The sequence below is a fragment of the Engystomops pustulosus genome, chromosome 7 (assembly GCF_040894005.1).
Source record: "Engystomops pustulosus chromosome 7, aEngPut4.maternal, whole genome shotgun sequence".
NCBI classification, from domain to species: Eukaryota; Metazoa; Chordata; class Amphibia; order Anura; family Leptodactylidae; genus Engystomops; species Engystomops pustulosus.
Genome location: NC_092417.1, coordinates 112,881,294 through 112,950,983, shown reverse-complemented (window position 1 = coordinate 112,950,983; position 69,690 = coordinate 112,881,294). Strand labels below are relative to the sequence as shown.

General features: G+C 42.1%; 1 protein-coding gene across 2 annotated transcripts; it reads left to right on the top strand.

Moving 5' to 3' along the window:
* Window positions 1-41,114: 41,114 nt before the first annotated feature.
* LOC140068932 (5-hydroxytryptamine receptor 3A-like) lies at window positions 41,115-60,688 on the top strand. 2 transcript variants are annotated; one of them, XM_072114280.1, is made up of 9 exons: window positions 41,115-41,395; window positions 43,442-43,590; window positions 44,633-44,677; window positions 48,529-48,638; window positions 52,588-52,760; window positions 53,674-53,834; window positions 56,906-57,113; window positions 59,874-60,083; window positions 60,263-60,688. In XM_072114280.1, the coding sequence occupies exons 1-9, from the start codon at window positions 41,350-41,352 to the stop codon at window positions 60,541-60,543; spliced, it is 1,383 nt and encodes a 460-aa protein (XP_071970381.1). In that variant the 5' UTR covers window positions 41,115-41,349; the 3' UTR covers window positions 60,544-60,688. The 2 variants fall into 2 exon arrangements, with proteins under 2 accessions (XP_071970381.1, XP_071970382.1); XM_072114281.1 differs by lacking the exon at window positions 43,442-43,590 and having other exon boundaries at window positions 41,116-41,395.
* Window positions 60,689-69,690: the final 9,002 nt, after the last annotated feature.

Below are 69,690 nucleotides of genomic sequence, written 5' to 3'. Positions count from 1 at the left end.
TGGTCAGGTTCCCTTCCTGCATGGAAGTACAAACATGAAGACAAATATAGGACAATACAAACACCAAACAGAAGTCAACAAGATGCAGTAAGAACCAAAAGGACAAATGCAGTACAAAATTTGATACACAAACAGATTGCCAGAAAATAGGCCAAATGGTCAAAGAATTCAGGATACAGAACTCAAGATGGATGCTGGCAAGTTCAAAATTAGACAGATGGGTGTGGTGGAAATCAATCAAGGCTGTTAGGTTACCAGTGGTCAGACTAGTAAGGACAGAATTAAACAAAATCAGACTTATCAGTGCACCCTGAGCCGTACAATTTGGACAGAGTATGGCACAGAAACCCAATCTGTCACAGATTTTACATCGTTTTTTTTTATATTTTAATCAGTATTTCTTGGGAATACCTTCTTCTTATGAACTATTCTTATAATTTTGCCATATGTATTAATTTATCTATATTCATATTATGAAATGCTGTTAAATACAAACCTCTCTGTCCACTGTGACCTCTGGTGAAGCTCTGGAAGCTTGACTTAAGTCCCAGGCTGCAATGATCACCTGTAAGGTGTCTGTAATGAAGCTTTATTGATAATTCTTGTTCCCATGACAGCACAAAACTTTTAAAATCAAATTGTCACAGGAACAAAAAGTTTTATCTCAAGTTGCAATTTTAAAATATACCAGTTCTGCCTTACATACAAATTCAACTTAAGAACAAGCCTAAAGAACCTACCTTGTAGTTTTTTTTTTGCTCATTAATGTACATTCTGCATCCCATAAACAATGAGGTCATGACGGTACATGGCGTTAAACACATGCATGTCAAAGCACAATGGAACAGCTCAAGAGAGATTTGTGACACTCATATTCAAAGGGAACTTATCAGCAGAAATATACCTAATAAATGTGGTGGCATCATCTAGATAATCAACTTTGAAGTGAGGTGTAAGTTGGTAGTATAAAGCCAAGGAGGTGGAGAGGTAAGCACTGAATTTAAGCTTTCCCTATCTCAGAAAGCCCCTTCACTGTAATTGATTGTCCTGCACCCATAGACAATGCTATCCATGCTAACCAGATCTCCTCAAGTCTGGTACATGATGTAAGTCATGGGAGAAGGTGTTCATAGGCAGGGAGAGCTTGGCTTCAGTGTTAAACTCTCTGCCTGCTTGACTTTATACTACCAATTTACATTTCTCTTCAAAGATGATTTTCTGGGGGATGGAACCATGCTGGACAAGGAAAGAAACATGATTTGTAAGCTGATATACAACATACTGGTAGTAGTTTATTAGGCCAGTTTCTTACTACAGGTTCTCTTTAACTCTTATGCTGTCCATTTCCATCTGATCCTTCTTGAGATGGATGTTTAATTAAACAGTTTGGATCAGATTAGGAAAGGCACACACCTGTCTGTATAAGACTTTACAGCTAACAGTGCATGTCAGAGTACATGTAAATCATAAGGTCTAAGGAACTGCCCAAGGAGCTCAGAGACAGATTTGTGGTAAGGTACATATCTGGCCAAGGTTACAAAAGTGCCCTCCATAATCTTTGAATGGGATTTTAGGACGACCACAATTCTTCCTTGACCAGGTAGTCCAGCTAAACTAAGCAATTGTGGGAGAAGGGCCTTAGTGAGGTAGGTAAAGAAGAATCCCAAGATCACTGTGGCTTAGTTCCAGAGATGCAGAAGGAAAATGGGAGAAAGTCCTACAAAGTGCTATCAGGGGAGGGGGGATTATCAGCAGACCCTAAAAGAATGTGAAAACTTTCCTTTCTGCTTCAGGTAGCTTTCCTTTATCGGTGGGCTATATAAAGCAGCTTCTCTCAGAAGAAATTTTCTGTGCAAAGGTTGTATGCAAAATCTTTTCACTTAAATCTTTCTGGTTTCAGCTTACAGCGTCTTTCATACCTGTGTTTAAATGAATAGAAAGTGTAAAATTTCTTTACACATGGTAAAATGTCAAAGTCATGTACTTATGAACACATATTTTGAGATTAAATGGACATTTCCTTGTAGTCTAAAAAAACTGTACACAAAAATATCTACAAATTTGCAGCAATGGTAAAGAAACTTACTCACAGATCCAGGCACCATGACTGTGGTAATCCTCTTTCATTTGTTATCCATGGCCTCCTTCCTTCTATAAACAACTTTTAAACTTATGAACAAAGAGTGACTCTGGGGGGTGTTTCCAGAGCCCATCAGTGATGTGTTTTCAAAGGTTGTTTCAATGAGCAGAGCAGGGTGAGACATGTTCTGCTCATTGTAACAATAAGTGAAAAGACGTGGAAAGACAAAGAACAGGGGGATGCATGCACTGGACTGGCAAAATAATTAAACTTTATTGGTTAATGAATACAACACACAGTTAAAGAACAGGACGAGCAATCATATATAAACACTTAAAAAGGCACCAGTAGGGTGTACATGGCTACCGAGGGCCAATGATGGACCCTCTACTCCATGTCTCTATCTGCAACATCTAATGAAAATCATACAATGAATGAGTGCTAAATAGTGAACCAAAAACATGCCTGCCCTATGAGGAAAATGCAAAGGTTATAGAAGTATATACCGTATATTCCGGCGTATAAGACGACTTTTGAAGACAGAAAAATCTCCTGTCTTCTCTGGGGTCGTCTTATACGCCGGTAATCCCGACTGCCCGCCGTGTATTCACGTCGGCGGTCGGGTCGCGCTGCATGGAGAGGGCTCACGGGCTGAGCCCTCTCCATAGCCGGTGAGTCTTTGCTGCATATTGCAGCAAAGGCTTACCGGTAACACCCGAGATCGGTGCTAGCCCCGATCGCGGGTGTTTTCACAGCGTGGGCTGCCGGCAAAGCTGCCTGCAGCCTCAAAAAGATAGCAGCCTGGGATCGCCGCCTGGGATCTTACCTGGGATCGCCGCTCCCCGTGATGTCATCGGGGGCGGCGATCCGTCTCCATGGTAGCCTCGGGTCTTCCGAAGACCCGAGGCTATTTCGTTTTAACCCCTTCATTACAATGTGCTGATAGCACATTGTAATGAATGAGGAGGAAAATCCCCATATACTGCCATACTGTAGTATGGCAGTATATGGTAGGATCGATCAGACAACCTAGGGTTAAAGTACCCTAGGGAGTCTGAAATATGGTATAAATAAAAATAAAAAAAAGTTAAAAAAAATTATAATAAAAAAACCTAAAATTTCAAATCACCCCCCTTTCCCTAGAACTGACATAAATATAAATAAACAGTAAAAATCATAAACACATCAGGTATCGACGCGTCCGAAAATGCCCGATCTATCAAAATATGATAATGGTTTTTCAATGCGTTTAACCCCGTAACGGAAAATAGCGCCCAAAGTCGAAAATGGCACTTTTTGGCCATTTTGAAAAATATAAAAAAATCTATAAAAAGTGATCAAAAGGTCGTACAGTCCTAAAAATGATATCATTGAAAGTATTATCAAATTTCACAAAAAATGACACCAACTGAAGCTCCATACACCAAAGTATAAAAAAGTTATTAGCGCAAGAAGTTGGCAAAATCAAAAAAATAATTTTTGTACAGGAGGTTTTCATTTTTGTAAATGTATGAAAACATTATAAAACCTATACAAATTTGGTATCCCCTTAATCGTACCGACCCAAAGAATAAAGTAGACATGTCATTTGGGGCGCTCAGTGAAAGACGTAATATCCAAGCCCACAAGAAAATGGCGCAAATGCGTTTTTTCACCATTTTCATTGCATTTGGAATTTTTTTCCCGCTTACATGGCATGGAATATTTAAAAAAATAAAAATTTAAGGTACAGTATGGTAACATTTACAGTAAAATGGACGATGGTAATGTTGTTGTTGTATGCCTTATGTTCATGTTAAATTCAAATCTGTTTTTTTTTTAATTTTTACCGGTGTTTTTTATGCATTGGAAAAGGGGTAGTCTTATACGGCGAATATATCTTAAACTCTATATTTTAAACAGGAAAGTAGGGGGGTCGTCTTATACACCAGGTCGTCTTATACGCCGGAATATACGGTATTTCCTGGTGCATGTGTACCGACAACATGCACAATTAATACTATACCCAGGCTAGCACCGTACAACCACATGGAAAAGTCATGGAGGCATGGGCATAGAGAGGGGGAGGAAGGTGGACACCACACATATTGTCAGCGGAAGGTGACTTCCTCAGGGGTAAGTGGCAAAAAGTTAGGCACGTCCCATCTATGTATAGTGGCTCTCCAAGAACACAACCAGAGCTAATCATGTAATAATTACCTGCAAGTATGGATGCCATTACTGAAGCGTGTGGAATCAAACCGTGCATGTGTGGAAATCACCGAATCGGGTGAATAGTTACATGATTGGAACAAAAGAAAACATTATGGCTGAAACTCACACATGCGCTGTAAGCCAGTATCACGCAAATGAGACATGACAGTGGTGAAAACGCTTACTGATAAGCGAGAATGCGCAAGCACATCCAATATAGATGCCAGCCTTATTGTTTCATAGTTAGTGTGAATACTCTAAATGTTAATATTTAAAAAAACAGATATATAGTTACAGCAATCATCATCAATAGTTGTAAATAATAAAGAAAGAGTATGCAGCAGCCATGAACATAGTTGCAAAAAAAAGGTGTATACGCCGCATAATGCTCCAAAGCCATAGAATATATATACGAGAATGGTCACACTTTATTGAAGACTGTTAAATAATATACAAATTTTAAAATACTATTCATATAGATTGGGTGAAAGATCAGGACAATAAATGGGCAGCACTGGAGTTGAATGTACATTCTTGACATATACCTAAAAAACCTATGGAAGGAAACAACCCCTACCACATCCATATGGCAAGAGTAAACCTTTACCATATAAGGGACCCAAATCGAATCATGATGAATCACATCAAAAAACAGGTATTTCCTGGCTGCAGAGATTCTGTAGGGTGTTGTAGAACGTTGTGCCATGGTCAAAAATTCATAGGGAGCGTGGTTTGGTCTTCAAACAATGTTGTGTTTTAGTATGACACGGACATGGCAGCCGCCCCTCTAAGAATCGCTTCACTCTTCAATTCCATGGGCACTTACAGAGACCAACTTCACCAAATAAGTGAAGCTGGAACACAGCCTGACAAGATAACGTCTATTCCAGCTTGAAAGGACTGAGCTGAGGGCCAAGATCCCACTATAACATCAAAGAGTGCACTCTTTTACACTGATATCAGATGATTCCATAGATGACGACAGAACCTGTTCTGTTAAACAGGATACATGTAGAAACCCCCCAAAAGAGTGCAGAGGGTGTCGGCAGTAATTTTGCACCGACGTCACTGATCATTTTTCCCTTCTTTTCATCAATCAGGGTCCGCTTTCAATCAGTCATTAATTCATCAGTATTGCTAAAGCCAAAAACAAACAGGAGTGGATCCAGAACAGAGATGACCAGTAAATGCGATATTTGCATGTCCTCTTTGTTCTGTATACACTCCTGCTTTTGGCTTTCAATCCTGAAGCTTTTCATTCGTTCTGACAGATGAAATGAAGGGGAAAACCAAACATAGTGGCAACGTCATAGAGTGGCGGAGGGTGAAAACAGCATTATGGAAATCACAGGGTGTTCCAGGGAGACAGCGGTCAGTTGGCAGCAGCATGAGTAGGCTTCAGAGTGGCACATTGATAAATTATGGAGGTGGCAGCAACATGGTAGGCCACAGTATGGCACAATGTTATAGCGTGGAGGTGGCAGTGGCAGCAGCAGGAGGTCAGAGAGTGGCAAAATGACAAATTCTGGAGGTGGCAGCAACATGGTAGGCCACAGAGTGGCACAATGAATGAGCGTGGAGGTGCCCGCAGCAGGAGGTCAGATTGTGGTACATTGATAGAGTGAGAAGATGGGTGACAATTCCAGTCCCTGGTAAAGATGGTGGGAGGCAGAAGGAGCAACTTTAAGTAGATATGTGGCATCAGGCGGCTGGCAGCATCAGAATTGTGGCTGAGGCAGGTAGTTAGAATCCATACTCATTTCTCAACGTTTGGGGGAGGCGTCATTGCTGATCTAATCTGATGCATAAGGCATTGGTATGTTGAAATCCTGGCGAACCACCTTGGATGAAACCGATAAGCTCATGGACTTGCCCACCTTCTGTTTTACATATTTGTGAAGGGCTGGTACTGCTTTTTTGGAAAAGAAATTTCAGCTTGGAACTCTCCACCTCGGATCGGCACAAGCCATTAGTTCTCTGAAGGGTGCAGAGTCCATGACTTGGAAAGGGATGGGCTGCAGTATCAACAACTTGGACAGGAGCATGGTCAGCTTCTGCACCTTAGGATGGCTTGACACATACAGTTGTCGCTTTAAAATTGCCTTGCTCAATGACTGCTGGCGCCATGCGGAGAGAGGAGCAGGATCATCTGGACCGGCAAATGATGTCAAAGACAAACAACTCCCTTCAGCCGAGGGACTGTCGCAGGGCTGTGGTGCCAACGTTAGCTCCCTGACCACGCTTCACTTTCTGCCCGCAGATATGACATATACACACGCTCGGCTCCTCTGGTTCCACACCGCCGAGATGGCTATTTTACTGCCAACACTCTGCACTGAGTGACTACTACCGCTGCTGTCTTGCTGAGCCCCTGTGCCACTGGTTACTTGGACCTACGAATCGGGATTTTACCCCGCGGCCGTTTTGACTCCCGTCCTCTGCTGCCACCCTGCTGATGATGATAAATCCCTTGCTACACCCTGCTCCAAAGTGCGATCGGCTACATCATCATCAATTTGCATTTCCCTGTCACTGCTATTCTCCTCAACGGTGTCTGTATGCACATCCTGCCTACTGCACGAAGCAGTGGATGTCTGCCCCACCTCTTCACTGCCAAGCAGCTGCTGACTGTCCTCAAACACTTCATCCTCGCTGTATAGTGGCGCTTAGCCCAGACTACCTAGTAGTCAGATGTTATATTTGAGGAATTGGATAACCTAGTCAATCAATCCACAACCTTTGGGTTGTTGATCAACATACTGCCACTAGATGACAAAGGCAGTTATGGCCTCACCCTTACTGTGCTGCCACCTCTGCCGCCACCTTCACCTGTACATCTTAGACGGACGCCACCTGTCACACTTTGAGAGCTAGATCAGGCGGGTCAGTGCTGATTATTTAACATTAATCATGTGTTCATTTATATCATCCATTGATATTAATCATGTATTTATGTATCTATTTTTACAAATATATGCATCTATTTTATATATATATATATATATATATATATATATATATATATATTGAATTATGTTTTAGATATATCCAATTATATTTTTATACAAATTTTTATATAAATTATATGGACTATTATGGTTGTGATCTATACAGCATTTTTATATTAGTGTTTTTATTGAGAATATTTGCTCGCAAAATTGTTGTTCGACACGCTTATACTATTGTCCTGTTGATAGAGTACATTTGTTAACTGTATGGACCTGAATAAGGGTGCAATCCGCTCCGAAACGCATAGTCCGAAATATTGATGTCACACCACTCGATATTGTTCCTTTGAAATAAATAAATTGCCTGATTGAGAAGCGCTGGAATCCTGCTTTCTTTTCTCATGCCCATACTACCTTTCTGTCTGACATAGTGGTTAATCAACTATGTGGATTTGACACTTATTTCTTGCTCTCAACTTTAGCAACAAAAAAGTATGGAAATTTGCATTATACATATACCCCACAACGGACACCATGTAATTGGAGCGAAAATAACTCTATAAACTACGTGGATTTGACAGGTATTTCTTGCTCTCAACTTTAGAAACAAAAAAATTATTGTCATTTGCGTTATACAGATGCCCCAAAACGTAGACCATGGGAGAGGTCCAGAAATCACAACAGCAGCTTTGTGTATATGAAACAGATTTCTTCCTAGTTGCTTCAGTAACAAAAAATAACTGCTTTTTGGGGTATACAGATCCTTCTTAATGCACACCCAGGGAGAGGAGCAGAAATCGCTACAGCACAGTAAAGTAGAAGCAGCTGGACGCTACAGACAGCACATGCAGTGTGAAATCCCGGGATTGCAAATGGCTGACAGTTTTTATAGGGCTGTGTGACATCACATAAGCCTGCTGGTCACTGATTGGCTAACAGGTCTGCAGATGTCAACAAGGGTGTTCCTTTCTCCTTCCCAGAGTTCTATGCCCCATGTAACACATTTAGCTAAAAAAGAGGGGGAAAAAACTTAGCTCCCACGAATCAGCACAAGCTTTGGATTTGTGATGAATTTAATTTTCCATTAAATTCGTATCAAACTCCACTTCGTTCAAATTGATTCGCCCATCTCTAGTAAGTGCCGTAAAAAATTTGGGCTATACCAAGCCATAAAAAAGTAGTATGAAACGTCTGAATATTACCCCAAGACGATTAAGTGTTATGTGCAAAAACAAAATAAACTCAAAATATCTATAAATGTACAAGTCTTTATCGAAGCCTAAATTCATAATAATCCAAAGAAGTGGCACAAAAAACAAAAAAGTACAATAGCTACAAATAAGCTAGGGATGCGGCATATATACAAAAAACTAAAAATATATGCAGTCCCAGCGAGCGCGACATATGTATAACTCAATCCATGTAAAAAATGTGCAAGAATATGCGGTATCACAAGAATACAAGATCGCTAAGTAATTTTCACAAATATCTATACATCATAAATCATATAGACGCTGTAGGCAGAACAAACATACTGAGCTGTGTCCCTGTAAAGGTGGACAATAGTTAGTTTTTGTACTTAACACTTTGGTCTTTTAAATACTTTTCAAAGTCCAGGAGAAATGTGAAAGGACAAAAAAGGTTTCCACCAAAAATTTAAGTAAAAGATGTCCATAAAGGCTAGTATGGAGTTTAAATTAGGTGTCCCATACATCTGTATAGAACAGCACATTCAAAAAAGGGAAGAAGATAGTTATGGCTGTCATCTTTTGATAAAGTTCTGGAGTGACTTCTGGATAGGAGAATTCAAACATAAACCATGGGCTATTTGAAGAATTAGGAAAGAAGAGGCACAGACTCGGCGAATGGTGGTAAGTATCGTCCAGGAACCTAAAACTTAAATACATAAACAGAATAAGAGATATACCAGACATGATGTGATAAGCTAGACATAAAACGTGATGTGGAGTCCCATGCCAGAAAACAATTGTGAAAACATATTTACTAGAGATGAGCGAACACTAAAATGCTCGGGTACTCGTTATTCGAGACGAACTTTTCCCGATGCTCGAGTGCTCGTCTCGAATAACGAACCCCATTGAAGTCAATGGGAGACTCGAGCATTTTTCAAGGGGACCAAGGCTCTGCACAGGGAAGCTTGGCCAAACACCTGGGAACCTCAGAAAAGGATGGAAACACCACGGAAATGGACAGGAAACAGCAGGGGCAGCATGCATGGATGCCTCTGAGGCTGCCTAATCGCACCATTATGCCAAAATTATGGGCAACAGCATGGCCATGACAGAGTGACAGAATGAAGCTAGATAGCATCTAAAACATCCAATAATTGACCCTGACACTATAGGGGACGGCATGCAGAGGCAGCGGCAGCAGCGGCAGGCTAGAGAGTGGCATGGCGACATACCCTAAATGGACTCAGGCTTCAAACCAATGGGTGGCAGAGAGGAACCAAAGGAGGTGAGCAAGAAGCGCTCAAATAATATCGCTACATGATAAAAGTTTGCCAGTATATTTTGTGGATTACACAGCAGGGTGGCGACAAAGTTAACATGGAAGCCATGAAAACAACCCCAAATTCTGCCTGACACAGCTCGTTTGATAAGGGGACCATGTATGCTTACAGTTCATGCCAGTCGCTGCACTTGCTGCCAGTCTCCTTTCGAATAGTTTAAAATAATAATAACCCTCATCCATAAAGCTCTGTATAATGCTGCACCCCCCTACCTCTCCTCTCTTATCTCAGTCTATCGCCCAACCCGTGCTCTTAGATCCGCCAGTGATCTTAGATTAACCTCTACCCTAGTGCGGACCTCCCACTCGCGTCTCCAAGACTTCTCTAGAGCTGCACCAATTCTATGGAATGCTCTGCCCCGGACTATCAGACTAATACCTAACCTCCAAAGTTTCAAACGTGCTCTTAAAACCCATTTCTTTAGGCAAGCCTATAACACTCATTAACTGCATGAAGTTTTAACTCTTCTACTAACCCGTCCTGTGTCGTCCTCCCATCTGTTATCCAGCAACCAACAGGCACCAGACTTCTCTGCAGTCCCATTCACCCTGGACCTGGTATATAAGATGACGGCTGAGTGTTTCAAGCGACAGCAATTCCATTTATTATATTTTTTTCTATTCCCTAAGAAGAATGGCTTGACCATTAAATATTCTTTTACCTCGTGTTACCCCATCATCTTCATAAACCGTAAGCTCTGGCGAGCAGGGACCTCACTCCTGTTGTTCCATACAAATGTTGTGCTCTGTTACATTACATTTGTATTTGTTTCCTATGATTTGTAAAGCGCTGCAGAATATGATGACGCTATATAAATAAAGATTATTATTATTATGGAGGCAGTGAACTAGTAGTAGATTAAAGGTGCTGCAACTATGTTAGTTGGATCTTGTGATGGAGCTGGCGCTCTGCAGCCAGGCGAGCTTTCGCCAATCCAAGCCCCTGTTTCTAGGCTACTCCCCAAACAGCACTTCTAAGAACCTTTTGTATAAGATCAAGTGTAGTAGCGTTCTTATAAGTTTAGGATATGCCGGGTGAGGGGAATGTAAACAGATGCGCAAGAAGCGCTGAAATAATATCCCTAAATGGTAAAAGTTTGCCAGTATATTTTGTGGATTACACAGCAGGGTGGCGACAAAGTTAACAACTTTGATGTGGAATGCCCTGTAATAGCTCTTGGGCGGTGTGCCTTTTATCGCCTAGGCTCAGCAGTTTCAGCACCGCCTGCTGTCGCTTAGCGACGGCACTGCTGCTGTGCCTAGAGCTACCGACTGATGGCGCCATGCCCACGGATGGTAATTCGGAGGAGGAGGAGGTGGAGGAGGGGTGGGAGGAGGTATAGTAGGCCTTTGAGACCTGGACCGAGGTAGGCCCCGCAATTCTCTGCGTCGCCAGTATATGAGCAGCCCCAGGGTCAGACTCGGTCCCAGCCTGCACCAAGTTAAGTGTAGTAGCGTTCTTATAAGTTTGGGATATGGCGGGTGAGGGGAATGTAAACAGATGCGCAAGAAGCGCATGATGCGCATGGAGCTGGCGCTCCGCTGCCAGGCGAGCTTTCGCCAATCCAAGCCCCTGTCTCTAGGCTACTCCCCAAACAGCACTTCTAAGAACCTTTTGTATAAGATCAAGTGTAGTAGCGTTCTTATAAGTTTAGGATATGCCGGGTGAGGGGAATGTAAACAGATGCGCAAGAAGCGCTGAAATAATATCCCTAAATGGTAAAAGTTTGCCAGTATATTTTGTGGATAACACAGCAGGGTGGCGACAAAGTTAACAACTTTGATGTGGAATCCATGAAAACAACCCAAATTTCTGCCTGACACACCTCGTTTGATAAAGGGACGATGTATGGAGGCAGCTATATGGACGACTTTTGGAGGTAGCAATGGAGACAACGTGTGGAGGCTGCTATGGAGACAATTTAATTTGGATAGTGCCTGTATGTGGCAGTCCCAAACATTTTTCAAACCAGAGGAGCAGGTAGGTGGCCCTCCAGTAAAATGGAATAGATTGAGTGCCTGTATGTGGCAGTCCCAAAAATGTTTCAAACCAGAGGAGCAGGTAGGTGGCCCTCCAGTAAAATGGAATAGATTGAGTGCCTGTATGTGGCAGTCCCAAAAATTCTTCAAACCAGAGGAGCAGGTAGGTGGCCCTCCAGTAAAATGGAATAGATTGAGTGCCTGTATGTGGCAGTCCCAAAAATTCTTCAAACCAGAGGAGCAGGTAGGTGGCCCTGCAGTAAAATGGAATAGATTGAGTGCCTGTATGTGGCAGTCCCAAAAATGTTTCAAACCAGAGGAGCAGGTAGGTGGCCCTCCAGTAAAATGGAATAGATTGAGTGCCTGTATGTGGCATTCCCAAAAATTGTTCAAACCAGAGGAGCAGGTAGGTGGCCCTGCAGTAAAATGGAATAGATTGAGTGCCTGTATGTGGCAGTCCCAAAAATGTTTCAAACCAGAGGAGCAGGTAGGTGGCCCTCCAGTAAAATGGAATAGATTGAGTGCCTGTATGTGGCAGTCCCAAAAATTGTTCAAACCAGAGGAGCAGGTAGGTGGCCCTGCAGTAAAATGGAATAGATTGAGTGCCTGTATGTGGCAGTCCCAAAAATGTTTCAAACCAGAGGAGCAGGTAGGTGGCCCTCCAGTAAAATGGAATAGATTGAGTGCCTGTATGTGGCAGTCCCAAAAATTTTTTAAAACAGAGGACCGGGTAGGTGGCCCTCCAGAAAAATGGAATAGATTGAGTGCCTGTATGTGGCACTCACAAAAATTGTTTCAAACAGAGGACCGGGTAGGTGGCCCTCCAGAAAAATTAAATGCATGAAGTACTATAGCAAGAGCCAGTGGGCCCTGTCAAAAAATAGCCATTTTCCTCTGCTTTACTGTACAAAGAGGAGGAGAAGGAGGAAAATGAGGAGGAGGAGGAGGAGTGGATCAATTATTCAGGTTGAGCTTCCTTCACCTGGTGGAGATTGGAAATTCTGAGAAATCCAGCCTTTATTCATTTTAATAAGCGTCAGCCTGTCAGCGCTGTCAGTCGACAGGCGTGTACGCTTATCGGTGATGATGCCACCAGCTGCACTGAAAACCCGCTCGGACAAGACGCTAGCGGCAGGGCAGGCAAGAACCTCCAAGGCGTACAGCGCCAGTTCGTGCCACATGTCCAGCTTTGAAACCCAGTAGTTGTAGGGAGCTGTGTGATCATTTAGGACGATGGTATGGTCAGCTACGTACTCCCTCACCATCTTTCTGTAAAGATCAGCCCTACTCTGCCGAGACTGGGGACAGGTGACAGTGTCTTGCTGGGGTGACATAAAGCTGGCAAAAGCCTTGTAAAGCGTACCCTTGCCAGTGCTGGACAAGCTGCCTGCTCGCCTACTCTCCCTCGCTACTTGTCCCGCAGAACTACGCACTCTGCCGCTAGCGCTGTCAGAAGGGAAATACTGTTTCAGCTTGTGCACCAGGGCCTGCTGGTATTCATGCATTCTCACACTCCTTTCCTCTGCAGGGATGAGAGTGGAAAGATTTTGCTTGTACCGTGGGTCCAGGAGAGTGAACACCCAGTAATCGGTGCTGGAATAAATTCTTTGAACGCGAGGGTCACGGGATAGGCAGCCTAGCATGAAATCTGCCATATGCGCCAGAGTACCAACGCGTAAGAATTCACTCCCCTCACTGGCCTGACTGTCCATTTCCTCCTCCTCCAACTCCTCCAACTCCTCTTCTTCTGCCCATACACGCTGAACAGTGAAGGACTCAACAATGGTCCCCTCTTGTGTCTCGCCAACATTCTCCTCCTCTTCCTCCTCATCCTCCTCCACCTCCACCTCCTCCGATATGCGCTGAGAAACAGACCTCAGGGTGCTTTGGCTATCAACAAGGGAATATTCTTCCCCCGTCTCTTGTGACGAGCGCAAAGCTTCCGACTTCATGCTGACCAGAGAGTTTTTCAACAGGCCAAGCAGCGGGATGGTGAGGCTGATGATGGCGGCATCGCCACTGACCATCTGTGTTGACTCCTCAAAGTTACTCAGCACCTGACAGATATCAGACATCCACGTCCACTCCTCATTGTAGACTTGAGGAAGCTGACTGACCTGACTACCAGTTCTGGTGGAAGTTGACATCTGGCAGTCTACAATCGCTCTGCGCTGCTGGTAAACTCTGGATAACATGGTCAGTGTTGAATTCCACCTCGTGGGCACGTCGCACAACAGTCGGTGAGCGGGCAGTTGGAGGCGGCGCTGCGCTGCCCTGAGAGTGGCAGCATCTGGGCTGGACTTCCTGAAATGCGCACAGATGCGGCGCACCTTCGTGAGCAAATCAGACAGATTGGGGTATGTCTTGAGGAAACGCTGCACTATCAGATTTAACACATGGGCCAGGCATGGCACATGTGTCAGTCTGCCGAGTTGCAGAGCCGCCACCAGGTTACGGCCGTTGTTACACACAACCATTCCCGGCTTGAGGTTCAGCGGTGCCAGCCACAGATCAGTCTGCGCCGTGATGCCCTGTAATATCTCTTGGGCGGTGTGCCTTTTGTCGCCTAGGCTCAGCAGTTTGAGCACCGCCTGCTGTCGCTTAGCGACGGCACTGCTGCTGTGCCTAGAGCTACCGACTGATGGCGCCGTGCCCACGGATGGTAGTTCGGAGGAGGAGGTGGAGGAGGGGTGGGAGGAGGAGGAGGCATAGTAGGCCTGAAACACCTGGACCGAGGTAGGCCCCGCAATCCTCGGCGTCGGCAGTATATGAGCAGCCCCAGGGTCAGACTCGGTCCCAGCCTCCACCAAGTTAACCCAATGTGCCGTCAGCGATATATAGTGGCCCTGCCCGGCAGCACTCGTCCACGTGTCCGTGGTCAGGTGGACCTTGTCAGAAACGGCGTTGGTCAGGGCACGGATGATGTTGTCTGACACGTGCTGGTGCAGGGCTGGGACGGCACATCGGGAAAAGTAGTGGCGGCTGGGGACCGAATACCGAGGGGCGGCCGCCGCCATGAGGTTGCGAAAGGCCTCGGTCTCTACTAGCCTATAGGGCAGCATCTCCAGGCTAAGCAATCTGGAGATGTGCACATTAAGGGCTTGGGCGTGCGGGTGGGTTGCACTATATTTGCGTTTCCGCTCCAGCGTCTGGGGTATGGAGAGCTGAACGCTGGTGGATGCTGTGGAGGATCGTGGAGGCGACGATGGGGTTTTTGTGCCAGGGTCCTGGGCAGGGGGCTGACTAGCAGCTGATACAGGGGAAGGAGCAGTGGTGTGCACGGCCGGAGGTGAACGGGCTTGTTGCCACTGAGTGGGGTGCTTAGCATTCATATGCCTGCGCATACTGGTGGTAGTTAAGCTAGTAGTGGTGGAACCCCTGCTGAGCCTGGTTTGGCAAATGTTGCACACCACAGTCCGTCGGTCATCCGGTGTTTCCTTAAAGAACCTCCACACTTCTGAAGATCTAGCCCTCGCCGCAGGAGCCCTCACCACGGGAGCTTCACTAGTTGACAGTGGCGCTGATGCACCAGCTCTGGCCCTGCCTCTCTGTCTGGCCCCACCACTGCCTCTTCCAACCTGTTCAGGTCGAGGACTCTCCTCCGTCTCAGAAGCACTGTGTTCACCCGGCCTCTCAACCCAGCTTGGGTCTGTCACCTCATCATCCTCCGATCCCTCAGTCTGCTCCCCCCTCGGACTTCCTGCCCTGACAACAACTTCCCCACTGTCTGACAACCGTGTCTCCTCATCGTCGGACACCTCTTTACACACTTCCACTACGTCAAGAAGGTCATCATCACCCACAGACTGTGACTGGTGGAAAACCTGGGCATCGGAAAATTGCTCAGCAGCAACCGGACAAGTGGTTTGTGACTGTGGGAAGGGTCCAGAAAACAGTTCCTCAGAGTATGCCGGTTCAAATGGCAAATTTTCCTGGGAGGGGGCAGACTGGGGGGGAGGAGGCTGAGGTGCAGGAGCTGGAGGAGTGGGGATTTCGGTGACATGGGTGGACTGCGTGGAAGACTGACTGGTGGTGGACAAATTGCTCGAAGCATTGTCAGCAATCCACGACATCACCTGTTCGCACTGTTCTGGCCTCAACAGTGCTCTACCACGAGTCCCAGTAACTTCAGACATGAACCTAGGGAGTGTAGCTCTGCGGCGTTCCCCTGCTCCCTCATCAGCAGGTGGTGTCTCACCCCGCCCAGGACCACGGCCTCTGACCCCTGCAGTAGTTGGACGCCCACGTCCCCGCCCTCGTCCTCTACCCCTAGCCCTCGGGTTAAACATTTTTAAAATGAGAGTTATAACTTTTTTTTTTTTTTTACTTCTTTTTGGTTTTTTTTGTGTTTTTTTGTGTTTTTTTTTTTTTTGTGTTTTTTGTTTTTTTTTGAGTTTTTAAAACCAAACAATCCTATCCTATTGCTATGGCTATTTTCTAGCCAAGTATCAAAGGAAGCACACTACTATGCCAGATGAGATGACACTGAGTTAGTGCCTAATAGAAATCCAACCCCTACTGAATTTTGCCACTTCGGCCTTTGCTATGGATATGTGCGCCACTAAGCGCAGAACACAGCGGTCGCAAGTCTCACTACAAATTGCTCAGAATTGGCAAGTACATGCACTGCAGAAACTACAGCCACCAGCAGATCAACCAGAAATCAAATATATAGAACGCTACTGTAGGCTTCAAGAAGCTGTTTGTATTCTCCTATGGCTATTTTCTAGCCAAGTATCAAAGGAAGCACACTACTATGCCAGATGAGATGACACTGAGTTATTGCCTAATAGAAATCCAACCCCTACTGAATTTTCCCACTTCGGCCTTTGCTATGGATATGTGCGCCACTAAGCGCAGAACACAGCGGTCGCAAGTCTCACTACAAATTGCTCAGAATTGGCAAGTACATGCACTGCAGAAACTACAGCCACCAGCAGATCAACCAGAAATCAAATATATAGAACGCTACTGTAGGCTTCAAGAAGCTGTTTGTATTCTCCTATGGCTATTTTCTAGCCAAGTATCAAAGGAAGCACACTACTATGCCAGATGAGATGACACTGAGTTATTGCCTAATAGAAATCCAACCCCTACTGAATTTTCCCACTTCGGTCTTTGCTATGGATATGTGTGCCACTAAGAGCTAAACACAACGGTAGCAAGTCCCCCTGCTAATTCCTCACAAAATGGTAATAGATGCAAATTAAAATAAAAAAAGTAGAACGTTATTGTAGCCCTAAGAAGGGCTGTTGGGTTCTTTGAGAATCACTCCTGCCTAACAGTAAGCTAATAGAACACCCTAACGCTTTCCCTGACCAGCAGCAGCTCTCTCCCTAGCGGCATCCAGAGACAGAATGATCCGAGCAGCGCGGCCAGCGGCTAGTCTATCCCAGGGTCACCTGATCTGGCCAGCCAACCACTGCTATCGACGTGTAAGGGTACCACGTCATGCTGGGTGGAGTGCAGAGTCTCCTGGCTTGTGATTGGCTCTGTTTCTGGCCGCCAAAAAGCAAAACGGCGGGAGCTGCCATTTTCTCGAGCGGGCGAAGTATTCGTCCGAGTAACGAGCAGTTTCGAGTACCCTAATGCTCGACCGAGCATCAAGCTCGGACGAGCATGTTCGCTCATCTCTAATATTTACCAAAGACAAGACAAATTACAACGACAATATTCACGAGCATATACCGGAAGGAGAAGCTATAACCTATAAAGAGGTGCAAATAATAAAAATAAAATAAAAGCCTGAACGGATAGAAAGTAGGACCCACCCTTGTTTAAAGGGGTGTATAAAACCCAGTAAATAATAAGTCTTCATTCAATCCCCTGGGTGTTTGACTACCCAGCATAAAGATCCAACAGCTCTCACAACGTAACAGCCCAGCTGTGGTAACCCCCCAGGCGGGTTAGGCTGTACCCAATCTAAGCCAACTACTTGTATCCCCATCGTTTTACCCTGATGGTATCTCCTGAAGTGGTCTACCACAGTGGAAAGAGGTTTATCCTGTAGGAAATGGGATGCAGCATTGACAATTGTGGAAAGATGTTGTTGTATCCTTTTACATAACTCCTGGAAAGTCTGTCCTGCATAAACTTTATTACATGAACAGATCAAAGCATAGATAAAGCTGTGAGTCCAAAAGTTAACAAAGTTCTTCAAGGTGAAGGTCTCTTGGTTCCAGGGGCGTAACTTGAGGGGGTGCAGAGGATGCGGTCGCAACCAGGTCCAAGAGGCTTTGGGGGCCCATAAGGCCTCACTTTCCAAAATGAGAAGATTAGTACCTTAAACCATACATTATAATCGGGGCCCTGGCAAAGACTTTGCACTGGGGCCCATTAACGTCAAGTTATGCCACTGTTTGGTTTCATGGATTGATAAAGACCATCCTAGGTTGCACCAGAGGAAGCTTTCTCATTGGCATAAGCACAAAGATCCAGCTTGGTGTGCAGGGAGAGGCAGAGTTAAACAGGATTCTGGGTAAGGCCAGGGCCAATTAACGGCGAGCTGGTCCTTTAAATCTTCTGAAGCCGGCACGCACGCCCAAGGGGGCGGTGACGTGCGTGCACGGCTGAGGACCCGGAAGAAAGAGTGAGGAAGGGTGAGTAGCTGTGGCGCGGAGCGGGGGCACATGGAGATGCACGGGTGAGCCTGCGTCCCGAGACATGGGTCGCGGGTCCACTCATGACAGTGGTTTATCATGTTCCATTTTGCTAGCATATTTTCTTTAAACACAGAGACTATACTAAAGATAAAAGCAGATAATCTTCATTTAATGTCCTTCTTTCCTGGAAGGACATTGATTATTTCCTCCATAGTTCCAACATAGTTGTACTCAGGTCTAACGGATACCACCTGGATACAATATTCCGTTAAGAGTTGCGTTTTGAAAACACAAGTGTCAAAGGGGTTCCCCTATGAACATAATTTAGGGCCTAACTTGCTGATCGGTGGGGGTGCGATGGAGTAATGGCTGTCTGCTGCATTACTTTGACGAAGCAACAATGGGTCCAATGGATGTACGTGGGACCCAATGGGACCCCTCTCATCACTGACAACCCCACCGATCAGCAGGTAAGGTCCTATCCTGTGGATAATTAGGTAAATCTCTCTTCAGCTGTTGAAATGCGTTTTGAAATTCATGCATTAATTCATCCATGTGTGACTGCATCCTCATAATGTCTCCCAGTACTCAAATTCCCCGAGAACTAAAAGTAGTTTTTGCAGGCCCATATCCAAGAACGGAAGCATGAGTATGTATGGTGTGCTAGACTTTAATTTTCAAGTAGATAAGATACTCGGTCTGAACTCTCAGGTATCTTGGTGTGTCTGATCCAGGGATCCAATCCCATATACAGTAAAGTAAAATTGGGACCACGCACTCCAATGGGTTTTAACAAGTTTTAATTGTCCTCAAAGTGATAGATTACAGCAGTAATACTTGTGTGACGTTTCGGCCACAGGGCCTTTCGCAAACACTGTAAATTGAACATCGTATAAAATATACAAGTGGATATAGGCAGAAGAGCATCTCTGAATGCACAGTACGTTGATCTATGAGGCAGATGGGCTACAGCAGCAGAAGACCACACCGGGTGCCCTCCTTTCAGCTAAGAACAGGAAACCGAGGCTACAATTTGCACAAGCTCATCGAAATTGAACAGTAGAAGATTGGAAAAACGTTGCCTGGTCTGATGAGTCTCGATTTCTGCTGCGACATTCGGATGGTAGGGTCAGAATTTGGCGTCAACAACATGAAAGCATGGATCCATCCTGCCTTGTATCAACGGTTCAGGCTGGTGGTGGTGGTGTCATGGTGTGGGGAATATTTTCTTGGCACTCTTTGGGCCCCTTGGTACCAATTGAGCATCGTTGCAACGCCACAGCCTACCTGAGTATTGTTGCTGACCATCTGATGGCTACTTTCAGCAGGATAATGCGCCATGTCATAAAGCTGGAATCATCTCAGACTGGTTTCTTGAACATGACAATGAGTTCACTATACTCAAATGGCCTCCACAGTCACCAGATCTCAATCCAATAGAGCATCTTTGGGATGTGGTGGAACGGGAGATTCGCATCATGGATGTGCAGCTGACAAATCTGCGGCAACTGTGTGATGCCATCATGTCAATATGGACCAAAATCTCTGAGGAATGCTTCCAGCACCTTGTTGAATCTATGCCACAAAGAATTGAGGCAGTTCTGAAGGCAAAAGGGAGTCCAACCCGTTACTAGCATGGTGTACCTAATAAAGTGGCAGGTGAGTGTATATACATAAATGCAAGGAACATCAATATCATCTCCATGTAGAATAATTTTCAAGTTAAGAATAACCTAAGAAATAATAATAAAAAAAGCTAAATGAATGCAGTTAAAGTGGGTTGTTATTTTAGGCGGTCCTCAAACCGTATATCCATTCACTTTCTTTCTGTAATAGTTTTTTGTCTGTGTCAACCCTCCATATCGAAACCAGGACCACCTCCATTACCGAAATACATTTACTATTGACTCCCTGATGTGTCAACAGTTTTTTACGTTTGTTAGTCACGTCACCCCAGTGTTCCAGTACACCACCAAGGGGGTGCAACAGTTAGCAAAGTCTCTAGTTGAAAAGGTCCTTCCTGAGTCTTGAAATGAAGAACATCTTCTCACGCATTTACAGGCCTTGGATTTGCCACATGTGAAATTCTATTGGTCAGCCTTGTTTCCTGTGGTTTAGGGAGGATAAAGTAACTTGTAATGATTCTATCACAGACGTTGTGTCCCCTATGAAAAGTAATGGCTGGTGTCTCTGGTAACACATCCTGTTAAGCATCCAGTATTTTTAAATATATGCCTCAATTCCTCGTGTTCTATGTCTTAGGTACCAATAATTCTAATGTATGATAAAATTCTCTTATCATAAGTTTTAGAATTTGGGGTTAATACAGATGGTCTTGAGGTGTGGCTAACCTTCTCCTGTGCTTTCTTCATTATGTTATAAGGATATCCACATTGAATGAACCTTCTAGATCATTTCTGTTATACCTTCATAAAGGAGAATTCTGTAGAGAAATTGTGTCCAGTTTGCAAGAACAGACCTTTTTAAAGAGAAAAGGGTGAAAGCTATCCATTGGAGTAAACTGTTTTAAGCAAGTCTTTAGCTGTATTCCCAATGGAATAAACTCAACCTATGTCCAGTTTAGGCCATGAGCCCTGTTGAAGGCCCAAGACATAATTTGCAGCTGATGCAGATAAAAAATCCTTAGTTGAAGGTCCATTGCCTAATAGGAAGGAGTACCATCAGAACTAGCTGAATTGCTTTTGCAGTGTTACGCCGCACCAGTCAGCAGCTGGGGGCTTTGTTATTACTTCTAACATGTATCTGACTTTTGCTACGTTCATTGACTGCTCTCAACCTAAGATTTTTTGTCCCTCCCGCCATCCTGGCTATCCTGACTATTAACCCCTTATCACCCCTTTTAGAATCTGATATGTGTCATGATAATTGGTTATAACTTTGGAATGCTTTAACATATCCAGGAATTTTTTTAATTGTTTTCTCGTCACACATTGTACTTCATGTTAGATGAACAATTTAAGTGATAAATTTTGGTTTTGCGTTTCGTTCTGAAAAAAATTAAAATGTGGAAAAAATTCAGAAAAATTCTTCATTCTTTAAATGTTCTTCTTTCTAGGTATTTAGTAAAACCACCCAAATAGCTTGATAACTAACATTTCTGAAATGCCTGCTTTCTGATGACACAGTTTTTATGCATCCTCTTATTTTTCTAGGATGTTATGAGGCTTAGAAATTTAGGTGAGATTTTTCTCATTTTCATGAAAATCTGCCAGACTCCTGATCTGCAATAAAATTCAGGTTTCAAGTGATTCACTATACACATAGAAACTAGACCCCTTCACACATGTAAAATAACTGTTATGAAGTCTGTTAACCCATTAAGTATTTCACAGGGGTTAAAACAATATGGACGTGAGATTTAGATAACTTTAGAATTGTTTTTGAAAAATACATTAATTCAGGCCAAAAATGACACTTTCACAATGTATTAAATGATTGGATGCTCTGCAAAGTTTGATAGCCCATTTTCTCCCAAGTGTGCCGAACCCCCATATGTGGTGGTATCGGCACATGGCCAGGCATGGAAGGAAAGTAGCACGATTCAGAGCAGGTGTGTATTGTCACATTCTACAGGCTACAAAGTTTTTATTTCCTTTATGTCTTTATTCTCTGGTTCACAACAATTATGGAGATGTCTAATTTTTACTGAGAAAATCCAATATTGGAGAAAGCCACATTTGTTTAAGAATCAGCATAACTTCTGCCTTTTTTGTTGACTAATCTGGTTGAGGGCTTATTTTTTGTGAAAAGGGTTGTTCTTTTCAGTGTTACCATTTTGGGCTACTCATCTTCTTTTGATCACTTTTTTGAACATTTTTTGTGAGGGTATTTGATGAAAAATTATATATTACAGGAAGTTTTGTTTTTGGGTCTTTCACCGTGCAGGTTCAAAAAAACTGACAAGTCTGTTCCCAGATAGACCTGAGGTTCTGCACCACCGCAGGAATATCCAAGGGAACGGACAGGGGAAGAGGTGGGCATGGAATTTGTCCGTAGACAATAAGGAATGGGGCTGCAACAGCAGACTCAAAGTCCAGGTAGTTATAGGAGAACTATAGACAAAATGACGAAGGTAACAGCCCTGAGTTTGGTTAACTCTCTCTACCTGTGTATTAGACTGCGGATGGTACGCAGAAGAGAAGTCCAACTTCAGTTGCAGCTGATTACATAGAGATCGCCAGAAGCGGGAGACAAACTGTACCCCTCGGTCCGAAACGATGTGCAACGGAAGTCCATGTAGCCGAAAGATGTGGGTAAAGTATTGGCTGGCAAGGTTTCTCCCCCACTAACATCAGCGGCATGAGAGAGCATCTGCCTTAATATTGTTCTCTGCAGGAACAGTGATAAACGTTGGGCTGTCTGGAGATACCGGAGATTCTTATGGTCCGTATACAAGCACACCAGATGGCAAGCTCCCTCCAAAAGGTATCGCCATTATTCCAGGGCAAGCTTGATGGCCAGAAGTTCTCTATCTCCAATAGAATAATTTCTTCCTGCGGGAGAAAAAGTTTTGGAAAAGAAGCCACAGGTGAGAGTACGGCCCTTAGGCTCTTTCTGGGTGAGCACCAACCAGGTAGGGTAAAACAATCTGTAATATGGGAGAATTTTATAGGAGATAGATGATAGGTAAACTGATGGGCAGCACGGGGGCTCAGTGGTTTGCACTACAGCCTTGCAGCGCTGGTCAACATCTGCGGGAATTCAACCAAGGGGTATTAACTCTTTCACTGCCAGGCACTTCTGTATATTTTGTCACGTCATTGGCCATAGCAATTTTTGACGTTTACAAATAAAATCGAAATTACACCAAAAAGAATTAAAATAAACCACAGCAAACCACATATTTTCTGAAAGCAGAAACTTGCTCTATTTTCAAAATTGCATTAAAGAGTTTATAGACATAGGCACCTTCATGCAATTTTGATTCAAACTGAAACATTTTATAAAAAAAATACTTAAAATATTTACCATCACATCTCCTAAATGTAATAGATGGACATGTGTAGAGTTCACAAATGTCCCATGTTGATATGTTCACATAAATAAATCAACATAATATCACTAAAACTGAAATAACTAAGTATCTGCTTTTCAGCTAGAAATTTTAAGACTGTCACAACCTGCAAAATATATCAATAAAACAGATTAAAAAGTAAAGGCGCCTATAAAACCTATATAATTTTGAAAGCAGACAACCAGGTGATGCATTTGGCAATTAACAATTGACCACCCTCATGTAACTTTGTGACAAACACAAATTATTAAACAAAAAGTTCACTGAAAATGCCTTGATAATGTATGTTTTTTACATAAAAATCACATCAAAGTGGAGGTTTACACACAAATAGGGATTTAAAAATTATAACACAAGGTGAACAGATTTATATATACCACAATACACAACACCAAGAATTTACACTCCCAAAAATGCTAAAACAAAAACCGTGACATATTTGGTTGCTATCCACAAATGTGTTTAAAATATATTACACACAAATAAAAAAGCTCCTATTCTGTCAAAATCGAATTTTTCCAGAAATCACCATGTAAACAAGAACAACTTTTAAATCCATACACACTACCACCTTCATGCAACTTTGCAGCAAATGGCAATAAAATGCAAAAATTGCATTAAAATTCAAAATTTCCTCTAAAATATGTATAAATCCAGAATACTTATATAAAAAATATACTTTCCTAAAACAGCAAGATGTCAGAAGATCACACATACCCCACTTGTGTATATTCACCAAAATATACAGCAAAGTGAATGTTAAATCCACAGGGACATCAAGCAAATTTGTGCAGAAAATTGCACTGAGCTTCACACAGATATATCATTGTATGCTCCCTTACACAATGGTAACCCAAATAAATAACTATATATTAATAAACCAAGCTAATGAGATAGAAAAAGTCACTTTTAGATGTGTGCTTTTGTATCAGCCGCATAATAACAGAACCCTTCATGCTTCATGAGAATTTGAGTGAAAACATAATAACATAGATGTAAATAATGGAGGATGGTGTGAAATGAAAACTTTATTCTAGAACATGTGTGTGTTTTTGTTGTTACATATAGCTTTATGGACATGTTCTGGATTGCAGTGTTAATATATAATAGTGACATTAGGTGAAGAGGATAGAATGTTCATCGTATTAGTCAATTTTTGCAAAAAAAAAAACTATCACAAAATAAAAGGCAATGAGAGAGAAAGTGTGTTCTTATATAGATACAAAGAACACAGATAGATGTGTATGGATACAAAAATGACAAATTTTATTTGAAACAAAATCTAAAACCAATTAAAAACCCAAACTGGGTACATATACAAAAAACTCTCCAAAAATAGACCGGATGGATGACAAATCAATGTCAAAATTAATGACTAGTAAACATCTAGTAAAGTAGATCACCAAGTAGATACATATAAGTAATGTACAAAATACAATATATTAATACATAAGAAGATACTAGGTGATATTACTGTATGGAAAGGTCTTGATTGGGGCAAGCTGGTGCCCCACGCGTATCGCCCGGCTCACGGGCTTCGTCATCCCCTTCTCATAGCCCCTCCCTGGACTATGGTGCCAGGCGTCTCGTAGCCTCTCCCTGGTCTATGGCGCCAGGCGTCTCGTAGCCCCTCCCTGGACTATGGCGCCCGGCGTCTCATAGCCCCTCCCTGGACTATGGTGCCTGGCGTCTCGTAGCCCCTCCCTGGACTATGGCGCCCCGCGTCTCATAGCCCCTCCTTGGACTATGGCGCCCAGCGTCTCGTAGCCCCTCCCTCGACTATGGCGCCCGGCGTCTCGTAGCCCCTCCCTCGACTATGGCGCCCGGCGTCTCGTAGCTCTGGTGAGCATCCCCTAAGAGTTACCACCTCTGGTGCTGGGGGGTGGTCTTGGGATGCACCTCTGGTGCTTTTAGTCTCATGAGGCCGTGGGCCTCCGCTAGTCACAGCCCCTCCCTGGACTATGGCACCCAGCGTCTCGTAGCCCTTCCCTGGACTATGGCGCCCCCTGGACTATGGCACCCAGCATCTCGTAGCCCTTCCCTGGACTATGGCGCCCAGCGTCTCATAGCCCCTCCCTGGACTATGGCGCCAGGCGTCTCGTAGCCTCTCCCTGGTCTATGGCGCTAGGCATCTCGTAGCCCCTCCCTGGACTATGGCGCCCGGCGTCTCGTAGTCCCTCCCTGGACTATGGCGCCTGGCGTCTTGTAGCCCCTCCCTGGACTATGGCGCCCCGCATCTCGTAGCCCCTCCTTGGACTATGGCGCCCGGCGTCTCGTAGCCCCTCCCTCGACTATGGCATCCGGCATCTCGTAGCTCTGGTGAGCATCCCCTAAAACTTACCACCTCTGGTGCTGGGGGGTGGTCTTGGGATGCGCCTCTGGTGCTTTTAGTCTCATGAGGCCGTGGGCCTCCGCTAGTCACAGCCCCTCCCTGGACTATGGCACCCAGCGTCTCGTAGCCCTTCCCTGGACTATGGTGCCCAGCGTCTCGTAGCCCCTCCCTGGACTATGGCGCCAGGCGTCTCGTAGCCCCTCCCTGGTCTATGGCGCCCGGCGTCTTGTAGCCCCTCCCTGGACTATGGCGCCCGGCGTCTCGTAGCCCCTCCCTGGACTATGGCGCCCGGCGTCTCGTAGCCCCTCCCTGGACTATGGCGCCCGGCGTCTCGTAGCCCCTCCCTGGACTATGGCGCCCGGCGTCTCGTAGCCCCTCCCTGGACTATGGTGTCCGGCGTCTTGTAGCCCCTCCCTGGACTATGGTGCATGGTGTCTCGTAGCCCCTCCCTGAACTATGGCTCACGGCGTCTCGTAGCCCCTCCCTGGACTATGGCGCCCCGCGTCTCGTAGCCCCTCCCTGGACTATGGCGCCCCACGTCTCGTAGCCCCTCCTTGGACTATGGCGCCCGGCGTCTGGTAGCCCCTCCCTCGACTATGGCGCCCGGTGTCTCGTAGCCCCTCCCTCGACTATGGCATCCGGCGTCTCGTAGCTCTGGTGGGCATCCCCTAAGACATACCACCTCTGGTGCTGGGGGTGGTCTTGGGATGCGCCTCTGGTGCTTTTAGTCTCATGAGGCCGTGGGCCTCCGCTAGTCACAGGCTCCTGTTGGTTTCAGGCCTCTGCAGGTCTCAGTCCTCGAGTGGTCACAGGCATCCACTGGTTACAGGCCTCCATATCAGGTCACAGGCCTCCTATGGTCTCAGCACACACTTTTGGGCTCATCTACTAAGGGTGTGCGAACCGCACAAATGTCAGATATTCCGACGATTACCATTTTGCAGCAAATTGCGGATCGTGGTACATGCGATTGGATTTTGGCCCATCTATGCCGGCTTTCACGCGACACAAATCAGGGGGCGGGCCGTTGGTTTCAGACTGAGCGTGGGATTTAACATTTAAATTGTGTCACAAGACAATGCACTTACATACACCGGGAAGAAGAAGTAGAACTCCGGCGGACCTGATCGGGGAAGTGACACATGCAGGATATCGGGCGCATGATCTTGGTGAATCGCGCCGGACTTCATCTTCATCAGACCATCCGGATCAAGGATCGCGACAGGGCCGGGTAAGTAAATGTGTTCCATTGTGTGCTATTGCGCTCTGTAGCCCATACCTCCGACTGGGATACAGGACACCGTTGCAACAGAACCATTGGCGGTCACGATGTTGCAACACTTTTGCCGCTGCTCGCAATGTTGCTACCCCTCTACAATGTTGCCCACGATACTGGGACACTGGTCTGAGTGTGACTGCCACTGCCTGGGATCTTCAGTTTGAGAGGCTGATTGAGAACGCCACCACAGGCAGGGGTGCTGGACATGCTGGGCTCCGTCTCCAATGCAACTCCCGATATCCAAGGTGCCGCTACTGGATCTCTGCTACGTCCCCTTGGTCCTGCCGCTGGTACTGGGTGAGTGGTCCGAAAAGACCCAACAAAACCAGGGAAACAGCAGGAATTCAGGGGGGAAGGGGAGAAACGGTCTGGAGCAGATGTACAGGCAGCCTATCACAGCACCATCTCTGGGCGGTAGACCGGGACCCAAGCCCTTTAGGGGGCCATGGCCACCTAAACCACCACCAAATTTTATACTCAGAAGAAACCTATGAAATCCTCGTACATCTGTTTTTTCTCCCAATACAGTGTACCAAAGAGCCATTTCATGACCTTGGAAGACCCTCCAAAGGTCCAGAAACTGAGGTTTGAAAGCAGACACAAGGGGCTTTCCGCCATTCCCTAGGAAGCTTGATTCTAGTACTGTATGTAGGAAGGGCATTATGAATCTGTAGGGGCTAAAATATTTATACAGCCCAGTCTCAACCCTCCCCTCTCCATAGGAAGCAGTGCCGCACAGCCATACTAACGACTGAAAATAGAGCATGCAGCATTTTGGCGTGCACCATGCATTGCTATGGAAGGCTTACGTATGGCTAGCATACAGCTGTCATATACGGTTGAAAGCGGTCTTAACCATGGTTTGTACCTAGGCAGCCTCATTTATTTCACATTTGTAGTTAGATGTTACTCCTCACTGAAGTTGGCTAGTTAGGCATGTTTAACATAATCAGTGGTCTAGCTAAAGGTGGGGCAGAGGACATGGTCGGAAGTATCTGTAAAATAATTAATTTCTGGCATTACATATAAAGTAATGAATTGGCATTATATGTAATATAATTATTTGGAAGGACATTATATGTATAATATTTCATTTGGGGAGCATTGTCTTACAAGGAGTAATAGAAAATATATTATTATATTATACAAATTTAATTTATGGGAGCACAATATGTAATATAATTCATTAGTGCATACAGCATTTATCATTTACTCAATGAGAAACCAAATAGATTTTCTGAACCGCATAGATTTTTCGTCCTGATAAACTTTTCTCGGGATACATCATCAATACAGAATGATCTGAGCCCTCCACCCACCCCCAGAGCCTGGACCAATCTGCTGAAACCAATATTGTGGACAATGCTATAAAAAGGAGTTACTGAAAAATAATAGGAAATATGGGGAGAAAATCTCTTTAGTCACAAGAGGAAATGACAATGTCTAGTTACAATGCTTGTCAACACATTTCTGCACTGTAGGAAATCATATGGAGCATATCTTGTAGTGTCTGCTTTGAACAACAAAGGAAACAATATACACATTATTCATGCAAGGCATGCCACAGGTAGCTTAAAGAGGACCTGTCATCACTCCATGAATGAGTACAACTCAGGAGCAACTGAGGAGCAACCGTTCCTATGTTATTCCTTCTGATTATTTAAAATGAATAATGAAAAAGCTGACGAGAATGTACACAAAAACCAATACTACAATTTACCCATACCATTCTAATTTACCATGGAGAAACACATATCTTCCTTCTTGGTCCAATATATGGCTGGTAGGAGAATAATTAACCGCCGTGTAGACCAGGACTGACACTTCTCTGGAATAAATATTACCAAAAGAGTGGTACTGTTCTCCAATCTATCAAGAGGCTGACTATAGCTGGCAGGTGCCTATTTATCAGATCAAATATAGAACATCTCTTGATCCACTCACCCAGAAAGTTCCAAACAAATATCCTACTTAGAATAAAAATAATTCAGAAAAAAGGGGGAAAAAAAACCTTCGACCTACTTCTACTATACATACATAGGTCTCTCTAACTCTTAACCCGTATCCTCTCCAGCATCCCCTCATCTGCACTTAAAACAACTTTATACAGCTCCCACATCATGTACAGAAAATATAACCCTTAAGTATCTCAATAACATTTCTTCAAACTCCTTGGTCCTCTAGCCAAGCCAAGACCTCTTCAGGTTTGTCCTGAGCCTAGCTGGAAATATCATTGAGTAGAAAATATTAGCCTCAAATAAACATTGTTTTTATCCCATTGAAACTGGCTCTAACTTTCTGCGTTTCCTTTGAGAAGTCTGGGAATATAGAGGCACAAGCCCCATCCATCATGAGGAGATCTGGTTCTACAAACACATAGAATAGACTACCTATCCTGTAAGAAAAGCAATATGGCTAAAATAGCCCTGGGGCAGAGCCACATAAAGGTTTGTTTTTTTTTAATCCTATGTGCACGTTCCGCTTAAAAAAGCCAATCCTGTCTTTTCCCTGCAATGCCCCAAGACTCCTCTACTTCAGGGTAAGCTAGATTGTTAATATTAGCTCCTCTAGAGCGATTTTCCATATCGCTAAGTTTCTCTTTAACCCCTTCCCGACATTTGACGTAATAGTACTGCATCGCGAGAGGTGCGTTCCCGCAAAATGCAGTACTATTACGTCATGCTTCTGGGCGTCAGCTATATATTATAGCCAACACCTGTTTCTAACACCCGCGATCGGTCGCGGCGTGTTAGGGGGAATTTAAAGTGAATCGGACCCCCCCATGGCGCTTACCGGGGGGGTTCCGCCGTTCCGATCGCAGCCCCGGAACTGCCGGTGCCCGGGGCTGCGCGATCTCCTTCCTGTAGCCGGGTCTGTGCCTTCTGACAGGACCCGGCTGTAACACACTGTATTACACTGTGTAATGTGAAGAATAGCTTGAACAAGCGATCAGTGGATCGCTTCTTCAAGCTTACCTGTAAAAGTAAATTAAAAAAGTTAAAAACATTGAATAAAAACATGTTTGAATAAAAAGAATTAATTAAATAAAGTTAAAGTCCCCTAAACACAAATATTCCCTTTACACATGCAATAAAGTGAGAAAAACACAAAATCGCTAAAAACCCCCACATATTTGGTATCAACGCGTCTGTAACAATCCGTAAATTAACTCAGAAACATTATTGGACCCGCTTGGTGAACGCTGTAAAAACAAAACCCGAAACCACGCCAAAAATGTAAATTTTTCATAAAATCTCTGCACAAAAATGTTCTAAAAAGTGATCAAAAAAAGTCATGTGCGCAAAAATGGTACCACTGAAAAGAACAACTCAACACGTAAAAAATAAGCCCTAAACCAGCTCTGTCAACCAAAAACTATTATAGTTACGTCTCTGAAAAGATGGCGATGCAAGAACAAATGAGATTTCCTCTATATTAGTTTTTATCCAGTAAATTTGTAAAAAATAAATGAAAAACTATATACCGTATATACTCGAGTATAAGCCGACCCGAGTATAAGCCGAGACCCCTAATTTTACCACCAAAAACTGGAAAAACCTATTGACTCGAGTATAAGCCGAGGGTGTAGTATACAGCCAGCCTGCCCCCTGTAGTATACAGCCAGCCTGCCCCCCTGTAGTATACAGCCAGCCTGCCCCCCTGTAGTATACAGCCACCCTGCCCCCCTGTAGTATACAGCAACCCTGCCCCCCTGTAGTATACAGCCTGCCCCCAAGTAGTATACAGCCTGCCCCCATGGTAGTATACAGCCTGCCCCCATGGTAGTATACAGCCTGCCCCCATGGTAGTATACAGCCTGCCCCAATAGTAGTATACAGCCTGTCCCAATAGTAGTATACAGCCTGCCCCAATAGTAGTATACAGCCTGCCCCAATAGTAGTATACAGCCTGCCCCCATAGTAGTATACAGCCTGCCCCCATAGTAGTATACAGCCTGCCCCCATAGTAGTATGCAGCCTGCCCCCATAGTAGTATACAGCCTGCCCCCATAGTAGTATACAGCCTGCCCCCATAGTAGTATACAGCCTGCCCCCATAGTAGTATACAGCCTGCCCCCATAGTAGTATACAGCCTGCCCCAATAGTAGTATACAGCCTGCCCCAATAGTAGTATACAGCCTGCCCCAATAGTAGTATACAGCCAGCCTGCCCCAATAGTAGTATACAGCCAGCCTGCCCCCCTGTAGTATACAGCCTGCCCCCAAGTAGTATACAGCCTGCCCCCAAGTAGTATACAGCCTGCCCCCATGGTAGTATACAGCCTGCCCCCATGGTAGTATACAGCCTGCCCCCATGGTAGTATACAGCCTGCCCCAATAGTAGTATACAGCCTGTCCCAATAGTAGTATACAGCCTGCCCCAATAGTAGTATACAGCCTGCCCCAATAGTAGTATACAGCCTGCCCCAATAGTAGTATACAGCCTGCCCCAATAGTAGTATACAGCCTGCCCCCATAGTAGTATACAGCCTGCCCCCATAGTAGTATACAGCCTGCCCCCATAGTAGTATGCAGCCTGCCCCCATAGTAGTATACAGCCTGCCCCCATAGTAGTATACAGCCTGCCCCCATAGTAGTATACAGCCTGCCCCCATAGTAGTATACAGCCTGCCCCCATAGTAGTATACAGCCTGCCCCAATAGTAGTATACAGCCTGCCCCAATAGTAGTATACAGCCTGCCCCCAGTATGCCAAGTGAATAAAAAAAACAAACTTAATACTCACCCTCCGACGATACTCACCTTTGATGCTCGGCACGGCTCCCGGTCCTCGGCGGTGGCTCCCAGTCCTGGCGGCGGCTTCCGAACCTCGGTGGACGCTCCTCTCTTGTTTCTTCACTGGCGGCTCCCGGTCACTTCGCTAACCGGCAGTCGCGTCCATGCGATCACTGTAATCGATGAGGTATCACTGTAATCGTAGTGATCTGTAGAATAAAGATAATATAGTATTTTTAATGTACGGTGTACGACCCCCAAAAAATACAAAAAGAAAGGAAACCAAAATTGACAATTTTCTTGCACCCATACATTCAAGAGTTAATAAAACCTCATCAATTAGCTAATGACCCACTAAAATGAAGTATTTGTAAAGTGCATCTCATGTCGCAGAAAATAAGCCCTTATATGTCCAAATTGCCCAGAAAATAAAGATTGTATAGCCAATAAAAAGTGACAATGCATAATCTGCTCTGAGTGGCGCAGCTTCCCTTCAATGCCCTGGCGTGTGCCCATACAGTAGGTTACCACCACATATGGGGTATTGTTATATGCGGGAGGGATAGGGTATCAAATTTTGTGGAGCATTTTGGTATTTTATCCACCGAAAATTTTTACATTTTTTGAAAAACACATTAATTTAGCCCAAAAAATTTCCCTTTCAAAATTGCATCCGATTTAGTTTTAACCCCTGTAAAACAATTAAAGGGTTAACAAACTTCATAAAAGTTGTTTTACGTACGTTGAGGGGAGTAGTTTCTATAATGGGGTAATTTATGGGGTTTTACTTTTATTTAGGTCTCTCAAAGTGACTTGAAACCTGAGCAGGTCCCTCAATGGCAGGATTTTGCATTTTTTATGAAAATGTGAAAAATCGCACCTGACGTTCAAAGCCCTATAACATCCTACAAAAATAAGACTATGCATAAAAAACCATGTCCACATAAAGAAGACATTCGGTGAATGTTAGTTATTAAGTATTTTTGTGTTTATGACTATGTGTGGAAAAAGTAGAACATTTTGAAGTTCGAAAATCAAGAATTTTTCCAAATTTTCACCAAATATCTGATTTTCTCATAAATAAATGCAAAACATACCACCAAAATTTTTCAACTAACATGAAGTGTTCTCTTTTTCTATTTGCTGTGTTTTAACTGGACAGGCCTTCCAGATCTTATCTAAGATTTTAAGATAGATAGATTGCAAGTATACACAGCGTCCAGTAGTCAAGGAGCAGGCTGATGCAAGGACTTGTAACAAGGGAGCACCTGGGACTGCACAACTTCCTAAATACAGGAAGATTGAGCCAAACCAGTTTGGCTTTACAGTTATTAACAATGCAAGCAAATAAACAGTGCAACATGTAAATTATAGCATAACCAGACTAACTACTAACACTGCTCCTTTAACATATAACTGTATGATGCTGGAACTGAAAATAGTACTAAAGCAGCTCCTTAAACATATTGCTATATGATGATGCTCGAAATGCTGGCCACTGGGCATTTAAGATATTGCTGTATGGTGCTGCAACTGAACATAGTACGAAGACTACTACTATTACTAAGATAATGCTAAGATAGTGCTGTGTATGCTAAAACTTTGAATACTGCTAAATTTGGTCCTTTAATGCATTGCTGCATGATGCAGGAGCTACAAATACTAATGAGACTGTTTCTTTAATATAATATTAAACACTACCGCTTTTAGATATTGCCGTATGATGCTGGAACTGCAGAATGTACTAACACTACCTCTTTTAGATATTGCTGTATGATGCTGGAACTGCAGAATGTACTAACACTACCTCTTTTAGATATTGCTGTATGATGCTGGAACTGCAGAATGTACTAACACTACCTCTTTTAGATATTGCTGTATGATGCTGGAACTGCAGAATGTACTAACACTACCTCTTTTAGATATTGCTGTATGATGCTGGAACTGCAGAATGTACTAACACTACCTCTTTTAGATATTGCTGTATGATGCTGGAACTGCAAACAGTGCTTAAACTGGTCCCTTAAGTTACTGTTGTATGATGCTGGAATGCAAATTGTACTAAGACTGCTCCTTTCAGATACTGATGTATGATGCTGTTAATACAAATAGTACTAACACTAGTCCTTTAACCCCTACGGGACTTAAGGACGTGGCCCCATTTTTCAAATCTGCCCTGTGTTACTATAAGTGGTTATAGCTTTGGAACGCTATGAGATATCCAGGGGATTTTGAGATTGTTTTCTCGTGACGCATTGTACTTCAAATTAGTTTAAAAATTTGGATGAAATCTTTTGTGTTTTATTATGAGAAAAAACTAAATTTGGCAAAAATTTGAAAAAATTCTTTATTTTCAAAGTTCTAAATTCCCTACTTTTGATGCAGATAGTCATAGCACCCAAATAAATTCATAACTTACATTTCCCAAATGTCTGCTTTATGTTGGCATGGTTTTTTAATATTCCAGATATTTTACTAGAATGTTATGAGGCTCATAATTTGGGTGCCATTTTTCAAATTTTTGGGAAAATCACCAAAACTAATATTTAGATGGACCTGCTCAACTTGTAATTGACACTGAGAGGCCTAAATAATAGCTAGACTCCATTATGGAATCTACACACCTCAACGTATGAAAAACCACTTTAAAGATGTTTGTTAACCCTTTAGGTATTTTATAGGGGTAAAAGAAAATGGAGGTGTGGTCTACAAATTGTAATATTTTTTGACAATACATTAATTTTGGGTGGGAAATTAAACATTTGTAATGGATTAAATGAAAAAAGGCTCCACAAAGTTTGATACACAATTTCTCCCGAGTACACTGATACCCTATATGTAGTGGTAACCTGCTGTATGGGCGCACGGCCGGGCATAGGAGGGAAGGAAACGCCATCCAGATCAGATTTGCATTGTCACATTGTACAGGCTATAATTTTTTTTCCGTATTTTTTTTGTGGACCTATAGGGGCTTATTTTTTTGCCACATGAGATGCACTTTTCTGGTACATAATTTTGGGGCATCTATAGCTAATTGGTGAGGTTTTATTAACTCTTTGTTGGTGGAGGAAATGAAAATCATCAATTTTTAGGCACTTTTTTTGTATTTTTTTTTTTGGCTGTTTACCATACTGTAAAAATAGTATATTATTTTTATTCTATGGGTCTCCACGATTATGAAAAGACCTGATTTATATAGTTTTTTTTTTTTTTAATTCCCATTTTACTGAATAAAAAGTAATTAGGCAAAAAATTTAAATTTTAGCATCACTGACTTTCATATGCATAACTTTTTTATTTTTCGGCTTACAAATCTGGTTAGGGGTTCATTTTTTGCAAGAATATTTGTTCTTTTTAGTGGTCTTATTTTAGAGTGTGTAACTTTTTTAAATAACTTTTTAGAGCATTTTTTAAAGGGTATTAATTGAAAATTATCTTTTTTTCGCAGCGTTTGTGAGGGTTTTTTTTACGGGGTTCATTTTGCAGGTCCAATAATGATTCTGTTTTATTATGCAAATTGTTATGGACGTAGCGATACCAAATATGTGGGGGTTTTGTGTATTTTATTTAATTTTACTGAATAAAAACTAAATTGGAGACAATTTTGTTCATTTTAGCATCACCATCTTTTCATATGCATAACTTTTTTATTTTTCGGCTGACAAATCTGGTTGGGGCTTATTTTTTGCAAGAAGAGTTGTTATTTTTAGTGGTCTTATTTTAGAGTGCGTAACATTTTTTTAATCACTTTTTAGGAATTTTTTTTGTGTTTTTTTCCCCCCGTGTTTACCGTGCAGGTCCAGTAATGATTCTGTTTTATTATACAGATTGTTACAGACACGGCAATACCAAATATGTGGCGTTTTTTTGTGTTTTTGTGTTTTTTATACTTTATTGAGTGTTTTTATGGGAAAATGTCATTTTAGGGGCTTATATTTTTAGGTATTTATTTTTTATTTATTCTAATGTGTTAACTTTTATGTTTTTTACATGTTTTTACTTATACTTACTTAAACTTGAACCAGCGATGCTCTGATCGCTGGTTCAAGTTCAATACACTGCTCTACAATACTTTTTCATTGTAGAGCAGTGTAATCTGTCTGAGCATGCAGAGCATGCGCAGACAGTTTACAGTCAGACCCGGAAGGGATCTGACTGGCAGGGACATCGGGCAGCCCCGAAGCACATGGCAGACTTCGAGGCTGCCCAGAAGTGGGTCGGATCCCCCGGTTAGCGGCACGGGGGATCCGATCCACAGCAGGAACACCCTTACACGCCGCGGTCATGCTTGACCGCGGCATGTAAGGGGTTAACACCCGCAATCAGAGTCGGCTCCGATCGCGGGTGTTACAGCGCGGTGTCAGCTGTGATAGCTGAGCCGGTCCCAGAAGCTGGACGTTATACTAAGTCCCAGTGCGCTTAGCATGTAGCCGCAGGGACGTAGTATAACATCGTGGTGCGCCTAGGGGTTAAGATGTATGATACAGGAACTGCTAACAAATACTGCTAACAATGGTCGTTTAAGTAATTTCTGTATAATTCTTGAATTGCAAAGAGTACTAACACTGGACCTATAAGATATTGCTGCATGATCCTGGAAATACAAATAGTACTATCACTGTTCCTTTAAGATATGGCTGTAAGATGCTCACATTGCAAATTGTACTAACATTGGACCTTTAAGATATGGCTGTAAGTTGATTGATTTGCAATTTGTACTAACACTTATCCTTTAAGAGATTGATGTATGATGCTGCAACTGCAAATATAACTAAGACTGTCCCTTGAAGATATTGCTGTATGATTCTGGAACTGCAAATACTATTAAAAGGGCTCCTTTAAGATATTGCTGTATGATGCTGGAACTGCAAATAGGCTGCTACGTGTGTTAGTTTTATGTGGAAATTAGTTCAGATTTCCCTTGTCTCTAATTACAACTGCCTCCTCTCCCTACCTTAGTGCCTTGAAAAGTTTAATCATTTTTTTTTGGTAAGTCCCTGGGTTTATGACTGACCCTATGCAGAAACATTTATCTAGCAATGTCTTCTGTCTGTAATGGCACCTGTAAATGTGAACCAGCCATCTCATTTTATACCACCGGAAAGACGTTGTGCTGGACTTGTGAATCTCTCCTCCGTTTTCTGTCCACTTGGTTGGGCTCCAGACCAGTCCATGCATTCCATTGAAGGTGGTCCGTCCGAAGTTGTGGTGAGAGCCGGGTATCAGGATACTTGTTATCTGCCACCGTATTTTATTTTAACTAGAACGTATCACCAGAAAGTCATACCTCCATGACAGACCTGTGTAACTGTTAGTCAATGCCAGGGGAATAACTAGGAGAAGCAGGGCCCCATAGTAGACTTCTTAATGAGGTCCCTACCCACTCAGAAAATATACATATTTGCAAACTCACACATTTATACACTCATGCACACACATTTCTGCACTGATACACTTACACAAATATATCCCAGTAGCCCCTGACCATATGGGGAAAGTAGATATCAGGAATTAGAGATGAGAGATCCCTAATCCTGTCATTCTGCTATCCCTTCTCTTTCCCCCCATATTTCTTATCTGAGCTGCCGATTCATGCTGTGTACTGCAGAAGATGTGAACTGTTATATAAATAGTATGCTGCTCAAGGTGCACTATAATATGTATATAATGGTGCACATCCTCCATTCTTTGGTGCACTAGGTTGGATGCCTGGGCCCCCGGATACTGTGGGCCTTATAGCAATTGCTATGACTGCTACCATTGTAGCTAAGTCAATGCCAAATCAGTTGTAGCACAAGTGGTTATGTAACGTTGCTGACTTCTTTTACCCTTTAATGGAAGCCTGTCAGCAGGATTTCATGTATCAGGTTAATAGCATGCTGATACTAGAACAAAGAAAAACAAGCGCTCCCTGGTGCAATAAATTTTGGGATACCCCAAGTGCGTCTTTATAGATAAGGTATCATGCTCACCTTTAGTAGTTGTGCATGCAGGCACAATAGTGTTGTAGAACACATTGGGTGCTGCCTAGTCCACACCAGAGACGTATGCCACGGGCGACAAGAGCATCAATTGTCCGCAAGGCAGGAGTACACTACCTTCCTCGCAGGTCCGAGAAAAATGACTATTTCCAGGGCGCACACAGATCCAAGGTTTTGGTAAAACAGATATTATTTTATTCAATCCATTAAAATTGGTTTAAAATACAGACAACGCGTTTCGCGTCCTCTCCTTTGGACGCTTCATCGGGTCTAAATTCACATTACTGATAGAGTGATATATATATGTCCCCTTAGAGGAAGTGAGGTCACAGCCAGTACAAAAATTAATCATACAGTCTAAGAAGCCCGTTGGGGCATTAAAAAATCTATATTCAACAATATCAACTATTCTTAAGAAGCACAAAATTTTTTTAAATGTATACAATAAGAACTCACTGGATCGCTGTGGTGGAGCGCAAACAAATTCATTTGGAATGCAGACGGGTTAGTTTGGAACGCATGGGACTGAAAGCGGTCATACCGAGCGGATCACGTGATCGGATCATGTGATCGGGGAAATGGTCACGTGATCGGGGGATCTGTCATCGGTATTATACATAGTAAACACCCTACGGAAGAGCAAAAGCAGGATCGTGGATGGTAAGTATACAGACCCAGGAAAGGAAAAGAGAAAGGTTAATGTGCCGAGGGGATTAAATAATAGTTTCAGACACTTCATTGAGTCCATATGGTCAATTGGCATAATGGTAAACAGAGTCTCATCTTTTTGATGTTTAAAGAGAAAGTGTTTAGAGAGCCCATGTTTAAGGAACCCTTTCCTGATATTGATCCTATGGCAGGTGACCCTATCGTGCAATTCCTGAGTTGTCCTCCCTATATATTGCAAACCACAAGGACACTCGATTAAATAGATGACATAACTGGACTTGCATGTCATGGATGTTTTAACTGGAAACACTTGAGATGTAACGTTCGATTTAAAATGCGTGCTTTTATCTTTGATAGTTAAACAACATAAGCATAGTTTATGGGAGCATTTTCTGACAATAGGACTACTATCAATGCTGGTACTCGTATGTTCCCCACTTGTTGTTTTATGTTGTTTTATTAAGCTGGGTGCTAAGATATTTTTTAAAGCAGATGCACGTCTGTAAGTGATCTTTGGTTTGGCAGGCAGTGCAATTTTTTAATAAGCCTGTTTGAGAATCCACATGGGATATCCCTTTTAGAATAATGGATTGTTGCTTAAATACAAGAGGGTCAGTGCAATTTTTTCTGACCATGTATTGGCTGTACGGTATATTATTGTTCCATTTTTTATCATAGTTTAAATAACTGTTAGTGTCTACCTTCTTAAAGAAGGTTGACGTGTAAATAGAGTGATTTCTGATGTATAGGGTCAGGTCAAGAAATGTGATGGAATCTGTTTGATGCTCGGCAGAAAAAGATTCCCCATTCGCTTTCACAGAGATATTTGGAAAAGGCAGTAGCGTCATTTGCTGATCCAGTCCAGATTAAGATCAAATCATCGATATATCGTTGGTAAAAATGAATATACTGTTTAAAAGGGTGGTCCGATAATATATACTTAGTTTCGAAGGCCCCCACAAATAAATTTGCATAGGCAGGGGCTAATTATGTGCCCATAGCTGTTCCACATTTTTGGTGAAAAACAGAGGTGTTATATATGCGAAAAAGTTGTTCTCTAAGACTAAAGTGAGCAGTTGAAGTAGAAAAGACCTAAAATTAGCTGTAAGGGATGTGTCTGCGTTGAGATGTGATTCTACATATTTAATTCCGATTTTATGTTGTATGTTAGAATAGAGGGCTGTAACATCTAATGTAAGGAAGGATGCTGCTTGCTCCATTATACACAACACAAACATGTATTTGACTAAGATCTCTGCTGGTCAATTTTTGAGACGCTTGGAATCACTATCGCTATCGCTATCTCCTAGAGCCAGAGTCACATGGGCAACTTAAGTCGTAAAGTCAATGTTAAAAACAAGCACACATAAGTAGGCTCCAGAAGTTAAACAGAGGTAGATAGCTTTTCTAAATGTGATCTTTCAAAAAACTAAATATCTTAGTAAATATCTTAGTCAAATACATGTTTGTGTTGTGTGTAATTAGACCGCAGTATGCCATTAGCCTGTTATGTGAAATGCTACTGACAGGTTCCCATTAAGAACCACACACTTTTGTCCATTTATGCGTTTCCGTTTTTTTCCACTTCCCACATTCTAAAAGCCTTGCATTTCATTTTTTTCCACTTTTTGGAACGAATTGTAATTACTGTGTGCATCGTACTGACAAAAATTCCAAATGCACTGAAAGTGACAAACATTTCCATAGTTTTGTAATGTTTTTGTAACTTAAAAATTTAATTGAAGCCATTTTGTGTGGATAGTAGAAATACTATTACTATATACTATTATTATATACTATAATATTACTTGTTTGCTAACCTTCTTTCGTTGTGTCACAACCATCTTTTTACGCATGATCCTTTGATCAATCCATGGGACAGCCCTTGTTGGTCGTGGGTTAAATCATTTATTTCTATAAAAAATATAAATCTTGTAAAAATCCAGAGATAAATTAAGACTACAGTAAAATCATATGAATTATGGTTAATATGGCGACATGGTTCACATCCATACCTCAGTCCATAAAATTTTGGTGTGTTTGACAGTATATTTAAAAAAACCTTTTTTGGAAACTGTCCAAAAAACACACCAAAAACTTATGGACTGAGGGTTTGAAACACGTCTCCGTATTGACCATTCGTATGATTTATCTATGTATTTTTAAAGGATATATATTTTTTATAGAAATAGATGATTTAACCCATTTAAATGACTTGGTCAAATGTTTATTTGACATTTTTTAGTGGTATACAAAAAGAGGCATCCAGAGATTTCTTTTTCTGCTACAGTGTTTGTCTTATGGGATAAGATTTGGGTAAATTGCATTTTTGGATGGTAGGATATATTATGCATTTGTGTTTTTTTAGTTTATTTATATGTGCATTCTAAGGAGAGTGGATGATTTGATTTTTACATTTACCCTATTTACCCTCACATCTGGTTTTCTGTTAATTTAGAGACAGCTGAGAGGCAATTTACATTCTTCATAAAATATGTAAATGGTCAGAGAGGCAAAGCGTAGTATACAATATACAAAGTCCAGGATAATATAATGCTTGAGATTGGTGGCACATAGATCTTCATATACTGAAATATAAAAAGCATGTCATTGGAGCGGAATTCAGATTGCTGTTAAGAAACTATTCCAAAGTGGAAACAGAAATAGAAACAGCAAGTAAAACAGATAAGAGACTGTTACATGGAATATTATAATAAATCACATGGGATTTGTTCCTGTGTTTACTGGATTGTACTTTTAATTAAATAAGAACCAACCCTTACAACCCAAGGCAATAGTAGTACTATAGACTCAAAATGACTTTGACCTGATTGACATGATAACATTCACCACCTTTTAAACAGGTTCCTCCACTAAAAAAACTTTTCCTTGCAAATTATAATCCCTCCCACTGTGAAAAGAACACAGTCTTACACTTACACAATGATAAGAGGTGCAACAGTCACAGTCACAGTCATATTAGAATGTCTCTTCACAGAAAAGTATTAGCTCTAACTGCAATTTTACTGGGTAAGTCATTTATTTTAACTATTTATATTGAGTAACATTTGAGATTCTTTAAAGTAAAACTTTAATTTGTGTTTTTATTTTATTGTAGGGAAATACTGTATTTCCTACAATTATCAGTTTTCGTAAGCATTAAATTGCATTTCATTACACGTTACAGTTTATTTTTTATGTGCAAGAAGTATGAGAAGCTTTAATGTCTGTGATGTGTACAGGTTACAAACCATAGATAAGTATAATCATCTTGTTACCTGATATCCTTATTCAGTATCTGGCTCGGGAACATTTGGCCCACTAGATACAGTTCTATATGTATAATAAAATACACAACAGTTGTACCTATTGTATTTGTGGGATATGTACAATCCTATAGAAATATAGCTAGGCTATGCAACTTTCTACATGGAAACTTTCTGCAAGGAAAATACACTGTAAGTCTACATTCACAGGAACGTATGGGGGTCGTATATATGGCCGACGTATATAGGGCGTATATACATCCCCCATACATTTCTATGGGCTCACGGCCCTGTACGGAAGCGGTACAGTGCAGCACATGTGCGGCACCGTACCACTCCGTAGCCCGTAGAAAAATAGGACATGTCCTATCTTTCTACGTGATACGGCGCCATGCGCTATATATTCTTATGGAGAGGGGCTGGGGTGCACTGCGCTCATCCCCTGCTCCTCACCGGAGCACCGATGTATGCCCGCCATACTACGGTACGGCGGGCATACATCGTGTGAATGTAGCCTAACAGTGTGATCATTGGTCTAGTGTATATTAGTCCGCCACTTAAATAGTACATTTTTACTGTATAGTACTTTACATGAAAAAGATTTGGCTGAAATTTCATCAATATAATCTATTTGAAGCAACAGAAAGTTGAAATAGATATCTTTGTCTTCTACTGATTGTGGAAGATAAACAACGACAAACTTTAGTTTTGTGGTATTACGGAGAGGATGTACACAAGTCTGTCATTGTTATACAGAGGTATATTTTTTTTCTAAAATTATTTAACAATGTTATTTACTATAATCCATTTGACCTCGATAACCACTGGTGATGCTCTCTGGAAACCCAAAATTTAGAAAATTCAATTTTCACAGAGAAAAAAAGCAATAAAGCAATAATTACAAAATATACCTGTTCTAACATATCAATTCAACTTAAGAACAATCCACCAGAATCTATCTTGGATGTAACCTTGGGACTGACATATATATACCGTATATATTCATACATATATGTATGTAGTGTTTTTGAGTTACTTCCCTTAAAGTATTTGCAGTGTTTCATGACATTTCTTTTATAGGTGGTTTATTTGCTTGCAATGTGAGACTATGACACATAATAATGACAAAATTAGTTCTGCTTGTCCTGCTAAGCTAGCCTTGTTCTTATACACAGTAGAAAATTATAAAAAGCAGAGACGAAGTGGTAGACCATGACCACAAATGTAGAAGATCTAGAAATACCCAAACAACAGTTTTTTTCCAAAGGTTTACACTTTCTTAAAACATTTGGGCCATACAATGAAAACCTTAAAAACAAAGCCTGTTCAATACACTGCACAAAATATCAAATACTACAATAAGGGAGTTCAAATAACAAGCCCCACAGTAAAAGAGTGGGTCCTGATGGGGTTAAAAATCATCTTTTTTTCAGGTAGTAGTAATAATACGAAGTAAGCAGAAGTAAGAGCTTAAAAGCATTGAAATGCTTGATTTTGACTTGGTTTACATTGACACATATTCTACTAAATGCAAGGGAATCTGCTTTGCGTTTAAGACAAACAAGCGTTAGCTAAGTATCACTTTTGATCACTAATTTTTACAACAAACTTTGCATAAAAGTACAACAATCCCCCTATTCTGTGAACTGACATTCAATTTTAAATCTCATGCAGAATTCTTTATGGCCAGAATGATGTACAGACACACACAGACAGGTGTTACACAACACAATAGAGGTCTATGAGGAGAGAGGAAGGTGATAGTTGTGAGCAGGATCCCCTTTAATTATGGAATATTCTGCTTTTAAAGGTACATGCCACAGTGACAAAAGCTGTAGTTTCAATGATGTTCTACCAGTTGTGACAAGGCTCCCAGGTTCAAATGTGCGACCAGTGTGGAACTGGAAAACTCCTACCACTGTGGGTATAGATTTATCCCTGTATTCAATCATCAACTTGGTAAGAACATCTTCTCTTATTATCTTTACACTGATTACTTTTAGGTCTGGATAATGGTAGCTTTGAAAAAAACATCTTGTAAAAATTACAAAATTACTGGGTGCAATAGCTCAGCTCTCCCACATTCTAGTAATTGAGAATGAACTACTATAACAGATACAGTCTCAACCCAAAATAATGTTCTTTGCCTGGTGAACAATAAGGAGAAGCGGCAGTTTATAAAACTAATAAGCAGGTATCTTGGCCCCATCCTTGTTTAAGTTTGGCTGTAAAAAACCCTTTGTTTTCTTAAAAAAAAAGGTGTAAGATTATTTAAGGGCCAGTTCACACATAACTTTTTTACATCAATTTTTTGCTTCTGTTATTTTGAGCTAAAATCAGGAGTGGTCGAGAACAGGGAACAGGTACAAGTTTTTCAGGGATTTCTCTAATGCCCAGCACAGGACAGTAATGATTGTTCCTACTTTATAGTTAATTGGATCTTTCTCATTAATAAAGCGGGTCACCATGTTTGTTTGCATGCAATGATCGCTTTAATTGTTTTTAAACCCACTGAAAATATGTAAATATTGTTGACTATAATAAAACATACTAAGGCTACATTCACACTACAGTATGGGGGACGTATATACGGCCGACGTATATGCGGCCGATATACGTCCCCCATACACTTCTATGGGCTCGCGGCGCCCTACGTGAGCGGTACGGTGCAGCACCCATGCGGCACCGTACCGCTCCGTAGCCCGGGGAAAGATAGGACATGTCCTATCTTTTCCCGTATTACGGCGCCGCGGCCACACATCGCTATGGAGAGGGGCGGGGGTGAGCTGCGCTCACCTCCTCCTCCTCTCCCCGCCCTGCCATGTGCCTGCCGTGCTGCGGTCCGGCGGGCACACGGCAGTGGGAATGTAGCCTAAGTCTGTAAAGTTATCACCTAGTTGACACATAAGATGTTACTTTCTGGTAAAGGAGGATTGAGACCCACGATATTGAAATCCATTCTAGTCACTCATTAATTCATCTTCAATTTTTTATATTTTAGGACACCAGCTTGCAGATCTTGACCACATATATCTGGTTTAATATGGTAAGAGATCACAGTGACCAACACCACTTAATCTACAATTTTCCTAATGTAATATGTGGATATGGAATTACTGAACCCATGGTTTCCTGTATATTTTACACTAGAATGATATGTACATATGTAAAGGTTGTAAAGGTTGGTGGGGGCCCCTTGGGCGCAAAATCTGTTGGAGGCCCCCACTGAGTGTAGTGTGCATACAACTCCTCCTGCTCACTATCCAATATACCAGCAGTAACACAACTACATACAGCCGCTTCATCCCCAGTAACACAGCTATATACACCCGCCTCGCTCCCAGTAACACAGCTACATACAGCTACCTCGCCCCCACTAACACAGCTACATACAGCCGCCTCGCCCCCCAGTAACACAGCTACATACAGCCGCCTCACCCCCAGTAACACAGCTACATATAGCCACCTCTCCCCCAGTAACACAGCTACATACAGCCACCTCTCCCCCAGTAACACAGCTACATACAGCCGCCTCGCCCCCACTAACACAGCTACATACAGCCGCCTCGCCCCCCAGTAACACAGCTACATACAGCCGCCTCACCCCCAGTAACACAGCTACATATAGCCACCTCTCCCCCAGTAACACAGCTAGATACAGCTGCCTCGCCCCCAGTAACACAGCTACATACAGCCGCCTCATCCCCAGTCACACAGCTACATACAGCCGTCTCACCCCCAGTAACACAGCTACATACAGCCGCCTCACCCCAGAAACACAGCTACATACAGCCGCCTCACCCCAGTAACACAGCTACATACAGCCGTCTTGCCCCCAGTAACACAGCTACACACAACTGTCTCCTCCCCAGTAACACAGCTACACACAGACACCTCCCCCCAATAACACAGCTACACACAGCCCCCTCGCCCCAGTCACACAGCTACATACAGCCTCCTCACCCCCAGTAACACAGCTACATACAGCCACCTCTCCCCCAGTAACACACCTACATACAGCCCCCTCATCCCCAGTAACACAACTACATACAGATGCCTCCTCCCCAGTAACACAGCTACATACAGCCACCTCCTCCCCAGTAACACAGCTACATACAGCTGCCTCCTCCCCAGTAACACAGCTACATACAGCCACCTCCCCCCAGTAACACAGCTACATACAGCCTCCTCGCCCCCAGTAACACAGGTAGATACAGCTGCCTCCTCCCCAGTAACACAGCTACATACAGCCACCTCCTCCCCAGTAACACAGCTACATACAGCCGCCTCGCCCCAGTAACACAGCTACAAACAGCCTCCTCGCCCCCAGTAACACAGCTACATACAGCCACCTTTCCCCCAGTAATACAGCTACATACAGCCGCCTCATCCCCAGTCACACAGCTACATACAGCCGCCTCGCCCCAGTAACACAGCTACATACAGCCTCCTCGCCCCCAGTAACACAGCTACATACAGCCACCTTTCCCCCAGTAACACAGCTACATACAGCCGCCTCCTCCCCAGTAACACAGCTACATACAGCCACCTCCTCCCCAGTAACACAGCTACATACAGCCGCCTCGCCCCCAGTAACACAGCTACATATAGCCTCCTCGCCCCCAGTAACACAGGTAGATACAGCTGTCTCCTCCCCAGTAACACAGCTACATACAGCCACCTCCTCCCCAGTAACACAGCTACATACAGCCGCCTCGCCCCCAGTAACACAACTACATACAGCCGCTTCGCCCCCCAGTAACACAGCTACACAGCCAGTTTTGTACTTCTGCCTTCCTGGATTCTGACTCTGCAGGAAACTTCGTGGATGCTGCCCTGGTCTCCCAGCATCATCTTCCTGTGGTCTGTCTTGAGAAGCCGATGGTTATCTTTTCCATCAGTGGGCAGATTCTCTGTGGATCCTGTTCAGCACCACACCAAGGCCTTATCTCTGCAAATTGGGGCATTACACAATGAGAGACTATAGTTCTATGTGCTACCCCAGTCTATGTGTTCTGTCCTGCTGGGTCTCCTGTGGTTGCAACTACACGCTCATGTGCTCAACTGGCAGACTGGGAAGTTCTTCACTGGGGACCGGATTGCCAGTCACGTTGTTTGGTGGCACCTCATCCTATATCCACCACAACTTTTCCAGTGTCCTCCAAACCTCTGGTGGGTCTTCCAGTTGGACTTTGCTGACATCTTTTCAGAGTAGCAAGCAGAGACTCTGCACCATCCCTACGACTGCCCTATAGACCTGTTGCCAGGCACCTCTCCCCCACTGTCAGTGCTTGAAACCACAGCTATATCAGCCTATGTGAAGGAGAATCTGCAGAAGGGGTTCATTCACAAGTCCCTTTCCCCTGCGGTGCTGGGTTCTTCTTCGTGGCCAAGAAGGATAGTTCACTTCGTCCATGTATTGACTATCGCGGTCTTAATAAGATTACGATGAAGAACCACTACCCACTATGTCTGATCATGGAACTCTTTGACCGTCAAGTGGTGCCAAGGTCTTCACCAAATTGGATCTGGTGACCAAGAAAAACCCTGATCCTAAACTCTGACCTCAAGTGGCTGAAGAAGCTTTCTCCAACAATCTTCCTTTGCCTATGCTCCCGTTCTCACTCAGCCTGATACAGAGAAATAGTTCCTGCTAGAGGTTGATGACACTTTGGTTGGTGCTGGAGCCGCTCTTACCCAGAAAGGGCCCAAAGGTTGACCTCTCACTTGCAGCGTCTTCTCAAAGTTGGTTGTTGCTGCTCCTGTTGATCTACGGCAGCTTCCTCCTGCCAAGACCTATGTCTGACCTGCTCTTCGGAAGAGGATAACAACTTGGGGACATTGCTCTCATGTGGCTGGTCCTCCTGGGATGCAGAGATCAGTCACTCTCACTCTCGATTCTACTGGTGGCCAGATCTGGTCAAGCATGTACCAGACCTTGTGAGTCCGGCAGGTCCCCACCGGTCTTCTATCCAGCTGATAAAGTGTGGCTGTCCTCCATATATGTCCGGCTAAAGATTCGCAGCTACAAACTAGATCATCGGTTCCTGGGTCTTTTTGAGGTTCTGAAGCACATTAATCTTACAAGCTTCATCTTCCTCCCACCATGCGCATCCCGAACTTCTTCCATGTTTCCCTTCTGAAGCCTGTCATCCAGAAATGCTTCTCCCGGCAAGTACCTCCTCCTGTTCCTGAGGCTGATTTAACAAATGTCTTTGGAGTAAAGGAGGTTCTGGATATGAAGCCGGTCAAAGGGAAGCGGTTCTTTCTCGTTGACTGGGAGCCCAAAGAAAACATCCTAGACTGTGGTCTTCTGCAGAGATTCCTACAGGCCAAAAAGAGGGGGAGGGGGTACAGTCACGGGTGCTCCTGGGACCCATGCCCTGGGTCGCAGGCACAACTGTGTGCCTTCCTGTCCCGCTGGAACCCGGCCGAGGTATGTGCATCCCTATGGGCTCTGTAAGATTTAAGGGGCCAGCGCAGCGATGATTGGCGCACACTGGCTGGCCACCTGCCCTGACAAATTGCCAACCCCTTCCTGTGTCCCCTGTCGGATTGTTGTGCCTCGTGCTTGAGAAAGCTTTCCTATTGTAGTTCCTGAGTTTATAGTGATTCTCATTGTGACCTTGATTCCCGTTCCTTTCTTCATTCCTCTGCCGCTAGCCCTGACCTTCTACCTTGTTCCTGACTCCGATGCCATTCATTTGTATGATAGTTAGCCTAAAGAAAATTCATACGGTAACCCAGTTGGTGTGATAATTGTCACAATTGTTCCCAAAGTAGGTTCCTTCAAACTAGGGTCTGTTTGAGTGAATCCTTTAGCTATATGTACAGAAAGAAACATAATTCCCTTTATATTAGTCATATCACAGTAACCATAATATGTTTTCACTGCAGGAATGGAAAAATGAGTTTTTATATTGGAATCCTGATGACTTCTGTGGCATTAAGCAAATGATAATTCCTTATGATCATTTTTGGATGCCTGACCTCTACATTTATGAAATGTAAGTGTTATTCAAGAAATAATTAGCTTTTTGGAAGGATTTTCAGTACTTTTATATTGAAGGTCTATCCTTAAGATACATAATCAACATTAGATTGGTGAGGCACAACACCATTTGCCCTCATTGATCATCTGAATAAAGGGGTAAATAATTGTACCATTATGTGTCCTAAAGAAAAATAATATTATCCATGTGTAAACATATTAATCAGAAGTCACATTTTCATCCTGTATACCAGATGGCTGATTGTTATATAACTTGGGCTGATCCTTAGAATTGCTTTAGAAGTCACTAAAGGTTGCATTATGTTCTTCACATAAAAAAAAATATATTTTTAAAAGTTAACCTGTCACCAGGGACCTCATTTTCACTAAAGACAGGTTGTAAAAGCCCATAAGAGCTGCAGTGCATATATGCCTTTCTGCTTTCTCTAAGCATCTGCATTGCAATATAATTGTGTATTATAACTTACATTACACCTTGACAGAATCCTCTGGATAATGCTAGGGGTTGTGCTTTGATTTGGATGCGGACCACCCAGCTCTTGGCCACCACCTTTGTGCTCCTGTATAGCACTAGGCAGTGAGCTCTGTGAAGGAGCAGGAGGGAGGAGCTGTAAGGGAGCACAACGGTGGGGGCCAAGAGCTGAGCAGTCTGCAGCACAGACAGGTCACATGTTGTTTTTTGAAATGCAGCCAAATCCCTGGGACTACACAGAGGATTTTTTCAGGATGCCAGGTAAGTTATAATATTATCATTATATAAAGTAATTGTATTGTAATGCAAATGCTTAGAGAAAGCAGAAAGTAATATTTACAATGCAGCTGTAATGGACTTCTGTGACCTGCCTCAAGTGAAAATGAGGTCCCTAGTGACAGGTTCCCTTTAAATTCTAGCACAGCACTGTAAGTCTGATTCTTCCTGTCATCATTTCCTTTTTAGTGATCTAGCTAAATTCACAAGGATTTGTAGTAAGACAGCAAAGTGAGACAACATGAAAAATGGTTTCTTATTCAGTTTAAAACTTGTTTTCAATATTATTCAAAGCACATTGGGGGACATTAACTAGCAACAGTGCAAACTGCATTATATGCAGATTCAGGATTTATGGCGCACATTCTTAAAGAAACCCTGCACAGCTCTGACAGAGGGCACCACTTTTTTTGGGTGCACCTTTAACAGGGGGCGTGCAACACAATTCTGACAGACTTTGCATGTTAAATCTGGTGCACGGTCCGAATGGGCACTGGAATGCCCCCTAATTTGTGTTGTATGATGACTAGTGAAGCTGCGCCACAAAATGGTTGCAAATGTGGTGCAGACAGTTCTTAACCCCTTCCCGACATTTAACGTACTATTACTGCATGGCGGGAGGTGTGTTCCCGCAAAATGCGGTAATAGTACGTCATGCTTCTGGCGCCGGCTCCAGAACGGAGCCCGCGCCAGAAGCTGCGGGTGTCGGCTATATATGATCGCGGGTGTTAACCCCTGAAACGCCGCGGTCGCGCTGAACGCGGCGTGCTAGGGGCATTTGAGAAGAATCGGACCCCCCCGCGGCGCTTACCGGGGGGTTCGCTGCTCCGATCACAGCCCCGGGACTGCCGGTGCCCGGGGCTGCGCGATCCTCTTCTGTGAGCCGGGTCCGTGCCTTCTGGCAGGACCCGGCTGTAACACACAGCATGCTCAGTGTGTTACATTACACAGTGTAATACATCTGTATTACACTGTGTAATGTGAAGAAGAGCTTGAACAAGTGATCAGTGGATCACTTGTTCAAGCTAACCTGTAAAAGTTAATAAAAAAATGTTAAAAACACTACATAAAATCATTTTTTAATAAAAAGAATTAATTAAATAAAGTTAAAGTCCCCTAAACACAAATATTCCCTATACACATGCAATAAAGTGAAAAAAACACAAAATCGCCAAAAAACATATTTGGTATCGCCGCGTCCGTAACAATCCGTACAATAACTCAGAAACATTATTGGACCCGCTCGGTGAACGCCGTAAAAACAAAACCCGTAAAAAACGCCAAAAATGTACATTTTTCATAAAATCTCTACACAAAAATGTTCTAAAAAGTGATCAAAAAAAGTTATGTGCGCCAAGATTGTACCACTGAAAAGAACAACTCAACTCGTAAAAAATAAGCCCAAAACTAGCTCTGTCAACCAAAAAATATTAAAGTTACGTCTCCGAAAAGATGGCGATGCAAAAACAAATGAGATTTCGTCTATATTAGTTTTTATCCAGTAAAATTGTAAAAATAAATGAAAAACTGTATAAATGAGGTATCACCATAATCGTAATCACCTATAGAATAAAGATAATATAGTATTTTTAGTGTACGGTGTACGACCCCCAAAAAATACGAAAAAAAAGTAAACCAAAATTGACAATTTTCTTTTCACCCATACATTCAAGAGTTAATAAAATCTCATCAATAAGCTAATGACCCACGAAAATTAATTATTTGTAAAGTGCATCTCATGTCGCAAAAAATAAGCCCTTATATGTCCAAATTGCCAAAAAAATAAAGATTGTATAGCCAATAAAAAGTGACAATGCATAATCTGCTCTCAATGGTGCAGCTTCCCTTCGATGCCCTGGCGTGTGCCCATACAGCAGGTTACCACCACATATGGCGTATTGTTATACGCGGGAGGGATTGGATATCAAATTTTGTGGAGCGTTTTGGTATTTTATCCACTGAGAATTTGTACATTTTTTGAAAAACACATTCATTTAGCCAAAAAAGTTTACTTTCAAAATTGTATCCGATTTTGTTTTAACCCCTGTAAAATAATTAAAGGGTTAATAAACTTCATAAAAGTTGTTTTACGTACGTTGAGGGGTGTAGTTTCTATAATGGGGTAATTTATGGGGTTTTACTTTAATTAGGTCTCTCAAAGTGATTTAAAACCTGAGCAGGTTCCCTCAATAGCAGGATTTTGCGTTTTTTATGAAAATGTGAAAAATCGCACCGAACGTTCAAAGGCCCATAACATCCTACAAAAATAAGAGGATGCCTAAAAAACCATGTCCACATAAATTAGACATTTAGTGAATGTTAGTTATTACATTTTTTTGCGGTTATTACTATGTATGGAAAAAGTAGAACATTTTGAAGTTCGAAAATCAAGAATTTTTCCAAATTTTCACCAAACATCTGATTTTCTCATAAATAAATGCAAAACAAAACACCCAAATTTTTCAACTAACACGAAGTACAAAGCGTCACGAGAAAACGATTTTAAAATCCCTTGTATATGTCAAAGCGTCCCGAAGTTATAACCACTTATAGTGACACAGGGCAGATTTGAAAAAATGGGCTGTGTCAGGAAGGTGAAAAGTGGCTTCAGCGTTAAGGGGTTAAATCAGCAGTTTGCACTAAAAAGAATGTGCAAAGTCTGACATAAAACTGGCACACGGCCCTCAGTAAATGTGCCCCAATGTGCTTCTACGGTGGAAATCTTTGAATAAAAATTGTAACCAGGGGCGTAACTTGAAGGGGTGTAGAGGTTGCGGTCGGACCCGGGTCGCAGAGGTTTAGGGGGCCCTTATGGTGTCACTTTCCCATATGAGAAGACTATTTCTATAAACCATACATTATAGTCGGGGGCCTGGCACACACTTTGCACTGGGGCTTCTACTTATGCCACTGGTTTTAACTTGAATTTTTTTGTCATGTCTCACATGGACAATCATTCCTGGTCTGAGTGGGGTTGCCAGCACACCTGCAGCTATATGCTAGTGGCCTGATTCTTTTTTCTTTTCAAATTGTAAGACAGCAAAAGCAAGTAATAAGTTGACTTCTGTTTCGCTCTTATTTGCAGTCACAAATCTAGTAGTTATTCAGAGACATACAAGCCTTATTTGTGACATAGCAGTTTATAGGAGATGAACACTGCCTGTTATTTTATTGTGTTCCATAATTTCATTTCTAGGACAGAGTCTGCCAATAATAATCCAGGCATTTCATTCTTCAATGTTTCCAGCAATGGCACAATAAAAGATTCATTCCCATTAAGAATAATAAGTTCCTGTAATCTCGACATCTCCAAGTTCCCTTTTGATGACCAGACATGTACTTTGAGCTTTGGTCCTTACATTCATACAGGTACAATATATTCACTTATGAATAATCACTTTGTATTATAAATGCGCTCAAATAATATAATTATGATATATTCCAAACAAAGGGTGGGCATATGGTGGCAAAGCAAGCGAGACTTATTTTCCAAGGGTTTTACTCTCTTCTTAAGTTAGTATGATCTGGGGTTTCCATCTAGGACAAATTAATCAGTGGATGAGTGGATGCAATATTCATGTAATGAACACTGCCCTGGGAATAGACAATTGCACCTGTACACAGTAAACTAGAACTAATAAGCCCCCCTAATGTTTTAGAAATGAAGTACAATGATGGAGTTTACCAAAACTAACAATTCTTACTCCTGCTTCAGAGCCAAGATGTGCCCTCTTTATTTATAGGCAAACCCCTCTTGAAATAGGCATCATAAACACTAAACAAAGCATTTGTCATGACCTACGCTGCTCCTATTAAATCCTGTCTCAAAATGTCCATTTTTCTGAAAGTGGTATATTGGATACAGACTATGTATGAAAAAAAAATAGTGATAGAGAGATTTTCTAGATAGTTTTTACATTTTTTATACATAGTGAGGCTTTTTCAGCACATAAATTGTGCAAGTATATATGGTATCTCAGTGATCATACTGAACAGCAGAATAAAGAGAATCTGTCATTAGACCACACAGTAAAAACAGTAAGAAAATTGCACAATTCTCAGCACAAAATATTAAATGGTGCAACTCGTATAGTACAATTTGTCCCATAGAAGACAAGCCCCATAGAACTGTGTAAATGAAAAAAATGAAAAAGCTTTGAATTTTGAAGAGTGGCAATTAAAAAACAGAATCACAGAACAAAAAAGGGCTCAGTCCTTTATTTACCTCTGCTATACAGATTCCTGAAACATAATTTAACCCCACCATTGTGTTCTTTCGTAGTTAAGGACATCATTATGGTGACAAAGTCCAATTCCAGTCAGGTCAGCAAAAATTCAAAGGACATTTTTGTTAGTAAAGGAGATTGGTCTTTGTTGGACATCACTGTGGAAAATGAAAATTTCACAACTGAAAATGAGGTTTACAGTCAAGTTATATACAAGGTAAGAGACTACTTTCCATCTATGGATACATGCCAGGGTGTCACTAAATATATGTTAACAAGCACTGTAAAGTTGTGACTAATTTGTATTTATTTAACCTCTTAATGAGGTCACATGAAAAGGCTCTAGTGACTGGCCATTTGTAGTAGGGAAATGACCAACTGTGACTGGTGATGCTGATCAGAGATGTACTGGGTCTGATTAACCCCTTTAGTGGTCACCAAAGCGAATGTGGATTGTTGCCGCAGCTTTTCCATGTGGTAAATCCACAGCATAAGAACTGTTTGTGGCCCTTCTGATATCAGCGTGGCAAGAGAAAAATACTGCCCCGGCAACAAAGGTGGGCAGGAGCAGGACATGCTCTATATTTTGCATTGCTGTTATCCATGGCCTTCTTTCTTCTAAAATCAACGTATAACCCCTTCCTGTTGAGGCCCTTTTTTGATTAAAGGGGTATTCCAGGAATCAGCATAATTCATATACAAGTGGGCACTCAAAATATAAGCTAATGTGTAATTAGTTGTTATTTAAAATTTTGCTCCCCTTAGCAGAAAATGCTGATGACATAGACTGTAATGAAGAATTAAAATGCTACTGGCCCTTTAATCAGTCCGTTAATTTCCTCCGCGCGGTCCGTTGCAGGACAGAAGATGGCCACTGGTCACATGTCCACATCACATGTCCTGCACCTGCCTGGGCAGGGTCATGTGATCACCACTACATTTGGCTGTTGTCGGTTGGTTGCAGTGCATCCAGTATGGTCAGTGTTGTGGTGATGGCAGTTACACATCATCATGGTACCAGAGCAAGAAAACCTGTTAGATCATCACTGGGAGCAGAGCATAAGTGGTAGGAGGAGTTACTGAGAACTAAAGGATCATGGAACTTGTAGTTTCCAGTGGCAGCCATCTTAGTAATAAATCCACCTACTTTAGAGAGGCCATAAATTTTGTAAATCATAAAATCATATTATTTAAGCTCCATTTTGTGACTAATGACATTGAGTATTGTTGTATTCATTTATTTATATCATCATGGGTTTTTGTGTCAGACGTATCTATTCCCGGAATACCCCTTTAAGCGTTTTCATTTTGCACTCCCCACATACAAAAATATGCAAAATTCTAAATGCAGTGGAATTGGTGCGCCCCAAATAACATGTCTCCTTTATTCTTTGGGTCGATCACAGGGGATGCTAAATTCATATAGGTTTTAATTTGTCTTAATACATTTAAAAAAAAATTAAAACCTTCTGTACAAAAAAAATATGAATTTTACCATCTTCTGCCGCTAATAAGTTTTTAATGCTTTTGTGTACGGAGCTGTGTGACATGTCATTTTCTGTGAGATGACGTTTTCATTGCTACCATTTTGAGGACTGTACGACCTTTTGATCACTTTTTATTAGATTTTTTATATGTTGCATTTTCATACCGGGGTTAAATTCCGGGAATAACGGCTATTATATTTTGATAGATCGGACATTTGGGGTGATGGGGATAGCTAACATATTTATGATTTTTACTGTTTATTTTAATAACAGTTCTAGGGAAAGGGGGTGATTTGAATTTTTTTCAGACCTCCTAGGGTACCTTAACCCAAGGTTTTCTGACTGAGCTTACCATATACTGCCATGATATTGTATAGCAGTTTATGGGGATTTTACTGATCATTGATTATAATGTGCCCAATGATGTCACAGGATGCAAAGAAGATAGCTAAATGTGGGCTCCGCCTGCTTTTTACGGCCACTTGCAGCTTTGCCTGTGGGAATTGAAAGGTTAACACTTGCGGGTGTTACAGGGTGATGTTTGCTGCAATTTATAAGGCTACGAATTAGGACCGTGAATGGTCTGAAACGCGTCAGACAATTATGTTATAGAACGTCTCTACTGCTTTTAAAAATATTTTCTAAATAAAGTGGATTTTTTTTACCTGCATGAAGAATCTCCTTGCCTGGAGGCGGGACTACCCACTCTTTGCATTTTCGACTTAATATTCAGCAAACACCTACTTTGTATGGATAGGGCTCAGCCTGTGAGTCCCCTCCATTCACCAGCAGCCAACATGTGTTATACTAATATGTCAAAGGGGCTAATGTTATGCTACACTGCCTGAAGGCCTGAAGGGCTCTTGGCTTGTTAAAAAAACCCTCTGTGCTATGGCTTCACAAGCTGTTGTTACACTGCAGCAGCACTCTCAGTCTGCATAGTGCACTGCATAGTTCTGCCACTGTTAAGAGGCTTATGCCATTTATAAATGTGGGGTGCTTTGGTCAGTGTTTAAAGAAGACTTCTCATCAGAATTTTACCCTTGACACTAATATCACCTTCTGGTAAATAGTTAAAAGTCCTCCCCTTAACACCTAAAATGAGTTACCACTGAGGCACTGTACCTTAATTACGGCCATTTTTATCATATGTAAATGAGTAGACTTAAGTCAACTTCTGAAGAGAAGAGTCACATTTTCTCCAGATTGCCAGTGAACCCTGCCTCCTTCTTCAAATCTCAGCCTCAGTAGACAGGAAGTCCTCTCCCTGTCCTTACCAAAATGCTGTCCTTCTCACTTGCTTCTACATTCTATCTTCAATCTGCAATGGGTGGGACCAAGCAGTGGTTTGTGGGGTCACATGGTAGTGAGCATGGCCAACATAGGCAAAGGGAGAAAAAATTTTGGGAAAGAATTTACTGGTTGGAGGAGGTAGAGTTAAGCTGGAACACTAGCTGGGACACACACTTTTTAACAAAGGTACAGTAGGAGAGTGAGTAAGATTTATTGTGCCTCTTCAATGACAGGTTTGCTTCAAGCCAGGAAATATTTACTATGTCAGGCTGAGATTCGTACTGATTTGATTTCTCTGCCTTAGAGGTTCATCACTATGTTGCAATAATGCCACATTTCCTACTAGTTTTCCTACACACACACTCTCCTGGGTTGAAATTAAGCTTACCTAACTTTTATATTTTTAAAATTTTTTTTAAAAAATACATAGTACTTTACTTTGCAGATATAGACAATATATCCACATTGTTTTATGCTTTCCTGTGATTTTGCATATTTTTTATTGCAGATATCCATAAGAAGAGCTCCTGTACTTTATATCATAAACCTCATCATCCCAGCATGCTTCATGGTTTTACTGGACATAGCTAGCATGTTTATTGACATGGGAACTGGAGAGAGACTTGGCTTCAAAATAACCGTGGTTTTGGGTTTCTCTGTGCTATTGCTAATTCTTAACAACATGCTGCCCAATTCAGACAATCCTCCAGTTCTAGGTAAGATTTATGGGTACAATTACAGTAACATGTACTCGTCCTGGCTACCACACGTCAGAATTTCTGTGTCCCTGGAATTGGTCTGGCGGTTTGTTTGGAAGAAGTCTGGCTACTGTCATTTTTTTCATGCCCATTTTCTGTGGCATAAGGTGAAAACAAAGGGTTGGATTAGAGGTGGTGAGGGCCCCTGGGTGCAAACTGGTGGAGGCCCTCTCCACTATTTTTTTTAGTAAATGTTTCTATTAATATATATAATATATATACCTTATATACTCGAGTATAAGCCTAGTTTTTCAGCACAAAAAATAGTGCTGAAAACCCAAACTCGGCTTATACTCGAGTAAAAAATATATAGGTTTTACCAGGTTTTTGTGGTAAAATTAGGGGCCTCGGCTTATACTTGGGTCGGCTTATACTCGAGTATATACGGTATATATATATATATATATATATATATATATATATATATATATATATACACTCACTGGCCACTTTATTAGGTACACCTGTCCAACTACTCGTTAACACTTAATTTCTAATCAGCCAATCACAGTGCGGCAACTCAGTGCATTTAGGCATGTAGACATGGTCAAGACAATCTCCTGCAGTTCAAACCGACCATCAGTATGGGGAAGAACGGTGATTTGAGTGCCTTTGAACGTGGCATGGTTGTTGGTGCCAGAAGGGCTGGTCTGAGTATTTCAGAAACTGCTGATCTACTGGGATTTTCACACACAACCATCTCTAGGGTTTACAGAGAATGGTCCGAAAAAGAAAAAACATCCAGTGAGCGGCAGTTCTGTGGGCGGAAATGCCTTGTTAATGCCAGAGGTCAGAGGAGAATGGGCAGACTGGTTCGAGCTGATAGAAAGGCAACAGTGACTCAAATCGCCACCCGTTACAACCAAGGTAGGCAGAAGAGCATCTCTGAACGCACAGTACGTCCAACTTTGAAGCAGATGGGCTACAGCAGCAGAAGACCACACCGGGTGCCACTCCTTTCAGCTAAGAACAGGAAACTGAGGCTACAATTTGCACAAGCTCATCGAAATTGGACAGTAGAAGATTGGAAAAACGTTGCCTGGTCTGATGAGTCTCGATTTCTGCTGCGACATTCGGATGGTAGCGTCAGAATTTGGCGTCAACAACATGAAAGCATGGATCCATCCTGCCTTGTATCAACGGTTCAGGCTGGTGGTGGTGGTGTCATGGTGTGGGGAATATTTTCTTGGCACTCTTTGGGCCCCTAGGTACCAATTGAGCATTGTTGCAACGCCACAGCCTACCTGAGTATTGTTGCTGACCATGTCTATCCCTTTATGACCACAATGTACCCAACATCTGATGGCTACTTTCAGCAGGATAATGCGCCATGTCATAAAGCTGGAATCATCTCAGACTGGTTTCTTGAACATGACAATGAGTTCACTGTACTCAAATGGCCTCCACAGTCACCAGATCTCAATCCAATAGAGCATCTTTGGGATGTGGTGGACCGGGAGATTCGCATCATGGATGTGCAGCCGACAAATCTGCGGCAACTGTATGATGCCATCATGTCAATATGGACCAAAATCTCTGAGGAATGCTTCCAGCACCTTGTTGAATCTATGCCACAAAGAATTGAGGCAGTTCTGAAGGCAAAAGGAGGTCCAACCCGTTACTAGCATGGTGTACCTAATAAAGTGGCCGGTGAGTGTATATATATATATATATATATATATCCACCTTCCGAAATAAATATTTATAACCCACCAGTAATAAAAATAAACAGCCCCTGGTATTATATATACGGCACATATTTACACTCCCCCCACCCCCAGTAACAAACATTTATACACTGTCTCCCCTCAGTAACAAACATATAAACACTGTCCTTTTTACACTGCCCCCCCAGCAACCAGCTTATATACACTGCCCCCCCAACAACAAGCATACATACTGTCCCCCACCGCAGCAAACATATATGCACTGTCCCCCCCCCCCCCCTCCCCCAAGAGCTATTGATTTGTGAAAAAAAAATTACCATCAAAATCAAGCATGATAAACCAGGGACACTGTGGTAATCTTATATTTGCTATCCATTGCTGTCTTCTAAAAATCAACTTTTAAAATATGCTAAAGGTTCAATATGCTAATTATGCTCTGGTGAACGTTACAAGTGCCATAGCTTCACAAGCTGTTATAATAAGCCGAACATGTCTCACCAAGACCCCTGCTCTTTCCTTCCTCCCTCTCCCTGTGTAATCTAATAGTAGGTACAGCTTAGGGAAGACCTGCTCTGCTAATTGTAACAGCCGGACTGAGGAGCTCTGGAAACACCCACCAGAATCTTCCATCCTCATTAGCAACATTTTTAAAGTTTTAAAAGTTTATTTTAAAAGGGAGTAGGCCATGGATAACAAATATAAGAAGATTATAGTTACTGTGCCTTGATCTATGAGTAAGTGTCCGTGGCTTATCGTGCTTGATTTTTATGGTAGACTATTGCCAACTTCTACAATAGAGGGGAAAAGCTGATGCAAAAATTATTTAAATATGTTTCCAGTTTTTCAAATTGCAAAAGTTGCATCTGATGTGAAAGATTTCTTCACTCTGTAGAACCCTTCATGTCGTAGATTACCTGAATGAAGAACTATGTTGCGCTGCACCCACTTTTAAACTAAGGCTATTAAGAATATTTTTACAATGGCTGATAGGCAGTAATTTATCGTATTTTTTAATTTGATGTATATATTTTTGTGTTATTCTGTTCAACAGGTACTTTTTGCTGTGTATGCCTCGCTGTCATGGTAGTCAGTATAATGGGCTCCATTGCAACATCTAATATGTTAATGTTATCTGAAAACCAACCAGATGTTCCTCCTTGGGTAAAAATCTGGATCATGAACCACCTAGCTCGTGTTTTGTTCTTTAAAGTAAAATCCCCTAAAAGAGAAAATCTGGTTTCCATAGAATCTGCAGAAAAAGGTAAGTGATAAAGAGTATAGTGAGTTTTCAATGAGATGTATAACCTTAAATATTTTGGATGTCGGGGTTCAGACACATCTTAAATTAGCCCTATTATTGGGTCTAGTAGTAGTAATGTCTAGATCACAAGCTTGACAGCATCTAATGAAGTCTATATTACGGTTGTTCCCTTCTCACAGATAATATAGATCAAAAGAAAACTGGAAGAAACATTGCAATGGAGATGAGGAAGACTGACTTACACAAAGATATAACAATTCCAGTGGAGGTGAAGCTTTTAAAGAAATTATTAGCAGAAGTACTTAAGATCCGCCAAGAAATAAATCTCACAAAGGATCAAGATGATGCCAAGTCGGATTGGTACTTTGCTGCAATGGTGGTAGACCGCCTCATCCTTATCGTCTACTTACTCATTGTAATAATTACTTTTGCAATTGTTATCAAAGTCTGGGCTACATGACTCTGCACGTTGTAATTATGACAGTTTGGCTAATAATCTTTACATGTACAAATGAAATTGGTGTAACATAACTTGCTGCTAAATATTTATTATGAAAACATGTTTTAATATAATGTTTGAAATGTGCAATAAAACATTTTGTATACTGCTCATTATTATTGTAAGAGCTGAAGGCTCTATGTAACTGCTGGTTGCTTCAAATGAAGAAAGTTATGAGGTAAACAGGGGCCTAATTCGTGGTGTAGTAGCCATGGCCCACAGTGTCAGGGGGCCCAGCCATACAACCTGTTACACTGAATAATTGAGGATGTGCACCATTATATACATATTATGCTGCACATTTTGTAGCATAATATGTGTATAACAGTTTACATCTTCCACAATACAAAGCTGAGCCCTCAGCTTAAATAAGAAATGGCTTGGGTGAAGGAAGGACAGCAAGTCGCCAGGACCAACAATCTAGTATGATTACTTCCTGCCCTCTGTAGGATAAGATATCTGCTAGACAGTGACTCACATTTACTAACACTTTACTTGCGCTAGTTTTCTGTCTGACTTTGCACTTAAAAGAACCTGCAAACTGCTTGCACGTGTATTTATAAAGTGTCTGCGCCAGTCTGCAGTGCTTAGTCTGAGTTTGTGTCTGTGTTGTGTCTGTGCCACAATTCTTAATTGATAAAGGTGGACCAGTCAGTATATGCATATGTGTGTATTAGTGTATAAATGTATGGATGTGCATGGTGTGTACATACTGTATGAATGTAACTATACGTTATATGTGTATATGTGATGCGTATATTCTCTATATGTGTATATGCTATGTTTGTATAAGGTACTTTGTGTAGATATGTGCATTTACGTGTTTGTACTATATAGATGTGTATATATGGTGTGTATATCATGTATGTGTAATAATATGATGCATATGTCCTGTGTGGCAGATATACTAAGGACCTTGTGGCAGTTTTCTGACGGACTTTGCACTTAAAAGAACCTGCAAACTGCTTGCACATGTATTTATAAAGTGTCTGCGCCAGTCTGCAGTGCTTAGTCTGAGTTTGTGTCTGTGTTGTGTCTGTGCCACAATTCTGCAGCTTGAACAAAGTGCATTAAAAAAAAATGGTGCACACTTCCAGAGCAGTGCAGGGGGTGCCAGGTTAATGAAGACAGTGCGCCAATTTTCATGAATATGGTGCACTCAGCACACTCCACAGGCAAACTGCACATAGTACAGATTGCACTAGTTTTGATAAAGGTGGACCAGTCAGTATATGCATATGTGTGTATTAGTGTATAAATGTATGGATGTGCATGGTGTGTATATACTGTATGAATGTAACTATACGTTATATGTGTATATGTGATGCGTATATTCTCTATATGTGTATATGCTATGTTTGTATAAGGTACTTTGTGTAGATATGTGCATTTACGTGTTTGTACTGTATAGATGTGTATATATGGTGTGTATATCATGTATGTGTAATAATATGATGCATATGTCCTGTGTGGCAGATATACTAAGGACCTTGTGGCAGTTTTCTGACGGACTTTACATGTTCTTTTATGTGCAAACTGCTTGTACATTTATTTAACAAGTGTCAGTGCCACATATGTGTATACCTGTACCTGTGCTGCACTATACCTGCCGTGACAAATTTCTGCACATAAAGGGGTGTTCTGGTGCACACATTTATCATGCAGAGTCTGACAGAAGTGTGTCGCACACCCCACGTTAGAGGGGCCCAAAAAAAGTTGGTGCACTCTGTCAGGGCAGTATAGGGAGCGCCAGATTCATTAAAAATGTGTGCCATAATTCATGAATCTGGCACTCCCTGCAGACTACTTAGGCAAACTGCACATAGTACAGACTGCACTGTTTTTGATAAATGTGGGCAGGGCCGGCTCCAGGTTTTAGTGGGCCCCTGGGCGACAGAGCCTTAGTGGGCCCCTCCGTGGTCCGCCCTCCAGTGGCCACACTGGAGAGAACTTAAAAGCATAATCCACTAGCCTCCAGAAGTCTAGACTTTACCCAAGTTAAAAACCACATCATCAGGGTCAGCACATTGCAATGTTCTATAATGTATGCAATGTATATAAAACATACATATCAGCGGAACAGGAAGGAATTCAATAGCCATAAAATTACCACTGCAGGAGACCTTTCAGGTGCACATAGCCTTAAAGTCCATGCTAGCTCTCTTCAATTTGATAAAGGGAACTGGTCAGGTGGATATGCCACGTATTGCACGTGTCACTTAATATGTTATCTGCTTAGACAGAATAATGCCATATAAGTAGTGAAAAAGAGATTACAGTACTGAACTATACTAAAAAGCCATAAATCAAAAAGGGGAGCAATTAGTAAAACAAAAAGTAAATTAATTAAATGCAATTACATATCATGGGTGAAGTCTGTTTGTAGAATGCATATCGCAATAATTTGGTTTCCCACCCCTGAGACACTATTGAACAGTGTATGCTTATACACACTGTGCCAACATATTTGCCCTGATTGGTCAAGATGGTGGAAAAATCGGTGCTACCTGTTCCCATCTTGTGTGGATTGTTTTGTGATGAGTTCTTCATTGGTCTGCTATTTGGGAATTTTTAAGCTTTCTAGACTGGGTAACATGCTCCAGTAGCAGCCAATACTAAATGCCTAGATTGGAGCTCATGGAACAGCTATTTTACACAAATACTGTGGTAATCCATACTAGGTTACATGGTGAAATTTTATCAAGGGCTGAAATACCTCCTCTGTGCTTGGGTTGGGGAAAAAAATACAAATTCTGACATGTTGATAAATTGAAGTAAAAGGAACTTAGAGGACACCCATGACTATTTTACATCTTTTGTTAGCTTAGTCATTGCTGACTCATATTCCTCAAAGGGAAAACAGTATGGATAAGACTGCCTTCAAAATTCCCTGACCTTACTTAACGTAGTTACTCTGTTTACTTATTCTCTTTGAGCCTGAAGCAGAACTTGACTGCTTAGGAATCCACACAAATGTACAATACTCAAAGAAATATGTGGTTCCCACCCTTTACATACTTATGTGTTCAAAGTGCAGTGCCCTAAAGATCATTCTTATCGTACTTTATGTGATATATTCTAATACAAACAGTTACTTAGAATAAGTTTTAATCCACAGTTAATTTTATAGTCTTCAGCTCTTAGGATGACAAGAAATGCTTGTTTAGCCATCGTTGTTCTCAACCAATCCCAATCCCAATGCTTGGCTGAGTGTGTATGTCTTCTCAATAGGTATAGGGGGAAATGCAAGAAGGTGGGAAAAAGCTGACAACTCTGGTAATTGCTTTTCACCTTAAGATCAAAAAGATCAGCTAAGGTAAAATGAAATCCGCCACTGCTGTTCCTCCTCATCAAGAAAGAGGGCCAGCCAGTCCCACATACTGTATAAAGCAGTGATGGCAAACATTTTAGCGACCGAGTGCCCAAACTGCAACCCAAACCCCCCCTATTTATAGCTAGGTGCCAACCAAAAATGAAAGCAGTAACTTATTGCTCCCTGTTCTTCAACAACTTTTAATCATATTGGTCTCCTGAGGACAGCAAAAAATTTGCATAATTTTAGCTTCTTTCTAGTGTCCCTCTGTACACAGAGAATTGTGGGGCCAGCAGGAGGTCCTCCAAAGATAATTCGGCCTTGTCTACACATATTCCCTCTTCCTACAGTTCTAAGTCGAGAAGCAAGTATCAAAATATGTCTGAAAGCAGCATCTTTTAAGTGGCTTGGAACTGCAGAAAGATTGATTGAGTTCTGTCTGGTGTGCTGGGGCGATGGCCCAAGTGCCCACAGAAATGGCTCTGAGTGCCGCCTCTGGCACCCGTGCAATAGGTTCGCCACCACTGGTATAAAGGATAAGGCAAGTCTTTTTTACCCACATTCTGCAATATATAACTGTATATAGCAACTGTTGATACAATAAAACCATTACAATGACTGCTTATGAATGTAATATATATAGAGATGTCATAGAGCTTTCAAACTTCCGTGCTTGCTTTATTCTAGTTGAGGTTGGGTCCACTGATTTATGATAGTTATGTTAAACAAAGGTAAATATTATTTAACTGAAAAGCAGCATTACAAACTACTCCTTATGTGTCTGATAAATGAGACTTCCCTTCTAGAACTTTTTAAGTTTGCAGTTACAAGTGTTTAATTATAGAAGGGCTGGGTAAGCTGCATATGACTACAACATGAATCGATCTCAGTGGATTCTATTAAAAAAACAAGTTGGGTTTTGGCATTAGAATGATTGGCAGCTCATGTTGCCCTTGGTACTTAGATTGTACATGCCCCATTAAAGACCTATTTATTCTCAACATTATTTGTAAATAACTACAAATTAATAATCTAATTTGTAAATAATGTAATTTCTACAATATTTTTTATTGTATGTGCTTCATGTTAACAAAGCTTTATCTTTGAAGACGTAAAATTGTATCTTTACTCCTATAAACCATGACCCTCCCTATTCCCCCACCCCACTCTTATATATTATGACACTACATTATACATTGTGCCACCACTCCTATAGTTAATGCATCTCAAGGAGGGGTTAATTATTGCCTTTGCACCAAAAAATGATGGATTTGCAGCAGAAAAAACATCTTAAACAACACATTTATTGGCACATTTTCCAAAAATAAGGGGCATGACGAGACAGGAAATAGTCTGTGCACCAAAAAATTGAGGAGGAGGTGCCACATTTAGACTAAAAGTCTGCCACAGCTAAAAGCAGGTCTAAAAGTGGCGTTCAACAGTTTTAGACTGAGATAGATCATCACAATGATAAATATGGCGAAGCATTAAAATAGTGTTGTTAAAGGACATCTACCACCAGGATGAAAGGCTGTATGCAAATGAGCCTGAGGGGCTCCATTAACACCTATGGAGTATTGAGCCCATCAGGCTCATTTGCATAAAGTCCTTCATCCTGGTCGTAGATGCCCTATAAGCTCTCCACTGTCAGAGCCTAGGACATATTAAAGAATTCCCCACTCTGTGTTTAAATTGCTATAATTTGCCACTGCCCCCAATCCAAAATCTACTCATGTTTACCATAAACCCCCTCCCTCCACTTCTATACTGTATTGTGACCCCTAGACTGTCTTTCCTATATTTTATCACACACTTACTGTCTGGCCAAAATGTTTAAAGGAAACCTGTTAACACATTTGCACATATACAGCTAGTGGCAAATTTCTATAGAGCTCTATTAACTAACTATCTTCTTTTAGCTAAAAATTGCTACCCTTACATTCATATAAATTAACTTTATGTTATATTCCCTGGCATCAGAGAAGACTTGTTCTGCTTGGCTGGCCCCTCCCATCTATTAGCTTCCTAACATTAGTAAACTGTAAACCATGCATATGTCTGATCACATGAAATCACAGGTGCATATGGTTCTAGTGATGAGCAAGTAAAATTGCTTTTCCTTCATCAATAAGGAGAGAGTTATTGAATATTTAGAATACTTACCCCATTGATGTAGATCTACTATCCATACTCCATTATACTAATATATTATTATTTTTTATAAAATTCACTGAGACCAATAATTGTGTCATCATCATTCTGTTACACCTTCAACAACCCATTTATCTGACCAAAACTAGGACCCTTGAAGGGTGCTGCAGTAAATTTAAGAAATTAATGTACACCACAAATTTACACTTATTTATGGGACTTAAGACTCCCCCTTCACAACACGATTTTGATTGCATTTGTTATGGCCCTTAACAATGGATGGGAGTGACATATATATATATATGACTAGTCACGAGTATTTAGGGTGATAGTGACTTTGGTTAGAGGACCGTTTGTGGTGTCCATTGCTAAATCTGTTATTTATAAAAGCAAAAACATAGTGGGTTGCAGTGCAGTTTTTGCCTTTATAAATAAAGGAAGCATAGCTGATGGGTAATGTGAATACATGTGCATAAAAGTCAATGGGAAGGGATCGCTGAACTAGAGCAATAACCACCAGTAGCAGTGATATGAATCTAACTTTCCTAGTGAGGTTAGCTTAACGGGACACAGGATAGAATAGATTGTCTAAAATAGTAACCTGTTCCCGGATCACACTGATACACCGACAGTTACATACATACAGCCGGGTCCCTGTGGAGTCTGTCCGGCAGGGAGAGTGTTCCCTTTGTAACTCCTCCGGTCCCCCACAATGCAATTGTCGGGTGTGGGGGATGCCATGGATGATTGCCTATTAGGCCCAGTCCAAGACTGGGTCTAATAGGCAAACTTTTAGTAAAACACTGATAGATACAATACACAGCAGTACAGAAGTACTACAACGAATTGTAAGAGGGATCAAGGTATCCCCAGTGTAAGTCCCCTAGCATCAAAGTAAAAAAAAAGTTAAACAAAGTTTAAAAAAAAAACGTCACAAAATCACCCATTTCCATATATAATTACATTGCTTTAAAAAAATAACCCCCCACCCAAAATTGGTATTGTCACATTTTGGGCCAAACACATATTACATTATTATACCCATATTGTAAAGGGTATAAAAAATAAAAACCTAATTAAAAATATAAATTTTAGTGCTATCTACCTCCCAAAGATATATTATAGAAAGAGATCAAAAAGTCAGATGTACAATAGCATAGTACCAATGTAACCAATACCTATTCCTGCAATAAACAAGCCCTAATAATCCTCTTTTGATAAAAGAGGAATAAAACCTTACAGCTCTCAGAATATGGAGGGTTTTATTTGCTAAAGTAGTAAAACATAAGAAAACCTGTACAAGTTTGGTGTCTCCTTAATCGTACTAACCTACAGCATGCTTTACTTTTGCAAGTCACACGCGTGAAAATCGCACCATACAAGTCTGTGGAGATGCATCAATTGCCATAGAAAAGATAGAGCTCAGTCCTGAGTCCTTTTCATGCGCATTATCTGCGCGTGAAAAATGCATTGAAAATGCATTAAAAATGCATTGAAAATGGGCGTGAAAAACTGAGACACTGAACAAACTCTGAAAACTGATTGCACTCTGATGCAAAATGTCAGTTTTTCACTGACCAAACCCTAATCGCACCCTGATCAGACTCTGACGTGATCTGCAAAGTGAGTGTGGAAGGGGCCTTAGGCTGGTGCCACACGCACCACTTTGTCTGTGTTTGGAAACGCAAACAAAGCCGCACCAACCGGGGCGGGCTGCGGCCCGATCGCATCAGCGTTTCTATGGAAACGCCTGCGATTGGGAATGAGCCGCCGGTGTTTTACGTTAATTTATTGCAAACACAGACGTTTTCCCGGTGGGTGCGGCTTTGTCTGCGCTTGCATTTTCAAACGCAGACTAAACGGTGCGTGTGGCACCAGCCTCAGAGTTTCAGCCGAATTAACAGAAGCCTAGTCACTTCTGCACAGCCTGGTCTCTTCTGCATTTAACCGCTTCAATGCCATGATCAAGAATGATCACAGCAGCTAAGGACAGAGGCAGAGAGAGCAGGGTTCCCTCTGTCACCCCTCAACCAGCCCGCTGCAACGAGATCATGGGGTGCTGGGGGAATTATCATGATCTGAAAAAGACTGCCATGTATGGAAGTCTATTAGGCCCAGTCCAAGACTGGGTCCTATAAGCGAACTGTCAGTGCAAGTACCCTAGTGGACAGTAAAAAACATATTAAAACAAAGTTTATAAAAATAATGTAAAATTAAATACAGTTAAAGCGCCCATTTTCCATATTTGGCATTTTTTTTCATGTTTTTTATACTGTAGGGTGAACCGCGTAAACTTTTTAATAAAAATACAATACAAGACTAAATAGACGTTTTTTTCTGTTCCCCTACAGGAGAGGCTTAAAGAGGACCTGTCACCCGGGGAAAACAAACCCAACAAATCAGTTCCCTCTCATCCTATCCCCAGGCCCTCTATATTTATTGAATTTTTATGTATAGATTTGTGTTTTTATACTTACTCTTATCAAATAAGAGGTCGGATCGTCGTACAGGTCCCCGTGCAGTCGGCCATATTCATGAGGGGGCCGGCCGACACACACCCTCCACGCCCCTGTCACTTAGGGACCTGTAAGACTCGCCGGCAGCAGCGCATGTATTGCGCAATCGCTGCCGGCTCTATGCGCTGCAGCGCGCTGACAGCCCCATAGTGGGGCTTATTCACAGCGCTGGTTGAATGTTCGGCCGGCAGTGTGAATAAGCCCCTCTGCGGCGGCTGTCAGCTCGCTGCATCGCATAGAGCTGGCAGCGATTGTGCAATACATGCGCTGTTGCCGGCGAGTCTTACAGGTCCTTGACTGACGGGGGCGTGAAGGGGGGGTGTCGGCCGCCCCCCCTCATGAATACGGCCGACTGTTAGAGAACTTGTACAACGATCCAACCTCTTATTTGATAAGAGGTCGGATCGTTTTAAACTCAAATCGAAACACAAAAAACACAAATCGAAATAAAAATTCAATAAATATAAAGGGGCTGGGGATAGGATGAGGGGGAACAAATTTGTTGGGGGTGTTTTCCCCGGGTGACAGGTCCTCTTTAATACACTTTTATGACTATGCTATTTTACCACAGAAATAGAACTCATCGCAAAACACAAGCTCTATGTCAGACAAATATTTAAAAAGTTATGGATTCTGGAACTTTGCAATGGAAAAATTAAAAAAAAATGCTCTGTCCTTAAGGCCAAAATATGTCTTATCATTAACCCCCTTGTGTCTAAGCCATTTTAGGACCTTAGGACCAGGCCTTAAATTTGCCCTGTGTCATTATAGAAGGTTATACCTTTGTAACATACCCAGTGGATTTTGAGATTGTTTTCTCATCACACATTTTGAATATATCGGACCTCTGGGTTGCCATGGCAACGATCGGAACCTCTGTGTCCTGCATGGAGGGTCCCGATCATCACGGCGACGGACTATAGACTCTGCGGTCACTATGCGGTGCACCTTTTTTAGGTGTTACATGGCTTGCACAGGTATTTAACAAGTGTCTGCACTGGGATTTTGGCGCATGCGATCCTTTTGTGGCAAAGGCTGTGCTGGCTTCAAAGTGACACAATTTAGGGGGCGGGCCGTAAACTGAGCAAGGGATTTAACTTTCACATTGTGGGACAATGCACTTTCGGT

What these genes read in the sequence shown, in the direction of transcription:
- LOC140068932 (XM_072114280.1), top strand. Translation starts at nt 41,350, where the DNA reads ATGTCTCTTCACAGAAAAGTATTAGCTCTAACTGCAATTTTACTGG. An exon ending in TGTATTCAATCATCAACTTG is followed by an intron (nt 43,591 to 44,632) that starts GTAAGAACATCT and finishes TTTATATTTTAG; the next exon opens with GACACCAGCTTGCAGATCTT. An exon ending in TGGTCCTTACATTCATACAG is followed by an intron (nt 52,761 to 53,673) that starts GTACAATATATT and finishes GTTCTTTCGTAG; the next exon opens with TTAAGGACATCATTATGGTG.